General features: G+C 36.1%; 6 protein-coding genes across 7 annotated transcripts; 2 read left to right on the top strand and 4 right to left on the bottom strand.

The window, feature by feature from the left end:
• Positions 1-19,327: 19,327 nt before the first annotated feature.
• Positions 19,328-20,759, top strand: LOC149389196 (ribosome biogenesis protein). The gene is made up of 5 exons (XM_089623696.1): positions 19,328-19,449; positions 19,554-19,612; positions 19,710-19,759; positions 20,068-20,213; positions 20,306-20,759. The coding sequence occupies exons 1-5, from the start codon at positions 19,430-19,432 to the stop codon at positions 20,520-20,522; spliced, it is 492 nt and encodes a 163-aa protein (XP_089479822.1). The 5' UTR covers positions 19,328-19,429; the 3' UTR covers positions 20,523-20,759.
• A 19,905-nt stretch (positions 20,760-40,664) lies between these two features.
• On the bottom strand, positions 40,665-42,994 carry LOC149389195 (caffeoyl-CoA O-methyltransferase-like). The gene is made up of 5 exons (XM_089622943.1): positions 42,766-42,994; positions 42,595-42,674; positions 42,259-42,403; positions 42,035-42,166; positions 40,665-41,123 (listed from the first exon to the last, which is right to left on the bottom strand). The coding sequence occupies exons 1-5, from the start codon at positions 42,847-42,849 to the stop codon at positions 40,830-40,832; spliced, it is 735 nt and encodes a 244-aa protein (XP_089479069.1). The 5' UTR covers positions 42,850-42,994; the 3' UTR covers positions 40,665-40,829.
• A 13,067-nt stretch (positions 42,995-56,061) lies between these two features.
• On the bottom strand, positions 56,062-57,180 carry SEP1 (stress enhanced protein 1). Its single transcript, XM_089621821.1, has 4 exons — positions 57,008-57,180; positions 56,823-56,918; positions 56,447-56,625; positions 56,062-56,353 (listed from the first exon to the last, which is right to left on the bottom strand). The coding sequence occupies exons 1-4, from the start codon at positions 57,045-57,047 to the stop codon at positions 56,249-56,251; spliced, it is 420 nt and encodes a 139-aa protein (XP_089477947.1). The 5' UTR covers positions 57,048-57,180; the 3' UTR covers positions 56,062-56,248.
• Positions 57,181-57,377: 197 nt separating this feature from the next.
• NHD1 (sodium:hydrogen antiporter 1) lies at positions 57,378-61,089 on the top strand. 2 transcript variants are annotated; one of them, XM_089624014.1, is made up of 10 exons: positions 57,378-57,773; positions 57,936-58,109; positions 58,193-58,321; positions 58,619-58,795; positions 58,935-59,041; positions 59,343-59,463; positions 59,559-59,620; positions 59,699-59,998; positions 60,357-60,651; positions 60,755-61,089. In XM_089624014.1, exons 1-10 carry the CDS (start codon positions 57,561-57,563, stop codon positions 60,878-60,880), a joined length of 1,704 nt encoding a protein of 567 aa, XP_089480140.1. In that variant the 5' UTR covers positions 57,378-57,560; the 3' UTR covers positions 60,881-61,089. The 2 variants fall into 2 exon arrangements, with proteins under 2 accessions (XP_089480140.1, XP_089480141.1); XM_089624015.1 differs by having other exon boundaries at positions 57,379-57,773; positions 57,939-58,109.
• Positions 61,090-64,842: 3,753 nt separating this feature from the next.
• LOC149389192 (putative carbohydrate esterase At4g34215) lies at positions 64,843-66,382 on the bottom strand. The gene is made up of 2 exons (XM_089623816.1): positions 65,714-66,382; positions 64,843-65,218 (listed from the first exon to the last, which is right to left on the bottom strand). The coding sequence occupies exons 1-2, from the start codon at positions 66,260-66,262 to the stop codon at positions 64,886-64,888; spliced, it is 882 nt and encodes a 293-aa protein (XP_089479942.1). The 5' UTR covers positions 66,263-66,382; the 3' UTR covers positions 64,843-64,885.
• A 1,295-nt stretch (positions 66,383-67,677) lies between these two features.
• Positions 67,678-69,685, bottom strand: LOC149389191 (putative carbohydrate esterase At4g34215). Its single transcript, XM_089621739.1, has 2 exons — positions 69,050-69,685; positions 67,678-67,881 (listed from the first exon to the last, which is right to left on the bottom strand). Exons 1-2 carry the CDS (start codon positions 69,599-69,601, stop codon positions 67,687-67,689), a joined length of 747 nt encoding a protein of 248 aa, XP_089477865.1. The 5' UTR covers positions 69,602-69,685; the 3' UTR covers positions 67,678-67,686.
• Between the last annotated feature and the right edge of the window lie 1,696 nt (positions 69,686-71,381).

Genomic DNA, 71,381 nt, shown 5'->3' with positions numbered 1-71,381 from the left:
TCTCGTCGGCGGATTTCGATTCCTTCACGGTGCTAGCCTGGACTGCATGGAATAGACGCAATGAAGAGACTCACTCGGCGAGAATCGGCAACCTCATGGACCTGACCAATTGATCGATTAACTACCTCGACCAGTATCGTCAAGCGACCGAGAGCTCTCCGATGATGAATCTTTCCGGGCGTATCTCAAGAACCTGGAAGCCCCCGCCGACGAACGTTGTTGCAGTCACGGTGGATGCAGCTTTCTCTGCGGCGGATCTCCGGGGTGGTGTGGGCGGAGTGCTCAGATAGGATTCCGGACAAGTGGTGGCCTCTTTCATCGCCCCTCTTCCTCAGGTGGCATCGGCGCTCATGGCGGAGCTCTATGCGATCGAAAGTGGCCTTTCCCAGGCAAATGAGCTGGGCTTATCCGCAGTCTTGGTTTAGTCGGACTGTGTCGGTGCAGTGGATATGATCCGAGGCCGTTCTTCACCACCGACGGAGACAGGTCTGCTGGTGGACTCAATCCTTCTTTTGGCTAAAGAATTTATGTTTTTTCAGATTTCCTTCCTGCATAGAGAGTGCATACAAGTTGCTCATGTTTTATCCAAAAAGGCTCTGATGTTTCCTGTTTTGGTGATCTGGAAGGAGCGTGTTCCTCCAGAGTGTATGGATTTGATATTGGTTGATATGCCTTAAATGAAATATTCTGCTGTTTAAAAAAAATGTTAAAATAAAGGAAGTGGTCAGAAAAAAAAATGTGGCAAATAATAGCGCTTTCTACGTTTGAAACCAAGGTTCGAGATCCCGGGGGTTCCGGTCGGGATCCCCTGAACCGGAGGGGATCGGGACGGGAGTTGCAAAAACCGTTCCCGTGAACCAAACCCGGTCGAATCCCGGTCAAACCGGACCGGATCCCCCCAGACCGGGTCCCTTTTTTTGTATAAATAATTTGTTCTTCATTTCGTTTAACCCTACTCTCCCAAGGAACCCATTTGCGCATCCCGTCCCGACCGGATCCCGTCGCCTCTCTTCGCCGTTTGCTGATTTTCCGGCCGTATCCCGCGAATTCCTCCATCTCTGGTCTGCGTCCCGCCGGATCCCACCAATCCGAAGCCAATTTTGTCCAAATCCCGGGGAACCCGAGAGGTATCATCCGAGTTCTTCATTTTTGAGGATTTTTTTTTCAATTTTTTCTTATGAATTGATGATTATTGTGATGATATTGTTGAATTTTAATTAATTTCAAGATTAGTTGATTATTGTCATGATGAAGTTGAATTAAAATGTTGATTACAATTAATTTGATGATTATTGGAATGGTTATGTTGATTTTTGTCATATGAATTGATGATTATTGTGATGATATTGTAAAATTTTAATTATTTTCGAGATTATTTGATTATTGTCATGATGATGGTCTTGAAATGTTGAATTAATCTTCATTAGATTATGAATTGATGATTATTGTTATGATTAAGTTGAATTACTTGAAATGTTGATTAAAATGAATTTGATAATTATTGTGATGGTTATATTGAATTGAAATTAATTTGATGATTGTTATGGTGATTTGTGAATATGTGGAATTGAAATGAATATGATTATGAAGTATGGCGTCCGACACGGCATACAAGTATTGCGAGCCCGTCGAAGGACGACCGAATGCAAGAAAATGCAAATTTTGCGGGTACATCATTAGCGGTGGTGGAATCACTCATGTGAAAAATCACTTGGCGAACATAGAGAAGACAAAAAGTGTGAAGATGTGCGACCAGGTTCCTCATAAAGTACAGGAGGAAATGCAGGAGTTACTCTACGTACGCTCTCAAAAGAAGAAGGAACGTGAGAGTTTGTGTGAGTCGATGTGAGCAGACCTTCACAAAAGTCTAGGGGACTCTAACGAAGAAATAGACGAAGGTCCCGGTGGATCTTCGGGGTCCTCTGATGCAAGAAATTCTCACTCCGGGATCAAGAGGTTGGCCAAAGCCGTCGATCGATTCTTCATTCACGAGTGACGAGACACTCAAGACACTCCACGTATACATATATCCTACGATTATCACTTTCATATGTGGTTCAACACATATTCTAGTGGTACCAGTATAACATGATTGTGGATGATCAACCACGCCGCAGATCTAGGCAACGCAGATTTCAACATCCGAGACACTCCACTTATAATTAGTGTATTTTATCGTACGTGTTGTAATAAATTTTTACTCTACTTATGGTACTTTTTGTTTAAGAACTCAGTTTATGTTTGGTATGAACCTTTGTTTGAAGTTTGAACTATGAAAACTATTTTTATTATTGTAAAATATTTGTCTGTATCCCCCTCGGGTTCCTACATTTTTTGTCGGATTTCTTTCCGGTAAACGGTTTCCTACCGGTACCGGTTTCCTTTTTCTTGTCTGAATCCCCCTTGGTTTCCTCTCTGATAAGCGGTATCCCCCCAAAATTGGGGTCCCGGTACGGTAACGGTACGACGATCCTTGTTTGGAACAAAAAGAAAAAGAAAGAAAAAAGTTTTGTACTGCAAAAAACCATATGTACATTTCCTCGATCACACCAATTTAAAATTAATTTTGATTTTAATAACTTAAAACTGGGGGGCTGATCTCGTGGAGTGGACAAATGGCTTTGTCAATGAGTTTCGCGCGGTTTCAGGCAAGATCAGGGGGGCTGAGCCTCCGAACCCGACTCGAAAGTGGAGGCCTCCGCCCGAGGAACCATAGTTATATCGATTGACGCGGAGATTCACCTACACGAACGTAGATTTGGGGTTGGATGCATTGTGCGGGACTCTTCGGGGATGGTTCTCGGATCGGAAATTGTACCCGTTCCCAAGGTCTCTCGTCTCAACTATCGGAAGCTTCGGCGATTCTCCATGGTATGATTTTTGCTCTGGATGTAGGTTGGAGGAATGTGTTGATTCAATCTGACTGTCTTGAGGTGGTGGCGGTCATTCGGCATGGTACTTCACCGACCACGGAGCTCGGCACGATTTTGGATGATATTTTCTTGCTTAGGCCTAATTTTACCAATATTGATTTTGTTTTTCATCCGCGGGATTGTAATAAGGCTGCCCATAAACTTGCTAGTTTTGCTTTAAATTTTGAGTCGGGCGCCCGGTGGTTGGGCTCGGTTTCCCCATGTGTTTATTTGGAGGTAGAGCACGATCGCTGTGATATTAGCTCTTAATTGTAACCACGGTTTTCCTCCGCCATATGTGAGGGCTTTAATGAATTTCTTCTAGTGGTGTCGCCCACGATTTAAAAAAAAAAAAAAAAAAAAAATCAAAACTGGTATTAGTTATGGACCTATTTGTGAAAATCAATCATACCCTAAATTACTTTTAATGAGACACATTTTTAGGATTTGTAATACTTCACTTTACAAATATATATTCATGTATTGCATCACCTTAGATAGAATATAAAACTAAAATCATTGATGGAATTTTTTTAGAATATGAGTATTGTTGTCATATGAAAATAAATAACTATTTGATGTTTCGGGCGGTTCGACCCAAAATCGGACTAAGTGGTCGCATCCGAGCTAACTGGAGAAAACTCGAACGTCACGAGTTGTCGCTCTTATAACTCGAATGCGTTCTTCACTCGTCGCGAAGATCTGAGAATAAGAAGAAGAGAGATCAAACTTAGATGGCGTATAGGCAATGCATCTGACGCACACTCCGACGCTCAACATTAGTCTAATTGCTATGTGAGGTAGGGGACCGATATTCGTAGTGAATATTTAGAAAGATTGTATGCTTGACAGAGAAAACGAAGTGCGGAGGGTCTTCGGCGGCGTTTCAGAACTCTAGAATAAGGTAATCTTAAGAGAATATAGGTGTGTATCTTGTCATCTCTGTGGACAGGTATTTATAGTGCTTGGGAGGCTGATGAGGTGCCTCTGGTCATTTGGCATGGAGCGTGCGGCGTAATTTGATGAGTGCGGGCGCAAGGAGCAGTGCGTGCATATGTGCCTTATTCTTGCGCGTCGCGTGCATTTGCTCTTCTTTGTGGATGGGCTCGAGCTTAGATTTTGGGCCTGTTTAAGATGGACCTTAGTTTTTTTGGACTTTGATGAGCTTTTTAGTGGCCCAAATTTGACACGGGTCACGTTAAATTTAATGTTTTTGGTTTTCCGAGAATGAATGACAATAAGTATTATTCTAATAATGTTAAACAATTATTACTTTTGTTTCAGGCACTTAAAAAATTGATTATTGGATAATGATCGCTACAAATATAATTAATGTATTTTAAGACTTTAAAGATACAGCTGCCAGTTTTATGGCTTTGAACTTATGGCCTTCATGGTTGTTGCATTAAACTACAAATGATTAGTTAATAATACAAAGTTACAAATAAATAATAAATTAAATGAACATTATCGAGTATGAGATCTTTGTTCGTCCAAGAATTTATACCACCTCTTCACATAACAGCTAGCTGGCAGGGGTTTAGTTGCCTATATTTTAATCTACCATATGTAATCATGATCTTATAATATGTTTAGAATATATATTAGCACTACATGAATATAGGACATACCTACATATTTCAGCAGGATCTATACAAAAATATTTATAGGGAAAATAAAATTAAGGATAAATTACAAGAAATCCCCCTCAACTCTGGACTCGGTAACAAATTGCCCCCTCAACTCGAAAAAACCACAAAAATTACTCTGAACTCTAGTTTTTCTCGACTTTTGCCCCTTCCGTCAAATTTTTACTAACTTTGTTAACAATTTTATGACGTGGATGTCATATGTGACTTAAATTATATGAAATTATCAAAATACCCTCTATTTTTTCAATTTCTTTTTATTATTATTAATTCAAATATTAATTAAATATTTAAATATATAAACCTAAATCAAATCTATATTTTATTTAAGAAATAAAAAAAAACAAAAAAAGTTGATCTGAATAATCTCCCTCAAGCTCAAGCTCAAAATCCCAGATTTCCTATTTCCTCTACTTCTTCACTGACGTCTCCACAAAATTCTTCCTCGCCGGAGCGGGCTTGTAGTCCCACGCCTTGACCGCCGGTCGAGCCGCGGCTCGGTCACGGCCACGTCACCGTTCAGCGACTGGAACGACCTTCTGTGGAAGAAAGCCGAGGCCTTGTTCCTCGTCGAGCCCTCGAAATCCGAATCCATTTCGACGATCGGGTCGGGGACAGGCGAGGGAGTGTGGCAACCGATGCTGGTCCCGGGCAGGCTGTTCAGAGTCCTTCTGATGAGGGCTAGCCATTTCCTGGCCGGGCCGTTGTCTTCGGTCCCCAAAATGTTGCCAGCGTTCAACGTCACTATTTCTTGAAACCTGGAAATAAAAACCCAAAAAAATTTCACCATTGGAAACGAAAAAAAAAACAAATGAATAACGGGTCTCAGATTGAAGAAGAGGGAATTAATTACCCGAGAACGTAGATGTCGGCCGGGGGAGACGTGTGAAGCCAATCCTCGAGGCTCAAATAGCTCGGCGGAGATTTTCCGGCGACATTCCAAGTAGCTACAAAGATCCTTTTAACACCCCGAATCGAAAATCTGGGTTAGAAACACATGCGAGAAAAATGTTTTGATGAAAACCAGATAAAAAAAAGCCACTCACCTGTAATTATTCACATCTGTGACTTGTGAAGATTCCAGATCAATTTTGCTGCGCCGGAGCCATTCCTCGTCGTCGCTGTGCCAGCGAGTCCGAATTCCCGAGCTTTTTCGGGGTTGCCCAGGAAGCTTTTGTCTCATTTCACGCTTAAAAAACAAAAAGAGCATAACGTAGTAAAATCGAGGCATAAAACTAGTTTAATGGCTCCAAGCAGAGTAGTCGTTTCCACGCTTTCTCCAAGACCGCAAAAAAAAAAAGAGAAAAAGAACTCACATCTGTGAACAATGGAGATCGAAGACCAAGACGGTGCAAAAATCGAACTCCCTAAGAAGGCCGTGTTTGGTAGAGGCCATGGATTCATCTCCGGCGACAGGACGGTGTCTCGTCGTCACGTCGCTCTCGAAGTCGAAACTGGCGCGAAACAAACAGAGCCTTCAATTTCGTTCGAAGTTCTAGGGAAAAACCCGTTTGGGTTCGGAGAGGTGAGGAAGACGATATTAGGGTTTTCCGGAGCTCGGAGAAAGGGCGATTATCGGAAGGAGATCGGTTTTGCCTGTCGGGAAATGAGCCAAATTGGTTCGCGCTGAGAAAAATAGGTGCTGAAGATCGGGAGGCTAGGGTTCCGAACGAAGAAGATGAAAATGAAGTCGGTTCAGAGTTCGAGGGTTTCGATGTTTCTGACCTTGAACACGGGGAGAAGAGGAAGTTGAATAATTTTTTTTTCAATTTTATAAATAAATGGTTAATTTAATAATAATAATAATAATAATAATAATAATTGAGGGTAACTTGATAATTAAACATGTTTTAAATCACATTTGATATCCACGTCACCAAAATTTTAACAGAGTTAAAATAAATTTGACGGAAGGGGCAACGCCGCAGCAAAACAATAGTTCAGGGCAGTTTTTGTGGAAATCTCGAGTTCAGGGGGCAGTTCGTTACCGACCCCTGAATTCAGGGGGTATTCTTGTAATTTATCCTAAAATTAAATATGAAAGTTCAAAATTCACTTTTTTCCCTTGAGTTTTACATAACTAAATATGAACTCAGATGAATATTAATATATTCACTGAACCAAACTAAGTATTTAAAACTTTAAGAAATAAAAAACGTAAAGAAATCTCTTAAAAGTATATTATTTTTTGTAAAGGGTTTGTGATTTAATCAAAACTGTTTATGCTTAAAAATGTGAAAAATTAGAGCAAGGGATATATTTATATGATCCTGAAAAACTAAGAGTTATATATACTTTTAAAAAACATAGGGGGAAAACATAAGTTTGACAAACTTATGATATATTTTAGAGATTTATAACTAACTAGTCCACTTTAAACATGTGATTTTGGATCTAGTCTACATTTGACAATTTTTAGGGATATAGCCAAATGACTTATGTGACAATAATTAAGGTCTGATTTACCCTTATTTATTAACAAATTCGTCATTTTATCTCTCCTATTTTTTTTCAAATAATTTTTTTTGCATCAAAACTTCAAAAAATCGTATCTTTCTCATACGAACTCGAAATTGAGTGATTTCAGATCCTACAAATTCGTGACATTGAGATCTTCAAAAATAGACCCATTGTGATTGATGAAAAATTATGTTTAATGCATCACATTTACGTTTCCGTTTATTTTTTTGATAATTTCAAAAAATTTAAGTTATTTTCATATTTAAGGTAGTAACGTGATTTTTATACATCTATGGTATTAAACATGATTTTTCATCAAACACAATAGATCTATTTTTGAAGATCTCGGCGTCACGAATCCGTAGGATTTGGAATCACTCAATTTCGAGTTCATATGAGATAAATATGGTTTTTTGAAGTTTTTATGTAAAAAAAATATATGAAAAAAGTAGGAGTGAGAAAATTACGAATTTGTTAATAAATAAGGGGAAATCAGACCTTAATTATTTTCATATAAACATGTTGTCTATTTCCCTAATAGTTGTGAAACTTAGGCTAAAAACAAATTTCATAGTTTCATTTTGACTATTTTGCTACACTGCCCTATATTTTATTCTCATATTTAATTACACGTCCGGGATTGCTGATTGGATTTATGTACAACTCATGCATTGTAAGCAAATCTTTATGTCACAAGTGTAATGTTGAATAATCATGAATAACTTAAGGGAGCCCGAGCAAAATAGCAAAGTCAAACGTTGTAATTGTCAAAATAGCCAACTTTTGGTTTTTTTTTATGTGTAGCCAAATATACCACATTAACAGTTAAAAATACAAAATTTTCCCTTCATTTAAATAATATCAAATCAAAATATTTGGAAGATTCCCGCGTCCAAAAAAGAAAGAAATGAAATTGGAATCGCGTGAATAAATGCCAACTAAAACAGATCCACCGTGATAAATGCATATCTAACAAATCCACCGTGATAAATGCTTATCTTTCAAACACGCAACCAAACCTACACTGCACGAGAAAAAATTCAAAAACAAAGTCAAACAAAAAAATTTGAAGCGAGACCGGCGATTGAAATTAACAGATATTAACAGAAATTAATAGCAATTAACAGATATTAACATAAATTAACAGGATTGAAATCGTTCCATACATGAATCAATGAGTGAAAAATCGTCAATTAAAGCTCTAATTTAATATCTAATTTACGTTGCAATCAAATTAAATAGGCAAAAAAAATTATTGTCTGCGATTTACTGATACAAACAGATTAAATACAAAGGACCAACACCAGATCGTCAACAGCAATTAACAAGAATTAACAGAAATTAACATGATTGAAAACAAGATCTTTAATTCCTGTACAAATATCAAACATAAAAACAGATAACAAAAACCTATAAATCGTTCAATACCTGATTCAATGAATGAAAAGTCGTCACTCAAAGATCTTGTAAGGGACAGTTCTTCATTCGTAATTGTTGAAACAGACAAATTTTCTATCGACATTTCTTAGGGTTGATTTTTTCGGTGGAACAAATGAAAATCGAGGTCAGATTTGAAGTTGTTTATTGATGAATAAGACTCTTCAAATCTGAACGTGTATATTTTCTATGATTAAACGTGGAAATTCTGTTAAACAAGCATTAAAAGTGGATCATTGGTTGACTTTTTCATTTTGATTCTTTCAGTTTATATAAAACCAACGTTCAAAAAAAATAAGGGCAGTTTAGGTAGAAAAAACACGTCTGATTTGCCAGCTCACCCATATTGGCTATTCTGCAAAAGTTTCTCAAAGGTTGGCTATTTTGCAATCTAAACGTTTGGACATGTCTAGTTCGTCTAATTTTTCATAACTTAACGGGTTATAAGTGACATAAATATTTAATATTTTCATCTCAATAGACTTAAATATTTTTTTTTCGACGGCAAAAATATCTAACGTTATTTTTTAGGACCATGTTACTTTAAGTTCATTAAAAATGGATGTAATGTTAGATATTTTTGCCATCGAAACAAAAATAGTTATATTTAAGTGTATCAAACGAAAAAAAAATTAAATTTTATGTTGTCAATAATCCCAAATTAATTAATTTTTTTGATAAAACGTAGCTTCAATATTTTGTGGCAAATCTTAGCTCAATACCTCTATCAGATATATTAGTAATAATATTGTTGGAATAATAGACAATTCGCAAAATCTTGATGTTTGTAATTACATAATTCAACGAAAATAATAGTAGAAAAATGAATAACAGTAGACAAACAAATTTAAAATCCGAATAAGAAATAAATTAGTAATTGCAAAAGACCTTAACCAGATATAAGAAACATAGACAATGGCGACTAATAGGAAGTCGTCGGGGCTCATTAAACGATCTCTTTTAAGTAATATTACTCTCTCGCGAGATGTTTGGAAAGGATGAGCAAATGCTTCACAGGATATAAAACAAAACTCGAGTTAAATCTATGTAAAAATGAAAAACAAAATTTTCCACAATCCTCTCCAAATTTCATAACTTTATACTCATACCCTGGATATATCGGCTGATATCAGCGATATGAAATAATAATCCTTTGTCGCTCGGCGATTTTCCACGAAGAAGATGGGTTTTGGACGATGATCGGCGATATGCTATAAGATTTTCAAAGCTCTAGACCATTTTTCACGGGTAGAAGATGGACGATATGTTTGGATATTTGTCCGATATTTTGCCTTTTATAACTATGGAAAATATCATGATAAATGCTTAAATCAGCGATATATCCTGATATTTAAACAAGATTTTATAAAACGATAACGTTTATTAGTGATATTTTACCGAGAGTTAAAAAAAAGGAGATATCGGCGATATATCCCTATATATCGCCGATATTTTGAATATTGGTCTTGACGAATGGAGGACTCTCGACCTAGAGAGATGTACTTTTTATTTTAATTCTCTTCTTCATGTTTTTCTTTTTCTTTTGATTATGTTTCTATAATCCAGACGTATTAGATTTGGCTTTTGTACCGCCTAATTTTTAATTAGAGTGGTTTTGAATATTTTTTCAGATCTGAATCTCAGATCTAAGATATAGTTTTCTTTGGCCGTGGATCTCAGTCGGGTTAGACCCCTAAAATCACAATCTACAATATGCGAAGACCGATGTTTCTGCTTGTGATTTGTGTAATATTATGATAATGACTGAATACCTGAATAGACGGGTAACTCATATGTTATATGTTGTATTTATGATTGTTTGTGGTTGATTTTTCATTTTCTTCATGTAGAAGTTTTGAATTTTATTTGCGCTACTCTTGTAATCTAAGCTTTTGGTTTTTCTTTTTTTTTTTTTATTTTTTTTATTTTTATCAATATATCTTTTGAAGAACCATTTATATAAATATAAAAAAATTTCTCATCAATTAAAATGTTTTAAAATATTAATCATAATCATGTTCTTTATTGATCCGTAACACGATGCAAAGACCCAACAATTTAATTAATTTAGTACACATAATTAATTAGTAATGATTTAATACACATATCTTGTATGTACGTGATTGTTTATTTGCTACAAGATATGAAAACTTTTCCTTATATTTTGAGGAAAATGATGCAATAAGGTTGATGATATAATGGGTCATCATAACCGTCCAAATGCTCTCTTATGCTAGATGAGCCATGTCCCTTAATAAACCATTTTCCTTCTGGAAAAACCAAAAAAGTGAATCAAAACCCCTGCCTGCAACCAGGCCCGGCCCAACTATAAGGGTGGTAAAGCTTTTGCTTTAGGCCCACTCATAAAAAGAGGCCAAAAAAAAATTGAAACCCATACTAATTTGAACAAAATAAAATAAAAATTATTGCACTTTTGCAGACATATCGGCCACTGCTACAAGGCAATGCAAACGTCCAAGTGTAAACTAAATTAAAAGGCTAAAAGCTCATTTGCTAGCAAAAGACAACACAAAGCCCATTAATTTTTTAAATTTTTTAATATTTTTTTTATCTACCTTTAATCCTTTAAATTTTCCACAATGCTCTGTACCATTTATTTTTTTACAAAATGAAACACTACTTCTCCAAAAAAAATTTAAAAAAAAAAAAAAAAACACTACTTCTCCCATCTTTATAATTGCTTTTATGATATTCACTTATAATTTCTGTTGGTTTTGCCTTTCTTTTCTTTTTTTTCACTTTATTAGTTTACCCCTTACATGTTGTATTTAAATTAGTATTGTGTGTGTGTGATAAATTGTTGTTCGTTGCCAATTTTTTTATTTGATTTGAATATAAGCAAGGGCTAATTATGTAAGTAAAAAAAAATATGAAATGAGATAATAATACGATTAGAAAAAATAAAATGAAGAGAATAAAATTGAATTCCTTCTCACAAAGAGTTCTTGTTGATTGTGTAGGTTAAAAAAAAAAAAAAAAGGCCTTAGTTTTGAATTTCGCTTTAGGCCTCGGAATCCATTAAGCCGGCCCTGCCTGCAACGCCCCACTGGCATCTATTGTTTGATAGACCAGATACCATCTCTTAACATGGGTGAGGAGGACTGGGACAACACACCACTCGCGATGGCGTTCTAGACTCCTCTTCTGTGAAATCCCAAATTTTAAGCTTTATTAAAAAGTTAAAATTTTGGTGTTCGAGTGACGCTAGTATATATATGTATATATATATATATATATATATATATATATATATATTGTTTTTTTATAAAGTAGTAGTGAATGATATTAGTTATGTGGTAGTTTTGATGCTTTAATTTTTATGTGTGTTTTGGTGTGTTTTTGAATTTTAATATATTTTTTAAAATACAAATTATGGATATATATATATATTTTGTATACAAATTATATATTATAATTAAGTTATGTATATATATGTTATATGATTATATATATACCTAATTAATTTATTTGTATGTGTATACATATATATAATCAGATATAATAGAGTGTATTATATATGATAAGATTATACTTTACTACTTCACGTGGTGAATTATACATATACGTCCATATATTTATATAATAATAAAAAAGTAATAATAATTATTATTATTTTTTTAAGAAAATAAGTAGGATTAGAGTTTGGGCTTTTAGGGTTTGAGCTTTTAGGGTTTAATTAAGCCATATTTAAACATCCCCTCCTCTTCTTCTAACGCTTCTTCTCTGTTCTCCCTCCCTCATCCCTCTCTTGGTTTGAAAATTCGTAGCTCCTATTAGGTATGCTTTCTTTTCTCTCTGGTTCGGATTATTTAAAAACGGTTTCTTAAAACGCTTACACTGGTTTCAAAAAAGATGTTTTTGCGTTGTTTCTTTTTGGAAAAGTTAGGTTTATGTTTCTTCTATCTAAATCTTTAATCGAAAAATATTTTTATGAAATACAGAATATTTTCCGATTATTTTCAAATCAGTGCACATACCTGAGACCTATTCCAGATTTTCAGACTTTAAACGCTTACTGTGTATTCAACAAATTTGGTTTTGCATTGATTCTTTTTGGAAAAGTTAGGTTTTAATGTTTTCTATCTAAACCTTTAATCGAAAAATAGTTTTATCAAATACATAATATTTTCTGATTATTTTCAAAACAGTGTGCAGACAGTTTTTGACAAAAATTTTAAAATTAGATTTAAGCACTTCTTTTATTTTTAATAATTAGTTAAAAAATTATTTTGGCCGTGTTGCCTTTACAAAAAGTGATCAAAATTATGTTTTATACGTACTGGAATTTTTACAGAAGTTTTCTCAGAGTTTTAGTTTTTCACCGAAACCCTAATAGCCAAGGGTATTTTGGTAATTTCACTTTGAAAGTCGTTTTTGAAAATTTCCAGAACCTGAGTTGTCTTTAGAACTTCTTTATCAGTAGCTTAATAATATTTTCCCATCGATTAGGTTCCGGACCGCGTAGCTTTTCCGACCCGTTTGGTTTTCCCGAGCCATCCTCGACCAACAGTCGTGAGTTCTGAAGCGAAGGTGAGAATAATCTCACTACAACACAGATTAGTTCAAAATTAAATATGATGTTTTGTGATTCATGTTATGGTTTGTTTAAAGCTTTATATGTTGGAGTAGGTTTTTCTTTATTTGATTGTGTGATTTATTGTAGGTAGTTGGATTTATGTTTGGTCAACTATGAAGCGTTAAATTAAAGTAGATTTTTGAGAATGTACATGGTTAATATTTTTTTTAGTAATGTATTGTATGAGCATTTGTTTGAAAGTTTTTATGTACATGTCATATCAGTATGTAATGTTATCTTAAAAGTGAAAAGATAGAGATAAGCAAGGAAGTCGTATCGCCTCGAGAGGTATTAAAGAGAAGTTTCCCGGGCCGAGGCTCTAATGGGGAAATTTCTGGGGCCGAGGCCCTAATAAGTTTAAAAGATAGAGCGAAGTGTGGGACTTTATAACCCCCATCACTTTGTGTCTAAAGTGTACACTGAAATTGATACGACTACCCTAGGGGCACCCCGAACTAAAAGTTGATAGAATCAAGAAAAGAAAGATCAAGTCACCGTTTAGTTTTAAAATACTAATAATCGGTTCATGCGTTGCATCTCTTTTTATTTTGTGAGCTTTATATTATTCTCGCTGAGCGTAAGCTCATCTCTTCGAAAAAATATACGTCTGTGTTGTAGGTAAACAACTTGCAAGGAACTGAGCAGGGTGGACTAGCGGCATCGATAGCGAGTGGGTTGGGTCATGGTTTCCATTCACGAATTAAGTCTTCCGCTACAAGTTATTAAGAAATAAAGTTTAAAGTTTCGTTTTCGTTCTTAAGAAATAAGTCTTCCGCTACGAGTTTTTAAGAAATAATTATTAAAGGTTTTTTATTTTCATTTAATTCGAAGTTTCAAAGAGTTTTATATTTTGGTTGAGATTTAGATTATGGATTATGTTAGTATTTTTGCTGCTATGTTTGGTTTTAATTTCGTATTTTCAATTTTGGTTAAGTACTTCTCATGAAATGTTCGATATGCAATCTTCATATTTTTCTTAAATGCTTTTGTTTCTTTTCAAGATCTTTAAAATTTTAGTTCGCCTTGATTCGATGTGTTTTAAAAAAAAAATTCCTCCAAGTTTTCTAAAGTATCAAAAGTAAGATAAGTAAGACAGTCCGAAAAGTCGGGTCGTCACATCTTCTCACTCTCGATCTTCATATGCAGTAGGAAAAATCCTTGCTCCAAAGATCAAATCCCTTAAACTACTGAACTCCATCTTAGCTCGCTTGTGGTGGAGCGAAAAAAAATTGGCGATCGAAGCTGCTCAAAAAAGGCCAAAGTCTTCGAGAAGGGGCCGTGGTGCTTCAACGGCGGCGTCCTTCTCCTAGAGCCCTGGCCTAAATTTGAAAATTAGAATGAGTGTGCTTTCTCCTCCGTTAGCCTCAGGACCCAATCTTCGGATAGATGCGGATTTTCAGGGTTGTTGCGATCATTGGGGCGCGAGAAACTCGGTGGAGAAAATTTCGCCTAAATTCCGTCAGATGCATCTCGATATTTCTGTTACTGTTTATCTCTTAGGAGTTTAGTTGTCTTTATTGATTAATTTGTGCTCTTTTTTTTAACAGTTTCAGAAATTATATAAGAGTTTATCTCCGTTGGCAATTTTATTTTCACTGTTCATCAATATTTTTTTATACAATTTTCGTTCTAAAAAAACAGGTTGATGATATAATGCATGATATAATATTGAAGCTGTTATACCAAAAAAAAAAAAAAATTTGAGGAATTATAATATACGCTGTAAGCTTGCATGCTAGTAATTTGTTTATTTTATGGACAATAATATAAATAAATATGAAAATTCCATCAAACAACAAGACGCGTGCTTAATTTTCATTAATAAACCATTTAGCCCTTTACAAATAATATATTTAGCTCACATTTATTTAGTTCCCTTCACAAATAATATATTTAGTTCACATTTATTTAGTTATAATATAAGATTTCATCGTTCTATATATGCACTTACTCTTACGATTTAGTTGGATAGATTAACATTTAAAATTCGAATGCTGAAATGCAAAAGTACGACTGTTTATTACTGCGAAGCTTAAGTGCGTGTATAATCATGCCTTTATTCTTTTAGGAAAAAAACGTATGATATGTAGTATATCCATTACCAAACAATAACTACCGATATCTTCTTACATGCAACATTGACTTTTTAAATTTCACAAACGTGCATTTAAGGGTTTTTTTGTTGTTGTTGTTGTTGTTCAAGTAGTTACTTCAACTAATTAATTATGTTTCATCCAGTTCATTTTCCTTCGATCCGCCAACAAAATTTTATTTTAGTCTACGCTTTCAATTTTTTCTTTCAAACATAGTTGTTTTTTTTTTTTTTTTTTTTTTTTAAAGAGATGTTCTGTTTGAGAAGCGCCAAATTTAGGTAAGAGTACCAGAAATAGTTGTTGATTTGGGGGTTTGATTGCTCGCATAATTTGAGACAGTATATATCCTCTTGGTTTGTCAAGCACATGGGTCTTATTGCCGGCTGTCATAAATAATAGTCAATGAAATTTTAAATATCATAATTTAGCTACAATATACGTGTGTAACATACGTGTGGCAAAGAGGCCTCTCAAAACAAAAATATACATATATAGGCTCAAAATATTTTCATATCTACAGTAGAACTAGTTCAAGTTTAAAGTTTAAACCACCAAAAATTTAGATAGCTATATATGTTCATTTAAAAAAAAAAAAAATACTAGGGGTCCATTTCATCAGATAAAATGGGACACAACAACGACTAATATACTCTGAAAAATCTTCAAATTATCTCAAAAGTTATTTTATTGCTCTCAAAACACTCTTAGCTCATTAAAAAACCTATAATAACAAAGAAAAACATAAAACATATAAGAACACTTTTAGCGAATTCGGGTGTTTACGTATCAAATCTCTATAATTGATAAGCAAAACTGATCAACAAAGATTTAAGAACTCAAAAAAGAATATCACGTATGAACTTATATCTATCAGGATTTTCGCAAATGAATTTTACAAAATAACTAATCCATCATAGATGATTTAAAGAAAAAATTAAATTAAATACCCATATAAACTATTAGGATTTTCGCAAATGAATTTCAAAAAAATGACTAATATAACGTCATACACAATTTAAAAAAAAAACAAAAAACTAGATACCCGTATTAATAATGTGGGTTTTGCTTCATGTGAATAGTGAGCCAACGTGAAACTGAAAAAAATCATGAAAATGACGATGCCCACGCTCTCACAAGAATGAAAAAAAAAAAATTATAGCTTATTTAATGTTTTTAACCCTGTTTTATTTTTTTTTATATAACTCATTTAAAACTATGGTAAATATTTTATTTCAAAAAAATAATGAAATACTATAAATTAACAAAATTATTATTTTATTATTGTACAATATCTCAAAAAGATTATATTAGTCAACCTCAAATAGATTTATGACTTCTTCCAATTTGCCCTCGTCGGAGCTGCTGGAGCCGACCCACCAATGCCAAGCACTTAGCCATGGGCACACTGACACCGAGACCCTCACATGCCCACCGCCCAAAAAAGAATTCACTCCCAAAAGGCCACTTAAAACTCGTCCATCGATTGTCTACGTCACAACCTCCCTCATAACCCATTCGGCCTCCTCGTTATCTCCTCTCACTCCAAACCGTATCTTCTCCCCTTGTACCAATGTGCACTAATGGAAATAGCTAGCCGCCATTGGAGATTCATCTTGGTTATCGGACGGTAGCAGAAATACCATTTCCGGCGATGAACCTTTCCGGCTCGGACGGAAATGGAAATTTTCAAACGTTAACGACATAATTTCCGGCCTTACGGTAGTGGTATTTCCGGTAACGCTCAAAAGCTTAAAGGAAATTTTTAAAAAAAATGAGAAAGAAAGCTTGGTCGCGTGGTTACAGTCTTTTAATGACAGATACAATATGGGTCATTGGATTTTACATCCAACGACCCAGATTTAATAAATAAATAAAAAAAGAGAAATTGCCCCATTTGTCACAAATTTTATAATTTTTTTCCACTTTCCACCAAAAGACTAATTTGACCCAAAATGCCACCGAGATGTCAACATTGTTGACATTTGTGTCAACAATGTTGACATCTCATAGTGAAGGGCAAAAATAGATGTCAACATTGTTGACATAGATTAGGGTTTGAGAAAAATTAGTCTTTTGGTGGAAAGTGAGAAAAAATTATAAAATTGGTGGAAATGAGGCAATTTCTCTAAAAAAATCAAAACCAAACCTACAATGCGCTAACGGAAGCCAGGTCTTCCGTCTTCTTCCGATCAGTGCCTCTACCACTTTCGCTTGTCTTCCGAAATCGTTTCGTCATTTCCATGCCACTTGGAATTTGGGAATTCCGTCACGCAAAAATACGACTTGAAAGTCCTTCCTTCTGTCACTTCCGTTGCCGAATGCCAGGTTTATTGGAGATACGTCCACAGAGGAGAAAAACCCAACAAGAAATATTTCATAAATAAAAGATAAATAAAGTATGAATAGATGTAAATATTTTTTGGCTCTAAAAGATCTGGTGGCTAGGGCTTTTCTTATAAGTATTGGGAAAATATATACTATGGTTGATCTGTAACTAAAAGTGGTATATCTTCTAATCACTTTAGTAGACATTATCATTAATCCAATGGATTCTACGACAAATATGATTTTTTCAATAATTTTGGACCAAAATTCAATAAGTCTATCTTAATAAAAAAAGTATGACTATCCATTTACCTGTTTAATCATTTCTTCTTCTTCTTCTTCTTCTTCTTCTTCTTCTTCTCTCTCTCTCTCTCTCTCTCTCTCTCTCTCTCTCTCTCTCTCTCTCTCTCTCTCTCTCTCTCTCTCTCTCTCCTCTCGTGTGTGACTGTTTTTTTTGTTTTTGAGTTGCTGAGTTCTCACGGGCTTCGCTTTCGTTCTCATAGAACCGTTTGAAGATTTTTTATTTATATTTTTTCATTTGAAAATTTGAGAATTCGTCTGAAGATTTATTGACATTTTCTCAGTTTATTGACATGGATCTTTGAAGATTTATTGACATATTTGTCAATAAATTTTCTAGATGTTAATAAATCTTCAACAGACCAAGAATCTTCAAACAAATTCCTAGAATATTTGAAGAGTTATTGACATCTATATCAATAAATAAACATAATGTGAATAAATTTTTAAACAAATTATCAGATGAAAAATACAAAAAAAAAAATCAAACGGTTCTATAAGAACAAAAGTGAACGCCGTGAGAATTCATTAACTAAAAAAAACAAAAACAAAATAGCCATGCATGAGAGAAAGAGAAGGAGAGAGAGAGAGAGAGGTAAAAAGTAAATACACAAAATAGGTAGTCATAATTTTAAATTAAAATAAAATTTATTAAATTTTGGTAAAAAAAGTTTTATAGAGAAGGTGAAACTTGTGGTATCCTTAAATCCTAGGATAGCATAGGAGAAAAATCCAACAAGAAATATCATAGATGTAAATATCACATTTTTAAGGGTTCGTCAACCGATGTAATATATTATTCTAAAAAATCTATACTAAAACAGATATACCATGCTATATATTGTGAATTTGTGATTCTTCGTCATCGATATATACGTTTTTTTTAGAAAAAGTGATAGAAATATTGGTTCCGTTTGGCATTGATGTGCTTTTTAAAAAAATATTTTTAGATTTTGCTGTAGAAAAATCTGATGTTTTTAATAGCAGATAAGTGTTTGGTAAACTGTTGTAAAATTGATGTAGTTGTTAGCAAAAACAGATTTAACGTTTGGTGAATATGTATTAATATTTTTAATTAATAATAAATTATATAAAATATAATTTATAATAATGATAAGATATTCTTAAGTATATAAAAAATATATTAAAATTGGTGTCTATAGATTATAAAGAATAAATTATAAATTTTGGTGACATTAGCAAAATTATTTGATAAAAAAATATAAAGATAACTAAAATTAAAAATTAAAGTATAAGTAAAAATAAAAAACTACTGACAAAAAACTTCATCAAAATATAATTTTTAAATTTTTAGTTAAAACATTAAAAAAAAACATTTTTCCACTTTTTAAAAAACTAATTTTAACAAACATTTAAATACAATTTAATTTTTAGAAAAAACTAAAAACATGCTTAATAAACAATGTCAAACAGTGCCTAAAGTTGTCTTTCTGGGCCTAAATTGACTGTACATTCATTTGACGGGCCTAAGCTTTTTTTGGTGGGCTCATCCTTAGTAGCCAACGGCCTCGTAAAAAGACGGGTCATTTTGTCCATATCACTGTGCGTCGTCGTCTGATTCCGAGCTTTGCTCCTCCGAGGTCCTTCTTCCCTCTCCATCTAACCCTAATTCCCTGGTTCGTACAGACCTCTGCGATGGCGAAGTCAAAATCACAGTAAGACCGCCATGGAAAAGAATGGTTTCTTGTTTTCACGATCTTTAGTTTCTTCTTCTCAACTTGTTTTCATGCTCTTTTTCCAATTGTCTGTTATGATTCAGGTCAAATGCATCGACTAATGCCGATGCCAAGTTTGAGAAGAAGCTCGCGTTTTATTCAAGTGAGTTCGATATCGTTCGTACATTCTTATGAGTAACCAAATTATGAATATATTGTTTATTCGTTTTCGCCGAGCTTAATCTAAATTCACCACGCAGTGGTTAGAGACCGAGTCGCTTCTTTGAATGCACAGAAGAGCATTACCAAGGTCAGAAATTACTTTGATGAACTTAATGGTTTGTTTACTTTGATCTTAATCACTTTGTATGTTAATGAGCTAGCTAATTTATCTCATAAATATAATTCTATGGCGATTAAGATTTTAGGGTACTGGTAGATAATGCCAATTCAATCAGATTTCTCGCATTTTATGATGTTTTAAGAGTGGTTATTGGGTCAATGATTCGGCGTAATTTATAACCTGCAAACTTTCTGGTACTATGTATGTACTGTTGTTACAACCAATCTCGAACATTGTCGAAAAAAAACGTGATTTTGTATTATATTTTTCAACAGAAGAAGAGAGTCCGAAGCCGAAAGAAGAACACAAAAGCTTACAATCTCACTTCCCTTTTGGAGGTCCTTCCGGAACTCAAGGATCTCAAGAAGAAGCCGGCTCTACTTGACGTTAAGGTGAACTGCAAATCGAGGCCAAAGATCATGTAAGTTGTCGAATCATAATGTGGTTTTCTTTATTGGTGTAGCAGCGTTTGAACTTTGTGCTTAGTGGTGGGTTTTTCAATGACCTTGGCAGGTTGAAAGAAGCAAAGCAACTGAAAACAGTTCTCAGCAATCCAACGTTCCAGTCAGACCCACTGGCTGCTATTCATCTGCACTTGCAGACAACACAGCCGGTTATAGAGAAGAAACCGGAGAAAAGGGACAAAAGCGGAGATAAAGATAAGAAGAAGAAAAAGAAGAGCAAAGGCAAGAAGAAATCAGATTCGTCAGCTCAAGCTATGGAGATGTAGTCCAGCGACCGGGTTGTGTCTAGCCACCATTTTTGGTGAGCCAATTTTGTTTATATATGAAGCTTGGAGATCTACAGTAAAAAAGATCAGTTTTGTTTTGTTCTGCTAACAAAATCTTCTAAACTAGCATCTTTAGAGCCTATATTCTAATGAGCTTTACTGTTATTTCTGAACCAAGGAATCTGAATGTAGAATTTGCATATCCAGAAGCATATAACTGCTTCCAAATTACGTTCATATACTCGCATACTTTCTTTTCTGGATTTCCCGAATGATGAGTTAAAATGAATATATGAATAGAGCTTACGTTGATAAAAAGCTCATTTAAACAAATTGATTTATTGGATAGCTAATTTCAGTCTAAGATTTTGTAAGGGTCTACTTCACTAGTTAGAAAGTTGTCCAAGATACAAACTCTTGCTTCTTTCAGCAGAAATAGTGTGTTACGACTCTGAGGGTGAATCAGTAATTTATAATTTTATTACGTTTATTTATTTATTGAAATTTGAGTTATATTTTAGTAGAAATTAATCGTTAGGGTTGGTCATTAGTCATTATCATTACTTTAATCGTAGATTAGTGTTATTGGAGTAACTGGCAAATAAGTCAGTGATTTGTGTTCTTTCCTATTATTACATAGCCAGTCAAGACATTTATGGAGTCCCTGGTTGTAGAAGAGTGTTTTACAGAAACAGCCATTTTGTCTTCTTCTCTGGATGCCATTATTAAAAAAATAATAATAAGTTTTACTTGGATAATCATGCTCAGCCTGTCACTCAGATCACCTATTCTGGGCGTTGTACCATTCCTTCCAAGCCTCTGATGCAAAAATATAAAATAAAATAAAATAATAAAATAAAATAAAATCATTTGAAGCCTTCTAAAGAGGAGAGAATTATAGGATTGACAGTTTTCGAAAGTGATAAAAAAAAATTAAAAGTAACGTTTTCTATTGTTTTTGGACCGTATTACACTTACATATCTTCGACGTAGCATATACTAAGCATGAAAATGATCTCTGGCTCCGTGAGCATCTCCATCTTCAACGGCAAGCTGTGAAAACGACATACTCATCGAAGGGAAGCGAGACGTACCGCGACGAATGACATTGTAATTTGCATCGGAATCTCCTAGTATACCAACTAAGCTCCGACATTCACCACGATGGAGCATGGTCATTAAAAATGGAGATCCTCAGTGGACACGAAGGTTCGAATCAATTTTTAAAATCTCGCGCGAGATGGGGTATCTCGCGTGAGTTCTCGTTTCTCGCAAAGCTGCGAGAGCGAGTTGTGAATATCTCGCAAATTGGTCTATGTATCGCGATATTTCGCTTGTAACACTTAATATCGCAAAATACAATTAAAAATTTAAAATTGTCTTTATTTGGACCCTTAATAAGCAAGGCCCAATTGCTTAAAGCAATAAGAGAAATGACCGAATGTAGTAGTCTTTTTAATGATTTGGACCAAAATATAGAGTTTCTTGTTTTGGACACTTTTAGTAGTTGCTTAAGTGAGCAAATACATATTTGCCCTTCTTCTTCATTCTTCACGTTATCTTCTTCTTCATCTCTCCTCACCCGCGCGACATTGGAGAGCAAACAGAGCAAGGAAAAAAATTTTTTAGACCACATCATCCAAGCTTTCTTCCCGGCCGGCCACCCAAAATCATCACTGCCACATTTCCTCGCCTTCCTTCTTCCTTTCCTATTCCCGCGCGCCACCACCGAGTCTCCTCCATCGCGCGACTCACAGCCACCGATCCTCCACCGCTTGTGCGCCGGCAGAGAGAAGGGAGAACGCCCCTGCCGCCGAGGCCCAGCTTGGACGCGCACCTCGACCACTCCGATCATCTTCTCCTTGCTTAGCTCTTTCGCGTGGATCGCTGCCAAGGAACGAGCCCAGGCGCGCGACCACCGAGTCTCCTCGAGCGCTCGACCGCCGTGAAGTGTGCGCCGCCGCGAGCTAGGAGAAACGTCGGGAGGGAGAGAGAGCTTGTGGAGGAGGCCGGATTTCAAGAACATAGAGAGGTGAGGAGATTTCATCATATTGGAATCCATGTTGATTAGGGTTAGATTTTGATTTGGGGGTTTTGGTTGTGAACGTGTTTTGATGATTTTAGTTGAAGATTTGAATTGCTTTCGGTGATGATTCTTCTGGTTATGGGTTTGTTCTTGGTTTTGGACAAGTGTTGTTTTGGATTGGGTCTTGGCCGTGAGCTTGGTTTGCTTGTTTTTTGCCGTGTTTTACGTTTTGTCCGTGTGGTTCTTTTGGGTGGGAATTCTGAAATGTGTTGTTGTTGTTGTTATTGTTGTTTAGTGTCTTGTGATAGAAAATCTGAGCCTCGGGAATTCTGAAATTTGAGATTTGATATTTCGTTCGGGTTTCTGTTAGTTAATTCTGAGATTGAAATGTGGTTTTTATGACGAGTTAAGTAATTTAGAAATTGACTCAATGTTCATTTATGAATTTCACAGCTCAGTCGCAGATCATGTCAAAGCGAGCGAAAATCGGCGAAAACTGAGCGCGTCGAAGCCGAATAGTAGTGAATTCAGAAAAAGATTTTAAAGCTCGATCTCACTCGTGAGTCGTTTATCGCTTTATAGCGTTAGACTCGAGTTTTAATTTTTGGATTTGAGATTGTATTCAGGGATTATTAATTATTTATTTAAGAATGTTCGAGAATTTAAATTCTGGTTAATTAATTCAGAATTCTCGGTTTGTATGATTTTTCGGATTATTCATTTAATTTATTTAAGACTCGTGAAATTCTCGAACCCATTAACCGACTCACAGTGAATCCCGATAATGAACCTTAAGTTCGTCAGCTTCTCCCGAATCATTGACTAATGAGATTTCAACAATTTGAACAACTATTGTCATTTATGTTTAGGAATTAAAGACGTAAAAAAGACATAAATTACTGAAATTGTAACATATAATTAGTCATTCATCCATTATTGAAATACACTCCAAGTTTCAAAAAGACATATAATTAGTCATTAAACTATAATAACTGAAATTAGTTCCAAAAACACATACAACTATAATAATTCATCCATTCCTCTCGGACAAAGGAACTGGACTGTTGCATGTAGTCTGGTTGTGACCAACTTCTCCACATCGCGAACACTTTCTAAGAATACGCTCTTCCCCTTGAGAATGTATCCGTCTCTTCTTCGGTCTATCGACGGCACGTGATCTGTATGTCGGAGGCTTGTCTCTCATTTATACAACAAATATGTTCACTCTCATACCTGAATAAGAAAATTCAAAAATCAGAATAACTTTAGATTGGTATGTATAATTGTAATAAAAACTGTCATAAATTGTAGACTTATAAGTCTACAGTTAACAACAATTGTAGATATCGACGTCTAGAGTTGTAGTAACTGTAGACTTATAATATCTACAATGAGACTATTTGTATATATGTATATCTACAATTACAATAACGACATATGACGGGGACAGTCTACAATTTCAGAGATTGTAGACATGTATATCTACAATTCAAGAACGCGAAAAAAACTCAAATGTCCAAAAACACGAAGAACAACACACAAACAAACCCAGCAACAAACAACACAGAGACGGCGGGTAATGGCACCAACAAACCCAGAACGACACATACCTGAACTAGATCTCCGGCCATGATTTTTTTGCCTCACCACCGGATCGCAGCCATGAACAGCGTCGTGATTTAGAAACAAAGCCATGTGCTGAATCTCAACAAGGTTCATCCTCATGTGCTCACGCGCTCACGCGCTCGAGCTCGTCGGTGGTGAGCGAGGACGACCAACATAAAAAGGTAAGCTTTTTTTGTATGTCAAAATGAACGAGAGAGAAAAACAGAGGAGAGAGAGAGAGAGAGAGAGAGAGAGAGAGAGAGAGAGAGAGAGAGAGAGAGAGAGCTCTAAGAGGTGAGAGTTTTTTTTGGCTTCATGAGCAAGTTTTGGATTAAAATGAACAAAATTAAAAATTAAAGGGCAGAGAGGGTAACAAAGATTTATCTCTTCTCATATTGGTAGTATAATTATCCAAAAACATAGACCACAACATTTTGGTCAAAACTTTCCAAATCGCTACTAGTTGGGACCATTTCCCAAGCAATAATTTTTTTAAAAAAATTATGTATATCAGGCCATCTCTCTCGCAGCTGGTTAAAGCTAGATCGAGTCTTATATATTTCAATGCATGAAACTCATCCAATTTATAATACATTGATATTTGTTTTGTTATGGTAATAACTAACACTTTTTTTAAGGGACAAATCAAATTTACGTTTGTATCATATAATAACAATAATAACAAATTTGTTTCCATAAGTAAGTGTTACACTGTTCCCTATATATATATATAAAAATAAATAAATAACAAAGTTATGGATATATAAATAAGCATATTATCGCAATTTGTTTCTTATTGGGACATTTTATATAAATGAGCAATTTGTTACGTATAGATAAATAAGCATGGATTTTTTTTTTTAGGGAAAAATAAGCATATAATATATTATATATCTTATAAAGTTATATAGGCACACGGATATAGTGGATTGAGATATAACCCACCTTTGGTTAATTTCTTGTAAATAGCCAAGTAAACTTATTAACAGATTAATAAAAGCCTTATTTAACACAAACAAACATATATTTTAGGTAGTTAGTAGGCTGCCACGTATGCAAGTTGGCTATTTACAAATTATTTACCAAAGGTTGGCTAATTTACAATTCCTATAGTTTAAGTGGCTTACGTAGCCAAATTTTTGTATCTTAAATAAGTGTTACGTGTGTGTGTATATATATATATATATATATATATATATATATATATATATATATATATATATATATATATATATACAAGCAATAGGTCCCGGCGTTGCCCGGGAGGTTTGATAAATTTTAATTTAGATAATAATGTGAACGGTTTGCAATTGTTGGTTGTCACTTGTCATACGTAAAAGTTAGCATTTTTTTTACCACTTTTTAATATATATATTTAAACCATTTTAATTAAATAATAACTCATGTTAAAAAAATTAGAAATTGTAAGTTGTAATAATAATTGTTATCGTTTTAAAATTAGTTTAGAGAATTTTCATTTTTAGAGTTATTTATGGAATTTTCGTTTTTTGGAGTTGTTTATGGAATTTTCGTTTTTTGGAGTTGTTTCTGGAATTTTCGTTTTTTAAAGTTGTTTTTGGAATTTTGTTATACGGTTACTTATGTAATTTTAAAACTTAAATAGGTATTTCTGGGTTTTGCTTTTATATATATATATATATATATATATATATATAATATTATATATCTTAAATAAGTGTTACGTGTGTATATATATATATATATATATATATATATATATATATATATATATTATATGTATGAAAAATATTTTTTAAAAATTTATTTTTTGTTTAAATATCCCGCGTAATATCATTTTTTTTGCAATATACCTTGTGGGATGCGGTTTACCACGTGATACAGAATACCTCGAATTAACGTTCATCAAATACTGCGGAATATCCTGGTACGGTACGAGATACCTTCAAAATAAGAGGTGCGGTAAAAATACTTAATGTTTGCCCAAAATCATACTTATATACATAATCTTCTTTTTTTCTATGGTAAAAATATATAATGTTAAGTTTTAATTTCGGCGTATGTACTTAGACCGTTGTATGAAAAATCACGTGTCACCTTCGAATTAAAACCAATTTCATGATTTTTCCTAATAATTAGTTGACATTAATTATATCAACTTTATTTAATAAAAAATTGTTCACGTTTTTTGTCATGTCCTTCTAGTTCACATTTTTTTTGTCTTTTAGACGAAGAACACGACAAACACGAAGAACGCGAAGAACCCGAAGATCACGAAGAACGTGAAGAACCTGAAGATCACGACGAACTCGACGAACACGAAGAATGCGAAGAACACGACGAACTCGATGAACACGAAGGCGAACTACTGACGAAGTGATGAGAAATCGGGAACCTCTTTTCGGTGAGGCAAAGATGACGAGAAAAGAAGATTTCACCACACCCAAACTACGTGCGGCCATAGGGGTCCGGCTCTAAACCGAACCACAGACGGTTCTAAGCGTTGACCCAAAAACGGCGTTAACACATAACAATATCCATGAATCCATGTTATATGCATATACATGATAGTAAAAAAAAGTATATGAGCAAAACGCTACAGATTGATTGAGTAATGGATGATAACCAAAAGAAATCAATCACACTTTCATATATCAATAATACTATCAATGTTATCCGTCGATTCCGAGCCTCCGGAATCGATCGACGACCCGATGCCCAAAATATCGCACTCGAAATTTCTAATGTCGCACCCAAAAGTCCGTCGCTAAAGGTTTCGGGTGCGACATGTCGCACCTAAAAGTGTCACATATTAGGTGCGACACTTTTCGGTGCGACATGTCGCACCTATTTAGCTTTAGAAAATCTAAAAAAACGAGTATTAGGTGCGACATGTCGCACCTAATACGTTATTTTAATTAAAAAAAATAAATGGCCATCGAAGGCGAGGGAGGAGGGGGAGAAAGGGCGGCGAGGGAGGAGGCGTTGTGACGAGGCAAACACGGTCGTCGCGGTCTTGGGCGGCGGAGTTGCTCGGCGGAGGTACTCAACGGAGGTGCTCGGTGGCCGGGGCTGAGGTCGTCGGCCAAAATATCGGAGAAAGAGTGAGTTAGCTAGAGAGAAAGAGAGTGAGAGAACTTACTTAGGCTCGGCGGCGAGGAGGACGAACGGCGATGAGGATGGGCGGCGGGGAGGAGGATGGGCGGCGAGGAAGACGGGCGGCGGCGAGGAGGAAGGGAGAGCAAAGGCGAGGAGGAGGGGATCCGGCGCGGAGGAGAGGCGATGAGCAGAGGGACGAGAGATAGAGAGAGAGAAAAATATAGAGAGAGAGAGAGGGAGAGAATGAGATAGGCATGAAGAAGAAGAAGAATGAACGGTATTTTATAATTTTAACTAATACTTTTATGTGCGACATGTCGCACCGGATACTAAAAAAAAAATTCAATTCAGGAGGGATTTTAAGTCCGCCTAAAATTTTTAAACTTTTAGGTGCGACATATCGCACCAGATAGTATTGGGTGCGACATGTCGCACCCGATACCACTTAAAATGAGCGAAATTTTTGGTTTTTTTGGAAAGGTATCCGGTGCGACATGTCGCACCCGATGCCCATTTAGGTGCGACATGTCGCACCGGATACCTTTCGCACCAGAAAATGAAATTTGTAGTAGTGATTGGACATCGGAGCCGCCGTGTACGGCGTTTTTACTCCGAGGTGCTTGCAGTCCGGTATTCCAGTATTTCTGAAAATTTTTGAATTCCGGATTTCGGATCCCATTCCGAGAGTTCTAGAACTCGAATGGAAAAATTTCCTTGAGCAAAATTGTTTTTTTTTTAAGTATAATAAACATAATGTGTAAGATTGAAAAGTTTTGATATTTTGAATATTTACTTGAAATTGAGATTTTATAAAAACTAGTTTGAATTTTGAAAAGTTGTTTTCACTTTCAAACTTGAAAATGTTTTGTCACCCAAATCAAATATGTTTTTCAAAATATTTTCAAAACTATATCTATATCACTTATGTTCAAAATTTATTGCTCTTGAAAATTTAAGTGGGAGGTGTCCTCGAAGACTAGTTGGCAAGAAGATGTGTAATCTCAAACTTCAAGTGTTCAAGTGAGTTAAAAGTTCACATTTTCCTTAGTATAAAATAGGAAATGTCTGAGTATGTACCTTGTGTCTTTATGCATTAAGACTGCTCTTCCTTGAAACATGTCGAACTAAGGATCAATTTATAGAATTCCACTCTATCTCTCTATACACTAGAAAATGTGTTTCCAAACATATAAGAGACGATGTGCCAACTCTAAAAACTAAATGGGAGGGTTATACTTGTTGTTTGCAACCCACGATGCCCAACCCTAATGAAAAGTGCAATTGTCGCTAGACTAAGAGTCACCCTCGTGGCCCTCTCTTAAATGAGAGTACTCAACGATACTTTGCTCTGATCATTGCTATAAGAGCAACGTCCGAGAGTGAAACAATGAGACAAGGCCTCCCCTCGGTGAATTGTTTTTCAAAGTAGATCTCATGGACTAAGTGGTTGGTTACACACTTAGACTCAATTCTTAGTAATCCTCCCTCGAGGCCCTGCGAAAGGATATGAGTGATCAAACTTTTTACAAGGTGGCTAGTCAAAATTAATGTATTGACATCTTGACTATGCATTAATGATGAGTCAGTTACTTATGAAAGAAGACTCTTTTCGGCCTTTCCTCGAAGGAGTAAATTATCATTTCGTTCATAACACCTTTGGATTTATTCTGTCTTTTTCATCCTAAAAACTTAAACAAACTTAAATCCTAAACCAAAAGACTAATCATAAACTTGTTTCAACTTAATTTCAGCAAAATGTCTCTCAACCCTCTCTCAACCATCCTTTCCTCAAACAAACTCGAAGGCGAAAACTTACCGTTGACAAGCACCCGTGACCTCCTCAGACGAATGATGATTCGACTCAAGAGGACAAGGATGCCTTGGCGGCCTGGTTCCGCTACGATGAGATTGCGAGGTGCTATATCTTAGCATCTATGAACAATGTGCTCTCGTAGCAGCATCGTGACATTGAGACAGCCGCTGACATGCTCTATAATCTCCACGAGATGTTTGGAGGGCAATGGCGTCAGGCCAGACAGCAAGCAGTCCGACTGTTTATGAACTGTCGCATGAAGGCTGGGACTCCTGTCACAGACCATATGATGCTGATCATCAGTTATATGAATGAAATGGAAATCCTAGGATCGGAGATTGATGGAGAGACTAAAATGGATATGATCTTGGAAACTCTCCCCGAATCTATCGATACCTTCAAGCTGAACTACTGTTACTGAGCTAAAGAAGGAGCTTCACACTGCTGAAGGTCTCACGAAGAGAAAGAGGAACAAGGAGAGGCACATGCTACTTAGCACAAAGCCTCCACCTCTGGATCTAAGAAGAGACCTCATAAGGCCGAGAAGAAGAACCAAGGCAAGGTTTAGAAGAAGAAGAAGCCCCGAACAATCAAGGTGGACAAGTCTAACGACAAATACCACCACTGCAATGAACCCGGACACTGGCGCAGGAACTGTCCTGCCTACCTCAAAGCTAAGGACAAAGGTATTGTACTTTTACCGAAGCATGCTTAGTAGCTGATAATGTATCAACATGGATTCTTGACTCCACTGCTACTAACCATATTTGCTGTTTCTTGACTGGTTTCAGGAAAAACAAAAGCTTAGATGAAGGTGACTTCTCCTTCAGATGGGGTGATGGGAGCTCGGTGTCAGCAAAGGCCGTGGGATCAGTGACGCTATCTTTTGAAGATCGAACTTTAAATTGGAATAATATTTATTTTGTTCCTTACTTCGGGAAAAACTTGATATATGTTGCTCGTCTTTGTGAGCAAGATTATTGTTTAAAGTTTATTAAGAATGAAATTCGAATTTCTCTTTCCAATAATTCTTTCGTCACTGATGCATGTATGAAGAATGCTCGCTTTCACATTTATCCCGCGCAACTTTCCTTTTTAAATGAAGGGTATTATTGTCTATTTATGTTAGTTAATGTGGTTAATTGGCTAATCCACAAAATAAACCAAACATTGGCTATTTTGCCAATTTCATGTTTCAAATTGGCTAGTATACTCTAACTCCCTTATTTTATTCCTATTTCAGTTATTATAGAGAAAAGTTAGAGGTAAAAATTGCGTATAGCTAATTCCTTCTCGGAAAAATGACGACAAAAATACTTAATGTTTGCCCAAAATCATACTTATACACATAATCTTCTATTTTTTCCATGGTAAAAATACATAATGTTAAGTTTTAATTTCGTCGCATGTACTTAGACCGTTCGATGAAAAATTATGTGTCAGCCTCGAATTAAAATCAATTTAATGATTTTTCCCTAATAATTAGATAACATTAATTATATCAACTTTATTTAATAAAAAAATTAAAAGAGTAATTTAAAACATTACAATTACATTCATCTTTTCACCCCCAGAAATTCCTAGAGCTACGCCATCGGACCCAACCAAGAGAGACAAAGCGACACACATGTCATCCACATCGATTCCACCATCGGCGCGCTTCGCCACGATCCCACACGAGGTTTTGAATCTGAGAGCATAGCAGTGGAAGTGGTCACGCGGGGATCGCGGTGGGACGTCGACGAAGGTGCGGGCCATTTTGTGTTACACGGCGTGGGGCTGCTTCTGGTTGTGCCGACCATCCCGTGTCTCCCCGGCGGAAGGAAGGTATTGATCGTCGCCGAGAGCCAGTGGGTCAAGATGTCGCTGTAGAGCGGCGAGGCGGTGGGAAGGAAAAGAAAGAACGTCGTGGAGTTACCGGAGATGAAGATCGACGCCTCGCCAGTGTCCAATGTAACAACCACGATTGACGACTCCACATGCCTTGGCGGGCTTCTTGGCGCAGTACTTCGCGACGGAGGTCGTCGAGAGGATTGCAGATGTTACGGCGGAATGAGAGGGAATCGTGGAGGCGGATTCGATCGGCGGTGGAATGAATAACCTTGATGATCTAGGATGCGGCGGTGTGGGGGCGGTGGATCTTGAAGACTGAAGGGATTGATAAGGTGAAATGGCAAAAAGATGAATCGGGAATGAATTTTGGTCTCTCTGGATGTGGTGGTCAATGACCCCGTTCTAAACCCAATATGCTTAATTTTTTTTTTTTTTTTAATTTAACCAAATTATTAATTTATTTTGTATAGTTTACCAAATTATTAATTTAGTTTAATTAAAATAATTATAACTTATTTTTTCTATGAAATCTTAGCCGTCCACATGTAATTCCGTTAGTTTTAACGGCGGAGTTACCTGCGGCGCAACTAAAACTTAACATTATGTATTTTTGTCGCAGAAAAAAAAAATATAAATATGATTTTGGGTAAACATTAGGTATATTTGCTGATATTTCTCATTCCTTCTATTAGTTAAGAAAGTTGTTAGTTTGTATCTCTACTGATACCAATTTATTAATGAAGAATAATTATGACGCTTAATTATACTTGCTCTCATGGTATCATAGCGATAAAACACTTATATAGGATCTTGCCAACTATAGATAGTCGATCCAAGTATCAATCCGGTTCTACCGGTTAGTTTACTCAGTCTAGTGGATCGATTTCAATCTCCACTACCGAATGACTTCAAAGCTATTCTATTACCTCACACAAACTGAAAGGAGGTAATTATATAGAATGATCTCAATTTGTTAAACCTTTTAACCAGCGAAAAGGAAAGTTAAATTACCTTTCAGGAGTAACGGTGAACTTAGACATAACTAAGGAAAGAATCGGGTATGAAAAATGGGAGGCGGATAATTCAATGATCGTGTCTTGGTGAATTCCATGGAGGCGAGTCTGGGAAGGACTTACTTGTTTCTTCCATCAGCAAGTGCAATCTGATCAGCAATGAATGAGACGTACTCGGACCTTGGAAACGCGGGCCAGCTCTTCGATATCAAAACTCTCCTGAGAAAGGAAAAGCAAGGCGAAAAGTCAGTCACGCAATAGTACACCGACCTGAAAATGGTTGTGGCAAGGGCTAGATCTCTACTGCAACTATGAATGGAATTCCCCCAACGATATCGCATTTTAATGGAAGAACATCAAGAAGGGCGCATTTGATTTCCTAGCAGGGCTAAACAAGAAACTTGATGAAGTCATAATGAGAGTCCTCGGCCAAGAACAACTTCTGAGCACTTGAGAAGTCTTCACAGACGTCCAGCGAGAAGAGAGTCGTTGCCAAGTCATGCATGGATCCAACAAACCCGCTGCAACTCAAATGGAGACCACTGCCATGATGACCTCCAAATCTCACCCTAGTTAGCGCTTCACCAACAACAACTCCTCGAAAAAATCTGATCGCCTCTACGACTACTGCAACAAACATGGTCATGTCAAACAAAAGTGTTGGAAGCTTCACAGAAACCCACCAGATTTCCAGCCATCTTCGTACCTATTCAAATCTTACTTTCCATGTTCTGGTTCCGAAAAAATAAAGATTGCAGATGGGTCTCTCTAAACTATTTCCGAGAAAGGTTCCATTATCATCTCACCATTTACTACTCTATACAATGTTTTACACGTCCCTAACCTAGCATGCAGTGTGTCATTTGTGAACAAATTAGTCACTGATTCGCAATGTAAACTCATATTTACACGTACTGATTGCGTCTTTCAGGACCCATGCTTAGAGAAGATGATTGGCAATGCTAAGGAACAAGGCGGACTATACTGTTTAAACTCTGAAACTGCCTTGAGTAAACAAATTTAGCAACCTCAATATTCTAGTTTATTGTCATTATTTAAACAATGAAATAATGCACTATCGATTAGGCCATCCTAGTTTCAGCTATTTAAAATACACTCCATCAAAACCTTTTTCTCTAATACGATGTGGGAGATTGTTAGAATAATGTGGAGATTTTTGATAATAAATAGTATTTATTATCTTATGGACTAGTGATTTTTGGTAAAGATTTGACTGGGGTCCACTTAACACAATTGGGTAAATCCAGCGTTTATTATTCCTTTCTGAAATGGGTATAATATCGGTTATAAGTTTGCCAAAATCGAAGCTATAATGAATGAGAAATTGATGCTCAAACTGTTCTTAAAGTAATACATTAATTGTGTAAACATGTTAGTTATTTGTATGAAGTGAAATGCAAGAGTCCCACATGGAGTGAGAATGGACAAATGAGTAAGCTTATATATTCAATTTGTGCCAAATGGTTTGGGTTCCCAAGGGTGACCCAATTTTGTAGAGGGGTAAGGACGTAGGGAAGCCCAAGTCCACCACACACGCGTACGCCGCCATCGTTGTCCATCCGGTCGTGTCGTGCCGGGCCGGGCTTGGGCTTGTTTGTAGAAATCCTTACTTTTTATTGCAAATTTCACCTTCATAAAATTTTAATTCTATAAATAACACTTTCGTCATTATGAGAATTAAATCAATTGGCGTTCTCAACGTGGGAGTTAATGTCTTAACAGCTGGACGGTTTTGATATCTGAAAGATTTCAAACGGAAGCTGAGCATCATGAGAATAAAAATGTTTGTCATTAGTTTGCTTTAATGTGTTTAAAAGGCCATAATGGTTGGATCTTTTTGTGGCTTAAGGTTGTAACTATTTTGAGACCTTACACTATAAATAGAGACCTCTAGCTCTCATTCAGGACACACCTTAAATCGAATTCTCTCTACTTTTTTCTCCTCCCGAAATTGTTTTGATTTCTTTTGTAGTCGGTGATTGGTACTGTTACAGATTTTGTTCGCTGGAGAAGTTTTGTTGTTGCATAGCTCTTCTCTTTCCGCCATTGTATCTTGGGAGGTAAATTGCTCATCGATTTCCAGCACCTGTGGGAGAGCGATATTACTTTAAGGAAACCGTCGAACGGTCCTCGGCGTTACTTTGTTTTTTTTTTCTTTCTTTATATACTTATTATTTAGTTTTTGTTGTTGTTCATATTTTATTTTAATTTATAGCCTTCGTGGTATTTTATTTATTTATTTCTTATACTAAGCTTATCTTATTTTCCCGTAAAATGGATATTATTTCCGTAATATTTCTAACAATCTTAATGTAATATTTTGTTTAGAAAGCCTGCTCGTGGAAGGTGGGAACTAGTTGAACTTCCAACTGGAAGTAAAACTTTTGGTTCAAAGTGGATCTTCACAAGTAAGATGAAAGTGAATGACTCAATCGATAAATATAAGGGTAGACTCGTAATCAAAGGTTATAGACAAAAAGAAGGTCTTGACTATTTTGATACTTATTCTCCCGTGACGAGAATGACATCTATAAGATTGTCACGCCCCGGGAAAGTGGGGTGTGATTATTGAATATAATTAAACACTAATACTGCGATTATAAAACTAAAACTGAACTTTCAAACTTTAACTTCACAAAACTAACCCACGGTGAATACTCAGTTAATTACTTTACAAGTCCAAAGAAAGAAAATGAAAATAAAACAAACTTTCAATTCTTGATAGTCTATCTAGCGAAACCTTCAAACTCTCGACCACACTTAACCCCGAGGTCTTTCTAACCTTTCTCCTTCTCACTTCCTGATTATAAGAAAAATTTGAGGAAATAGGGATGAGCCTGAGGCCCAGTAGGTGCTATAATAATAGTTTGAGTAAAAAGATTTTTGAAAATAGTACTTAGCTTTATAATAATACTACTCTTGTCACGTGTAAATCACCATACACGTACAAGTATACCTTGCAGAAATGTAAATGACATAAATTTAAATTTGTGTTTCTAGATACATCTAAACGTGTACTATCTCCTGAGCCGCTTGCCAACTTAACCCGTGACAGTTCTCTGATCAGAGCAAGGTGCACTATCCGCACCGTAAACATGTGTGTGTGTGTGTGTGTGTGTGTGTGTGTGTGTGTGTGTGTGTGTGTGTGTGTGTGTGTGTGTGTGTGTGTGTGTGTGTGTGTGTGTGTGTGTGTGTGAAACCGAATTATCCAGGATATATGAAACATTTATTTCGTAAATACGGGATATATGTATAATATCGAAAATATTCTCAACTTCATAATCGGATATTCCGAGTTGAAGTTCCGCCACATTTTCTAAAAACGGTTCTAGGTTTCGTGGCAAGTTCACAAACATTTTCATTTCGAAAATAATATATACTTGAGGGTAAACCATAAAATTAGGGGAGAAGGGTTATAATAACCTACCTCGAGATTAAGCGTCTATGTCGCTCGTCCACGAGACGTTCGCTCGCTCTGTGAACCTGAACGTTCACTTACACTGCGAATCTTTTAAACGACTTTCGGTCTCGAGTCCTATCACGATAAATCAAACCGATACTGAATCAGAATCCTATGAGTAATCCACAGTACTCAAACTCAAACGTACGATTTAAAAAAATCGTAGGACCCAAAGACATATCCAACTATAAGGAATCCAAGTTCTCGGAATAAAATCCAAACGATACGAGAACAGGTAAACTCGAACGGAAAAGTACTATCAATCTCAAAACCCGAGAAGTAATCCTAATCAGCAAGCCTCGTTCTTCTATTTTCCTTTTTATGATTTACATCGAAATCGACTTAAAATTAAAACATAATAACATACTAATCTGAAATAACTTGTACAAAATAATTTAAACCTCGTGGCAACAGGATAATAACAAAATAATTCGTTAAATTTTAAACGGACGCTTCATCAAGAAAGCGATTATGGAAGACACGCATAAGTCTCGTTATGCCATTCACCCTGGAGCCAATAGGATGTATCAGAATCTGAAGAAACAGTTCTGGTGGCGCAATATGAAAAGAGACGTCATCGACTATGTCAGGAGTTGTCATAATTGTCTTAAAGTAAAAGTTGAGCGACAGAAGCCAGGAGGAATGTTGCAACCGTTGCCCATACCTGAATGGAAATGGGAAGAGATAACTATGGACTTCCTTACAAATCTACCAAAGTCATAGGAAGGCTTTGACACGATCTGGGTAATCGTGGATTGACTTACCAAGTCTGTGCATTTTGTTTTGTTTATCTTTGGATCTGTAAAGTAAATAACTGAGTATGCACTGTGGAATGTTTAGTTACTCATTTAGTTTTTAATAAAGTATGTTTAGTATCGCTTATCTTCGTTTAGTTCACGTCTCGGTTTTCGGGGCGTGACAGGTTTGGCCGAGCCAAAACCGAAACGCCGTTATCCACCCGACGTTCTCTCGCTCCTACCCGGCCTCACTTCGTTGACGCTCGTGCGGCAACTTCGTCATTTTTTGGGCCGCGTCTTCGTCGTCCCGATCAGCCGCTGTGGGCTCTGCGTAGCCCGCTTATACCGTACCTAGACCCTTGACAATAAAATCGCTACCGAAGATCAAACAATTCATCAAACTAACACAAAAAATCTGAAACTCAAACTCAGCCAAACAAAATCCATAACGACTCAATTACACACGACCAAAAATAACATACACGGCCAAGTCTCACGGTTAAAACAAAATCACGTCCAAACTTGTTCAAAATCCAATAACCACAAATCCAAACATAATTCAACCTAAGAACATCCGATCACGTCTAGAAAATCAAAACCCCCAATTCAAGCTCATGAACCCTAATTCTTTGTGAAATTCGGCCAAAAATCCAAAGAAAATCCAAACAACAATTTCAATCTATGAATCCGAGTGATAATCATCACAAAACAAGCTCAATCAACTATAATAGCAATCCAAACTCATGAAAATTCCTTTTTTAAAATCGAAAACCCCAAATTTCACTTCAAACCCTAGATCTAAAAAAAAAAAAAAAAATCCGGGAAGAAGAGTCACTCAAATCCTTACCTTGATGAAGGAGATGAAGAACACGAGACCTTAGCTTCTATTTCGGGCGTCTTTTCTCGATTGGCGGCCGGTGTGAGCTCGCGGCGGTGATTTTCTCGACGAGAGCGCGCGGTGTGGAGCTTTATGGCGCGCGAGGTGTTGAACGAAGAAGAAGAAGAAGAAGAAGACTGAAGGAGAAGACGGTGAAGAGGATGAAAATGATGATTGTGTGGCTGATGTTGTTGTTCGTTGCTTATTGTTTTTTGTTCTTTCTCTTATCTTTGGACTTGTAAAGTAAATAACTGAGTATGCACCGTGGGTTAGTTATGTAAAGTTTAACTGTTCGATTTTATTCAATAATCACACCCCACTTCTCCGGGGTGTGACAAAGATTGATTATAGCCATTGACACTTTGCACAATCTTGAAATCTACCAAATGGATGTGAAAACTGCTTTCCTAAATGGTGATCTCAAAGACGAGATTTACATGGATCAACCCGAGGGTTGTGTTGCACCTGGACAAGAAAGGAAAGTATGCAAACTGGTCAAGTCTTTGTATGGCCCTAAACAAGCCCCAAAGCTATGGCATGAGAAATTTGACAATGTGATGATGTCAAATGGCTTCAAAATCAACGAGTGTGACAAGTGTGTTTACATTAAAACCACTGAACACGGTGATGTGATTATGTGTTTATATGTAGATGATATGCTTATTGTTGGAATTAATGAGAGCATGATTAACTCCACAAAAGATATATTAAACTTTAGGTTCGATATGAAGGATTTGAGACTAGCCGATGTTATCTCGGGGATTAAGATTAAGCGAACATCTAATGAACTTGTCTTAAGTCAATCATATTATGTTGATAAAATTTTAGATAAATTTGCAAAGAATGATGGTTGAGTCACTAAAACTCCAATCGATGCAAGTCAACATTTGTCTAAGAATAATGGAGATAGCGTGTCTCAAATTGAGTATGCTAGAGTGATATGAAGTCTAATGTACTTGATGAATTGTATAAGACCTAACCTAGCTTACTCTATAAGTAGACTTGCGAGATATACGAGTAATCCAAGTTCTGGACACTGGAAAACAATCGTGAAAGTACTTAGGCATTTACGATTTACTCATGACTATGGTCTACACTATACTAGATATCCCGAAGTCATTGAAAGATTCACTAATGCTAGTTGGATATCTGATATACAAGACTCTAAAGCCACTAGTGGATATGTATTCACTTTGGGTGGTGCAGCTGTGTCTTGAAAATCCTCAAAGCAAACAGTGATAACTAGATCCACGATGGAATCTGAGTTTGTTGCTTTGGATAAATGTGGCGAAGAGGCTGAATGGCTAAGAAATTTGGTAGAGGATATTCCAAGCTGGATAACACATGTGCCTGCAATTTGTATATATTACGATAACCAATCTGCGATTGGTAGAGCACAAAGTGTTATATACAATAGTAAGTCTAGACATATACGTCGACGACATAATACCATTAGAAAATTTCTCTCTTCTGGGGTCATAAGTATTGACTACGTAAGCTTCAAAGAAAATACTGCGGATACGCTAACCGAATGGTTAAATAAGGACCAAGTAGAGAAGACGTCAATAGGAATCAGACTGAAGCCCATGAAATAAAATTTTGGCAAAGGAAACTCTATCATGATGACTGGAGATCCCAAGAACTTGGTTCAAAGGGAGAACCTAACTGCTGAGGCAAAGTGAGGTCACTGTGGGGGAAAACTCCGTTCCTATTCCTATGATAAAACGGTGACACCCGTACAAGGATAAGAATTATGCTTTAAATGATTATTTGAAATCGAATATTTGAGATTCCGAACGAGTAATGTGGGATTACTCTTTGGTGTAAGAATCACCTATGTGAGAGAGAAGTAGAGTCACTTTGAAAGAGAATTAATTGGGCTTAATTCTTTAGAAACTCTTACATAACCTGGCGCATGTTCAGATTCGAAATGAATATAACCATGAGAAGTAAGCCTGTGGCAAGAAGATATCAGCGGGATCTATGTTTATCGTTTATATACAAACGACTAACAGTTCAAGGACATCGCGTCTAGTGAGAAGTCAGTAAACATGACATATTTCCGTGATGGAAGGTTCAAGGACTTTGTCTATCTATCTTATACTGGTATTGACAATAGAACCGATCACCATATTGAGTCGTGTCTTGTCTTTTGTTGTCGTCATACAGTTTCATTCATGTGGGGGATTGTTGGAATAATGTGGAGAATTTTGATAATAAAGAGTATTTATTATCTCATGGGCAGGTAATTTTTGGAAAACATTTGAGTGGGGCCCAGGCAACGGAATTGAGTAATTCCAGCGTATTTTTATTCCTTGCGGAAAATGGTATAATATCGATTATAAGTTTGCCAAAATCAGAGCTATAATGAATGAGAAATTGATGCTCAAAGTCTGCTTAAAGTAACGCATTAATTGTGTAAAGACATTAGTTGTTTGTATGAAGTGAAATGCAAGAGTGTCATATGGAGTGAGAATGGACAAATGAGTAAACTTATATATGCAGTTTGTGCCAAAGGGTTTGGGTTCCCAAAAATGACCCAGTTTTGTAGAGAGGTAAGGACTCAGAGAAACCCAAGTCCACCACACACGCGCGCGGTACGCCGCCGCCGTCCGTCTGGTTGTGTTGTGTTGTGCCGGGCCGGGCTTGGACTTGGGCTTGTTTGTGGAAATCTTTATCTTTTTACTGCAAATTTCACCTTCATAAAATTTTAATTCCATAAATTACATTTTTGTTATTATGAGAATTAAATCAATTGGCGTTCTCAACGTGAGAGTTAATGTCTTAATAGCTGGACGGTTTAGATATGTGAAAGATTTCAAACGGATGCTGAGCATCATGAGAATAAAAACGTTTGTCATTAGTTTGCTTTAATGTGTTAAAAGGCCATAATGGTTTGATCTTTTTGTGGCTCAAGGTTATAACTATTTTGTGACCTTGCACTATAAATAGAGACCTCTAGCTCTCGTTCAGGACACACCTTAAATCGAATTCTCTCTACTTTTTTCTCCTCTCGAAATTGTTTTGTTTTCTTTTGTAGTTGGTGATTGGTTCTGTTACAAATTTTGTTCGCCGGAGAAGTTTTGTTGGTGCATAGCTCTTCTCTTTCCGCCGTTGTATCTTGGGAGGTAAATTGCTTGTCGATTTCCAGCACCCGTGGGAGAGGAATATTATTTTAAGGAAATCGTCGAACAATATTTATTTATTAAAAGAAAAATCTGAGGCTGCTAATACTGTAAAAAAAATCATATACCATGATAGAAACTCAATTTCAAACTCATATTCAAATTTTACAAATTGATAATGGTGGGGAATATTTTAATAGTATTTAGGTCATTTTTTAACAAAAAATTAGGTAACTTGCCAATTAAAACGTTTGAGATTGCTATATGGCCAACGTTTCGTAAATCATAGGTAAATAACCATATAAATGACGTGGTATTCCTAGTTTGCCCTTTCATTGAAATAAAATGATGAGGTATTTACTTCAATTTACGCGTGTAAATACATGGATGTGACTATTTACCTAAGATTTACGTAACGTTGGCTATATAAGAATGTGAAACTGTAAATATGACTATATACCTAATGTATCTTTTTTTTAACTAACAAAATCATTATCCACCAGTTCTTGTGTTGTAAAGCTTCATAACTAAAAGAGAGCTTTTGAATAGAAGAGAGAAAGCGAGGGAGGTTGTATTAAGGATCTCACGTTACATAATTCAAAACAAAGTATTTTAACTCGGAAAGTTATTCGTAGACAATGCACATAAGCATAAAGCAGTAGTAAAGAGAGGAAAGGAGAGTCACATCATGGTATGACTCATAACAATATATATTAAATTTAGGTGATCCGACGGCAGATGGTCACTCCGTCGTTGATGGGAAGCATGCAAATCTCGATGTGGGGGTCGGTAGCGAGGGCCTTGTTGAGCTCAAGCACAACGTCACGGTACTGACTAATGTGCTTGTACAAGGGCGCGTCCGCGGGAAAGGCCACCGACCCTCTCCATAGGGTGTTGTCATAGGCGATCACGCCCCCGATCTTGACCAGGTCGATCACCCTCCTGTGGTAGTTTATGTAGTTTTCCTTGTCCGCGTCCACGAATATGAAGTCAAACGTGCCGTGGTACTTTCCCTGAAATTTTATAGGGGAGCTAGTTTATAAATAAAAAAAAAAACTAATTTATAAAAGATTAGGTAAAAAATTTAAAAAAAAAACTATTAAAAGAATAACTTTTTGTGGTGATTAATTAATGGGTCCAGTGACTATCTAGCTATATAAAACGTTAAAATTTTTGAAATAACCAACGTTTCGTTAATTTTTTGTAAATAGTCACATAAATCCATTTACGCTATCAAAATAATAAGAAACACAGAGTAAATTTCTAGTAAATACGACTATGTACGAAACATTTACAAAAGTTTTTGGCTATTTACGAAAAATTTACAAAACGTTGGCTAAAACACAAACGCATATATTTATGTGGCTTATATCGCTAAATCTTTGTTAATAAAATATAGTTGCAAATGATTGCTCGATGATTTTATCTTACAAGTACACCTGTGTTGATGAGAATGTCGGCAAATTTTGGACCAGATTTTTCCGATTTTTTTTGCAAACGGAAGGAGTTAAATGGCTTCAGACCACCTTTAACCACCCAATATTAAAGGTTATTTATTATTAATAGTTTTATTTTATTATTTATTATAGTCTTTACATTGATATGTATATATATATATATATATATATATATATATATATATATATATATTTATTTTTTTTTTATTTTTTTTTTTGTAGATATCACCCAAAAGTAAGGAAAAATATAGTCGATTTTTCAGATATTACTTATTAGTAATATTTTTTTATTATTTTTTAAAGACAGCTTTGTTGCCAATGAGGATTTAACCCGCAACTTTTACTTTGGAGATGGTGTGAATTCCAGGTATCACCGTATTTTTTTATTATTATTATTATTGTTTATTATAGTCTTTGTACTGATATCTAAAAATATTTATTGAAAGAAAATTTCTAATAGTTCTTACGTCTTCGATCATCTGGTCAAGGACGGGGAGGGCGGGGCCCTCTCTGAAGTCGATCTTGTGGGCCAGGCCGGCCTTCTCGATCACGGGAAGGCCGAGCTCGTAGTTCTCTCTGTCGGTGTCCATTGCCAAAATCTGCCGCAAAATATTTGTAACAAAATGTTAATTAAAATCAATTACATTTGTCGCAACCATATATAACGCAGAATGGAAGGGTAAAAAATTACCTTTCCGTCCTCGGGGAGAGCGAGGGCAGTGGCGAGGAGGGAGTAGCCGGTGTAGACGCCGATCTCCATCGTGTTCTTCGCGTTTATGAGCTTCACGAGCATCGTCAGGAATTGCCCCTCGTCCGCCGATATGGTCATAAAATTCCTATTTAAGAAAAACCAAACCGAACCGAATTAGTTATGTCACGAGCATCGTCAGGAACTGTCCCTCGTCCGCCGAGGTGGCGAACCAGTTCCTATTTATTCAAACCTAACCGAACCATACGGAACTGAATTATGTCAGAGATGTACGAAATATAAAATGATACCAAAAGTAGGAATCACATGATAACCCACCATGGGTGCTTTGCAGTGATTTCTCTTAGCTCCTTCATTGGTTCTGGCTCTCTGGGGTACACACTAGTCTCCAAAATATACTATAATCACCAAAAAAAAGAAAATCAGCTGAGACATATTTTTCTGTGAGTTTTTATCTTTTATTTAGTCTAATTTTAATTATTACTGCACCTGGTAAAGGGCATCGCTTTGGAGAAGGTGGTTGTGGCGCTGTTTGACCTCGGTTGATTTGTTTCCCTCGCTGTTGGTTGCCATCTTTCAGTGATGATTCGTTTTTTTAAATTGTGCGTGTGTTTGATATTCAGAGGTAAAGTTGGTGTTTGAAGTCTCTGAATTGAGGAAAAGGGTGAGAGAAGGAATGAGATTATAAATACTAGTGTTGAGCTTCCGGGTAGAAACGTTATTGGTGGGTGACACCAGGGCCGGCCCAAACTCACCGGAGACTCTAGGCGATTCAATATTTTGGGGCCCTATAATACTAATAAAAATTTAAATTTTCAGGGTAAAAATGTAAATTTTTTAGAAAATGGGCAAAAAATGTAAATTTTTAGAGTAAAAAAATGTAAATTTTCTTAAAAATAAGTAAAAAGTGTAAAATAAATTTTTTTTGGGGCCCAAGGCACAAGCCTTGCCCGCCTTAGGTCAAGGCCGGCCCTGGGTGACACCAACCTCGCAGCTCGTATGAGAGAGAACTAATGGACCCATGCACGCACATCGCATGGCAGTTGTCACACACAGACTTACCTGAATTTATTTATTTCTATACATATTATGGACTTGAGTTGATATAAAGAGGGACATGCGTGTCTGATATACGATATATATGCATGTGTATCGTCGGCAATAATAAATAGCTAGTATACTGTATATGGATACAATTTGTTAAAGTCTTTATTCAATGTTATTAATCGAAATTAATTTAAATAAATTTGAATTAATAGTAACATCGACTTTTTTTATAGACGTTGTTGCTCAAAAGAGTCGTTGTTTTCTCAATTTTCATTTATTTCGATTAATTGCGATAATATTCAATATTATTTGTTTTTTTTTTCAATGATAAAGTTTAAAATGATTTTTTAAAAATTAATTTTACACATGTTTGTCGGAGATCATCGTCGATCGTCGTTGTTCGTTGAAATTCTTCGTAGTTCGTTGGAATTCCTTGTAGTCTTCCGAATCTGTCAATGCCAAGTGAGTGAGAGAGAGAGAGAGAGAGAGAGAGAGAGAGAGAGAGAGAGAGAGAGGGGAAATGAAAAAAAAAACAATTAATAATTTAAATTCAAATGGTGTGCGAGAATTTTTATCTGTTTTTCGATTAAAAGTTCATTGCTGAATATTTTTCATATAGAAGGCCTGTTCTTTACATTTCATAATTTAGGAGGTCTACATTATGAAATTTCTCTTTGTTAAACTTTTTTGATATTTCATAATTTAGGAGGTCTTATATAATGATCGGAAGTCTTCCTTCCGTTAAGGATCGGAAATCCGGCTCATTGGAAGTGGAACTTCCGATAACCACCGATGCCCAAGATTAGAGGGAAGGAATAAGCCAAGTACTTTGTGTTATATTTATATTCAAGATCCAAATGGAAATAAATCTATACCAAACAATATCCCAGATCAAACATTCGTTAATTATCAAAGTTTCAAGACATACCTGGATCCATCGTGTCGAGCATGACTGAAAGTGTAATTTGATGAACACCGACTGGTGGTATTGTTGTCTTCCTCAAATGTATCTCCCTAAACCGGATGTGCTCTCTTAGATGGGAAAGAGAATGACTATATACTGATACGATGTATTGGAGACCATAACCGCTTTATATAGAGTTCCAAATAGAGTTCCCATAAACTATAAAAGGCTCATCTATCAAGTGTCTACCTATTTGGCATGTATTCCACATAGTAGTCTAATTGGGCTTCCAAATTAGATCACTTAATATAACCCACAAATATAAGCAACTAATATAAGTATAATTAATAATATAAAGCCCATAATTAGATCATTGAAATTACACATGTTTTCAACAATCTCCTACTCGGGTTATATATTATTCTTGATCAATTATATCACAAAATTCCTAAGGCGCGCAACTGTATGCTGTTTATCTTTAGACTACTCCAAATAACCTAGTCCAACTCATGTATTACTACAAAACTACCGCAGCTTTCATCACTACAAGATTGTGACTAAACCCCGCCAATCACCATAACAACACAATATAGATCAAATATGGATCATTAAGTAACATGAAAATTACATGACAAGTGATCTGATACATGTCTATTTCCAACTGGTCCAACTTTATGCTGAAGTGAGATCAATCGTTATTGCAAATAACAAAAGTTGCAAGTTCTTGAATTTAGGAACAACAATAATAATTGTAATGATAATCATTAATTTTATTCTGCAGAAAACTGAATTACATCAAAAAATCATAATTGAACATATATAAGTGTCAAAAACTAAATTGACTCCCACTAAACCAAGGCAACATATGGAACAAGACCCATATGAGTTGTGTCCTCATGAAAAACTTAAGGGTTAGACCATTGGCCAGTGAATCTGCTAGCATGTAATTTGTCCATATATATACGATAGAAATCTCCTTTTCCTAAACTCATTCCTTCTCAATCAAGTACTTGATGTCAACAAACTTGGACTTCGTCGAACTCCTGCTATTGTTCGAGTAAAGCACCGCAGAATTATTGTCACAATAGATCTGAAATGACATGTCAATGCCATCTATCACACGTAATCTCGTGACAAAATTTTGCAGCCATATCCTATGATTGGACACTTCGAAACAAAGCTATGAACTCTGCAACCATGGTTGAAGAAGCTATCGACGTTTGTTTACCAGACTTCCAAGAAACAACTTCTCCAGCCAACATGAAAATGTAACCTGATGTGGAGCGCCTTGAATCTTAACATACTGCAAAATCGGAGCCAAAGTATCCGATGATCTCCAAAGTGTCTGGTCTTTGATACGTCAGCATGTAATCTTTTGTTTTTCTTAAGTAGCGTGTCACACGCTTTGTCGCCTTCCAATACAACATGCATGGATTTCTCATATATCTGCATAAAACACCCATAATAAATGCTATATCTGGACAGATACATGTAAAGCTGAGCAAACATGAGACTCTTAACAATCGAGGAATATAGAATGTTCTGCATCTCATTTCTTTCAAGGTCATTAATTGGGCATTGCTTGAGACTGAACTTGTCTCCTTTTGCTACGAGTGTATCTCCTGGCTTACAATCTATCATTTCGAATATATTCGAGATTTTATCTATATAACCTTTATGTGATAATCCAAGCATACATTGAGAACGATTAATAATTATTTTTATTCCTAATAATAAAAAGATGTTTCACCTTATCTTTCATTTCGAAATAACTCATCATAAATTTCTAGGTCTCCTATAGCAAACCAATGTCACTACTAGGGAGTAAATGTCTACTCCCACTGAACTTATGGTACACACAATAATCAACAATATTTGCGACGAATCCGTATGAAGTAATTACGTGATGAAACTTGAGATACCATTGACGGGAAGCTTGTTTTAGACTATAAATGGATTTCTTTAACTTGCAAACCATAGACTTTAGATCTCCTGAAACAAAGTTTATTGGTTGAGTCATGTATAGTCTCTCTTCAATGTCTCCATTCAGAAATGCAGTCTTTACATCCATCTGATGCAGCTCTAAATCAAAATAAGATATTAGCTAGTACAAAAACAAGATTTAGAAGCAGGAAAAGTCGATTTTAAAGACCTAAAAGTCGCTTTTAAATGACCTTTAGAAGCGGCAAAATCGCTTCTAAAGGCTCAATGCTAAAGGTTTAGAATCGACAAGTCGCTTCTAAACCGCCTCTAATTCAACAAATATAGCGCCATTACAGTTCCAAAAGATTCTTTCGACGAAAATAAAGAGAAATTCTATTTGTAGTCTACGTCTTCCTCTTGAGTGAAACCTTTGGCGACTAGACGAGTCTTATATCGTTCTACATTATCCTTCAAATCCATCATCGTTTTAAATATCCATTTGAAACCAATCGGTTTTGAACCTTCAGGTAAAGTGACAAGATCCCAAATGCCATTGTCTACCATTGACTTCATCTCATATTTCATGGCATAGATACACATTTGAGAGTTAGAACTTTAGATGGGTGGTAGAAAATTGATTGGATCATTTTCTCTTATGCCATCTTCACGTTCATGAAGAAATACAATGTAATCATCCGGAATTGCACTTCTTCTCTCTCTATTATATCTTCTTTGTGGCACTTCTTGAGGTTGTTGATATGTAGGTGGTGCTTGAGGAAGAATCTCATTTCTTTCTAATTCGTGAATAAAGTCAAGAGTTTGATCATTGCTACCTAAACTTGAATCCACGTCCTGGACAATAATTGGTAAAGAAACATAATCACCGCCAGTAACAGATTCTTCTTCAACGATAACACTCCTTATGAATTCTACCACCCAAAAATCAGCCTCCTCAAGAAATCTCGTATTTTCCCGTCTCAAAAAATGATCTTGTTGTGGGATTGTAAAACTTAAAGCTTCGAGAACGTGCAACGTAACAAATAAAAATAACAACTCATTGTTTTTGCATCTAACTTTCCCTTATGTAGCCTGTAAGGCCGAGCTTCAGCTGGATAACCCCAAATGTGCAAGCGCCTAATACGAAGTTTCTTGTCAATCCAAAGCTCATATGGGGTTTTAGAGACTGCTCTGCTTGGTACCCGGTTTAGAATGTAAACTGCATCTTTAATGCTTATCCCCAAAGTGACTATGTTAATGAGGAATGGCTAACCAAGCTCTTTACCATATCCTTAAGAGTTCGATTTCGTCGTTCAAAAACATCATTTATGCAGAGTTTGTCCGGCATTGTGTATTGGGGAACAATTCCACTCTTTGAGAAAATTCGCAAAAGGTCAAGGACGTTGTTCTCCTAATTCGGTGTACCTGTCGTAGTATTCACCACCTCGGCCGAATTTGATAGCCTTAGTTTCTTAATTTTCTTTTCAAGTTAAAGCTCGACTTCAGCCTTGAAATTTTTGAAAACGTCCAAGGACTGGGACTTCTCATGTACCAGGTATAGGTAGCCATATCTCGAGAAATCATCTACATATATAATAAAATATTGTCGTCTATTCCAAGAAGTCGTAGGGTATAGGCCATATATATCAGTATGAATTAGTTCTAAGACATCCTTAGCTCGATCGGCACCCAGTCGTCTCTCGTTAGTTCTATTAGATCTAAGGTTTCAAGAATTTTTTCTGACACAAGTCTTTGAATTCTCTTCTTAGAGATGTGAACTAAACACTTATACCATAAGGTGTCGAAATTCTCATCTAATTGTTGCTTTATACATCGTGAAAATGTTTGCAAGATCTCATTATAGGGGTCAACAATATCTAGTATGTACATGCAAGGAACCAGAACCAACCAGCTTTAAGTATTGAAATCGACTGACATTATTGTTTCTAAATGAACAAGAAATACAAAGTCCAAAGAGGAAATCGAAATTAAATTCTGCCTTATAGATGGAACAACATAAGTCTCAAATAAGTCTAAATAAAACATAGTCTTTAGTTGGATCCTATAGGTTCATACGGCCATGGCTTGAACCGCAGAGCCATTTTCATCGCCCACATAGATAAATCTTTCATTATCATTTAGCGACTGGCTCCATAAGAAGCCTTCCATTAACATACTTATGTGTGTAGTAGCACCAGAATATACACACTAGCTATTATTAGGTACATAAGCTAAATTAACATCAGGACAAACAAATTATAGAGACTCGTGAGAAATTTTTGAAGTGGCAGCGAATTGTTCGTCCCTAAGGGCGATATCCAAGTTCATGTAGTTGAGAGTGATCTTGTTCTTGTAGTTCGTCTCGTTTAGCATTTGAATGTTGTTGATTTGAACATAGATGTTTGTGACGGTGATAGATGAAGCTGGATTGAGAACATGAAGGACAAGGAACATGATAATATTAACAAAACATGTCATATAAAACCAAGGAAGACGCAACAAATCGAAAAAAAAAAATTGGAAATTATATTCAAAATATATAGCACAAGTTTAATAATAAAAAAGTACAAAAGACATCTTGTATTTAACTAATTCAATTTATGCAATAGAGGTTACTTTGTCATCATATTGTTTCAAGTAAATTAATTAATATAGAATACCAATTTAAATAAATTACTTAATTTTTTCCCATAGATCACGGTTAAAAGACACAAATTTTAACTTATAAAGTAAACAATAGTCGACCAAGTCAACCCGCTAAATGACTAAGAATTTCAACCAAAAGTAAGAAAGTTGACTTAAATCAACCAAATAACAAAAAAATCAAATGGTCAACAAACTCAACCATCAATGGTCAACGATACTTGATCAATGTCAAACTCGGGTCAACCCATGGTCGACAAGGTCGGGTCAAATAGGTCATGGGTAACCCACCCCTATAAAACTTAAATTCTCATATTATATATTAAAAAAAATGTGCCTTATCCCTAAGCAAGAGGGTTAAAACTGGTCCTGAAAATAAAATAGGTAATCTAACAACGTAGCCAATTTCAAACATGGTTTTAAGGATGTAGCCAACGTTTGGTAAATTTTGTAATCTAGCTATTTACAGAAATAAACGGTTAGAAAATATCGAAAATACCCTTATGTAACATAAATAATAGAAACCAAATACTAACCAACGTTTCAGCAAGCCGAAGTTTATCGTGCGTAAAATAAACGGAAATTAACTGAAATTAACAAAGCAGGGGAGATTAACAAAAAAAATTAGAAAGAAATAAACGCTCAATAACCAATTTTGCCAAATATAGAATTTTTTTTTAAAATTCTAAATATATACACGTGTATTAACTTCGAAAATTCGTATTGAAAATTTGATCGGCTTGTGAATAACACCGTATTAAATGCGTATTAAATGAAATGAAAGAAATATCAATTCATAACACCATCGACCTCTACCTGCACATATGTAAATTTACCATAATTAACAGAAATTAACAAAGCAGCGGAGATTAACAAAAAATTAGAAAGAAATAAGAAAACGCTCAATAACAAACTTTGCCAAATATATAATTTTTTTAAAAAAACTCTAAATATATACACGTGTATTAACTTCAAAAAATTTTGTTGATCAAATGTGGGCTACAAGTTTTGTAAACAAATTCTAGTAGATGATATTATAGTAATTAACATATTACATAATTAAGACACGTTATCATTTTTTACTAGAGTGAAAATTTGGACGAAACGTTGGCTAGATTACAATTTCAACGTTTCAGGTGACTTAGTTCGACTAATTTTTCTTTATTGGGTATAGGCCTAAATACAATTATGATATAAACTCTAGTTTTCTCAAAGATGACCAGAGAATTAAACTAAAATAGCAGCTGTCCGACCACTCTACATTGTTGGAAAAACATATATATGTGCGAACAAGAAAGGGAACATGTCATATGTCTTCCATGTGTTTAATCGAAATGATGTGTTTATTTCCACTGTTTTTAGAAATATAATAAGTATCCCTTAACATCCTTTTAATATCAATTATATACCTTAAAATGCATTTATGCAAAACCCTTCCTTTTTTTATAAGATTTTGTTGACTTTTTAAAATTAAAAGTTGAATTGCCCATTTTACCTGTATTAAATTCCATCCTTTTGTTCTTTTTTACTTATTATAAAAACAATTCAAAAAAAAAAAAAAAAAAAAAAAAAAGAAGAAGAGAATTCATTAAGCATAAAATGTGCAGTTAACTTTTAACATTAAATGATTTAGAAAAATAAATTAATATCATTAATGAATTCCCTTTTTAAAACCAGGAATTATTTTCATAATAAAAAATGAATAAAGGATGGAATTTATTAAGGGTAATTCAACTTTTAAATTAAAAAAAAAAAAAAAAAAAAAGTCTACAAAATCTTATAAAATGAAGGATCACTACAAGAATTCTCATATTTAGCAAGTGACGCGCGCAAATTAATAGCAACAATATAAATAATTGCCGGTTATAAATACCATTTACTAGTACTTTCCCATCTTTTGTAACTACATATGTAGTCTGCACTGAATTTCGGCCCACACAATTAAAAAAAAATAAAAAAAAATAAAACCCACTACTCTGATAAATAACTATACCCCCGCTAAATAATAGAACCATACCCGCGTTTTTTTTTTTCACTCAAGAAAACTGATTTGGCTCTTGTCACGATTTCTTCTCCACTCCAAGGAAACTTATTTCGGCTCTTCTCTTTCGTTGCCGTCACGCTCAGACTCCCATACCATCGACCACCTCCCACCGCCTATTCCGCCATCTCCGACCGCCTCGGTTACCAGAATCGCGATGCCACGTTCTTGGAGAAGCTTTGTTCCCATCTCCGTGGGGGTAGAGTGAACTCGTTCTCCTCTGTTGTCTTCGATCTCTCCCTCTTTCCACAATTCTCAAGTTAGTTTTTTCTGAATATGATTAAGCACGCTTTGGGGATTAATATTTTAGAACAAATTTAGGAGATTTTATTATATAATTATTATCTGTTTAGGTGAATTATTAGGTTAATCTGGTTTGGCGACCTAATTCCGGCTCTCACTCCGTCAACAAACCTGTCTCCGTCACCGGCCATTCTCAGGTTTTTTTTTTTAATGTAGTGTCTAATTTAGGGGATTGATTTAGTTCAGAACATATTTTATTTATTTATTGGTTTTATTGTTTGGGGATTATCTGATTTTTAAGCAATTTTTGATGTGAGGATTATTAATTCAATAATTAATTCATCTGCGTATAGCTAGCTACTAAAATATACTGCCCACATATTGGTAATTATGATACATTTTTATATGGTTTCGGACCATATCCTGTTATTTGGTTGTTGGTCACAGATTATTAATTTATTGTGGATGTAAGTGTTGAGTATTTAAGTGCTACGAATATATGTAAAAAAATGTTGGATATTGAAATATGAAACTTGATGTTGTCTAGGATGTATTTACGATGCCGGACAACAAAGAACTTATTGCACAACTTCATGGACAAGTTGGAAGGGTAGTGTGTGACTGGAAGAATGACTTGAAGAATAAGTGGTTTGAACTAGTTCAAGAATATGGCGAGGAGAAAGCCAGAGAACTAAAACCCGACCAATGTCGCAGTAAGGAGCAGTGGCATGCATTCTTGAAGTGGATGGAGAGTCCTAGAACTCAGGTTATTATATACTTTTTTTTTATTAGAATCACAAATAATATATGTCTAACACATGGTTTATTTTTATATATGAAGGAAATGTCGAAAATTTATTCACGGAATCGTTCATGTGTGGCCGTTGAAAGTCGGCACGGGTCCCAGTCGATTGCACAATATCGACATCGCATGTTAATTTCTATAGCTCTGTCTAAAAATTTGAAAATCAGTTCTGTGTCCTTGTAAGCTTAATATATGCATGTAGTTATGCTCTATATATGCAAATATGTGATTGCACATGTCTTGCGGTATTGACTTATGTTTATTCTATTTTTTATGACTTCAAACATGTGTAATAGCGTAATAAGGATACGGGAGAATGGCTAAGTCCAATCGATGCGTGGAAGAATTTGCATTTTAAAGAATCGATGTGGACATCAACCGCTGCTTGCACAAATTATGTAAGTTATACTATATAAAATTGTTATTATGTACTTATGAAGTAAATCAGTCATCATATATATCATTTATTGGAATAATGTTTTGAATAGATTTTGAATTTTTTTTAGGAACAAATGGACAAGGCTCGACAACAACGAGATGCTGATCCGGATGATCACACCACATATGAAGAAATCATGCGTAAACTATTACACTCTGGCCGTAGGTACACCAAGGGAATCGGACCAAAAATACCGACGAAAATTCTTCTCCATACGCGTCGTGATGGAGCCTCCACTTCATGTGCTACACCGACAAAAGAGGATCCAGCTCACATGGTCGAGTGTCTCAAAAAGGTAATATCAATGGTGGACAAGATGGCAAAGTATTTGAATTCGATTGATTCAAATTTTCAATACGAAGCCATTGATATTGAGCCGTCTACTGACCCGCCTCAACACCATCTAGAGGACGATGAGGAGGAAAATGATCATTATGCCTAGGGATTATATTCTGATTAGTTTGCTACAGTTTTTAGTTGATTTTTTTTTTGTTTCGATGTTGACGATTGCTGACTTACATTCTTATCTTTGCATTTAAAAGATGTTCTTTTGTTATCATCTTTTTTACTTACTCTTAAACTTGGTTTGATCATATTTTATATCATATGCATATTTGAGATTTTTGGTAGTAATTGATTGATTAGTGTATTCTGTATAATATCACAGTACTATCACTATCACAGTACAGCGTAGTTAAAAAAAAAAAAAAAAAAAAAAAAAAAAACCCAGCAACGGTAACTACATTCGTACTTGCTTAAGGAAAGCGCGACAAAGATTATGCGACTACAAATGTAGTTGCCGGTGTACTCGCCGTTGGTCTATGGCGACTATATATGAGTGTTATCGCGACTACATTTGTAGTTGCTAATACGGATGATTCTTGTAGTGGATTTTGATGCATAAACGTGTTTTAAGGTATATATTTGATATTAATAAGTATGTTAAGGCTCAACATTTCAATTAAATATAGGGGAGACATATCATATTATTTCAACACAAAATTTACAATATTTTTTTACTGCATAAAATAATAATTTATGCATACTGATAAAATAAAAATAGCAGAAATAAAGACTCATAGAACCATAGTCGAGTACACACAGTGCGTATACATATGGTACTGCTAGCATAAAAAAGCAATATCCACAAAAAATGAATTTATCTTTACATATTGAACAATATGCATATAGCAATATCCATGAATCCATGTTATAGGCATATACACGATAGTAAAAAGAGATTTGTAACTAATCAGGTCACTTTAAACATGTGATTTTGGATCTAGCATATATGTTTGACAATTTTTAGTGATATAGTCAAATGACTTATGTGGCAATAATTAAGGTCTGATTTGCCCTTATTTATTAACAAATTCGTCACTTTCTCTCTCCTATTTTTTTTCAAATAATTTTTTTTGCATCAAAACTTCAAAAATTTGTATCTTTCTCATACGAACTCGAAATTGAGTGATTTCAGATCCTACAAATTTGTCACGTCGAGATCTTCAAAAATAGACCCATTGTGTTTGATGAAAAATTATATATATGTCGATAATTTCAAAAAATTCCAATTATTTCCATATTTAAGTTAGTAACGTGATTTTTCTACATCTATGGTATTAAACATGATTTTTCATCAAACACAATGGATCTATTTTTGAAGATCTCGGCGTCACGAATCCGTAGGATTTGGAATCACTCAATTTCGAGTTCATATGAGATAGATATGGTTTTTTGAAGTTTTTTTGTAAAAAAAAGTGTGGAAAAAAATAGGAGAGAGAAAATGACGAATTTGTTAATAAATAAGGGCAAATCAGACCTTAATTATTACCACATAAGCGATTTAGCTATATCCCTAAAAATTGTCAAACATAGACTAAAAACAAATTTCATAGTTTCATTTTGACTATTTTGTTACACTACCCTAGTAAAAAAGTATATGAGCTCTACAGATTTATTGAGCCCTGATGACCAAAAAATCAATCACACTTTCATATATCAATAATCCCCCCCTCCCCCCCCCCCCCACAAAACCAAAAGTAAACGAATACCATATGTGAATAATAATTTCCCAAAAAATCTGACCATATAGCAAAAGCAAAAGTAATTTTAAACGAACACCACATGCGAATAATAATTTCCAAAAAAAATCTGTTATATCAAAACAAAATAGCGATCAATGATTATCAAAAATCAACGCCCAAAAAAATTCCAACATCAAAAAAATTAATTCCGATCTTAAACAAAATAAACCCAATAATCTAACAAAGATTATTTAAGCTCGCATACCACATGTTAAATATATTATTCAAAATCCAAATAATAATGAATCTATATCAAACAAGATCCCAGATCAAACATTAGTTAAATAATCAAAGTTTCAATACAAACTTGAATCTATCGCGTCGTCGAGCTTGAGTCGGATGTTTAGGGTACTATGAATGATCAAGGTAGAAACGTAATTAAAATCTACTAGTGATATTGTATTCTTCCTCAACCGTGTCTCATTAAATTGGATGGGCTCACTAATTAAACTCTTTTGGTTAGATTGATATTCTGCCATCTATTTATGACGTAATTTTTAGCAGTTACAACGTGGTTTTCAACTTTGACCAATGTACATTCTTACTTAATCTTGAAGTTATGGATTAATTGTATGTCCTCTAGGGTCCTGCTAAAAGCGGTTTATTTTAAGTTTTTTCTTTTCTTTAGAGGATGACTCTTTGATTGGTTGGTGTGGACCTCGCTCTTTTGGTTTTTTACCGTCAATCAATAAGAGCTATTCAAAAAGAGACGAGCTTATGCTAAAAAATAAAGTGTGCACTGTTCAGTCTAGATAAAAGTCAAGGATTGTACAGCACCTTGGATTTCAAACATAAAGCTGTCCAAGATACCAACCAAGTCGTGCTACTTTTATTAAAAATGTTGGGTTGGTATAATGTTTAATGTATTTATTGAATTATATTTTTAGTAAAAGTTAGTCTTTAGGGTGGTATGGTTCCAGGACAAGAGTCATTTATTTGGTTACTATAATCGTAGATTAGTGATAGTAATTTGTCCACCTCTCGAATAGTGTGAGCCGAATAACAAAGTGATTTGTGTTCTTTCCAATTGTTACATAGCCAGTCGAGACGCTTATTGAGTCCCATCCCAGAAGTTGCAGGAGCGTATTGTTACAAAACGCCATTTCAGTGTAGCTTTTCCTTTTGGAACAAAACCATATATTTTGTGTGTAGTTTCTGCAAATCATTTACCTGTGTATGGGAAAGGGGAAAAAAAGGGATTAGTTGTATATATTTAGGCATGTAGATGGACTGGAATGGCGTTTGGATGGTCCGTTTTGTTGGCAAAGACAAGCAGTGTTGTGTTTTGCTTGAATCAGGGTTTAAATGTCGTTTTTAGCTCTTCCAAACGATAAAACAGATCGAATTACAAACAAATCATAGAGTTCTTTATTCCAATCAAGCTTACATCCGATAAAATTCTCATTACAAGGTTCCACATTTATGCCTCCGTGGCTGTCAAACTAGAGTTACCCATTCTTGTGCTCTCAAATTATGATATTTAGATTGTGAAGAAAAATGGCAGTTTTTGTTTTTCAGAAGAGTAACAAGGACAATATTCCTTTGTAACGAAAACAACTCGTCACAGAGATGTTTTTAAAAGAAAAATATGGAAAACGGTGGTAATTAGATGTAAGCTTATGTTTAAGACGTTTCTTGAGGTCTAAGCAAACACCACTGTTGTCCTCCTTTAGTGAAGAGAATGAATAAGAAACTCTAATTGCCCTGTGAAATGAGAGTCAAATGGAATTTGTGATTGCCAATTACAAGAGACTAGATCAAGTACACACTCACTTGGGTATAACTGAAATTCAACTGGCGCTTGGAACCATATAAAGAGCTATACAAAAATCAGAGATGGCGTGAATCAATCCTTGGAAGCGGACTGGAAGATGAAAAGCGCTGTCAGAGACCCCGCTAGTCCCGCCACAACCAAAGCCGCGAGAGGGATCGGCGAAGTGAGCCCGAAATTCTGCAACAAACGAAAACCAAAAATCCAGTCAAGTTCCGTGGCTTTTTTTTTTCCGATCCAATTATAATATTTAAGAAAAGGAAAAACTCCAACCTCCAAAAGTCCCTTCCCAGTGGCTATCTCGACAGTGACAGCGGAAGCGAAGCCAACCATGGCGAGCCGGCCCAGCCAAACATCCAAACCAGCGGTCCCACCGCTGCTTTGCTCACACCTTATGGAAAACGGCTTTGCCTTTCTCAAGGCTTTTGTTTGGCACCAAGTCCTTCTTAGCACTGGAAAACATTCTCTCTCATATCATATCATTTCACTCTTATTACCATAGTGCTATGAACAGCATTGAAAGAAAAGAAAAGAAAACAGCCAGTTTCATATTTGTAAGCAATTCAATCTAGGACTATTGGTATTCGAGAGCCTAATACACCAATATTGACGCAAACTAACTCTTCAAGAGCAAAGAAAAAGGATATACCGAGCGGTGAACCAGTGGCGAAACAAGTGGTGGTCTGAGCGAATTTGGGAACTGGAAGCCGAGAAGTTGTTGCAGAGGAGCTAATACCACACACATCTGTTCATTCCATTCATTTAAATATGCATATACATATTATTATATATATTTATATATATACAGTGCTTATCGTGTTCAAGAGAGAGTACCTCTGATGGAGAGAGTGGCGGAGATTTGAGCGACGGCCATTTCTTTTTCTTCTTCACTCTTTCAGCTTTCGGAGACCAAACCAAATGAAGGAAATAAAACCGTGGGTTTGACTCTTGGAAACATGACCATTCGTTTTGTGATTCGGATAGCTGCCACGTGTTCCTGTGAAACATTCATAAAATAAGGGATAGACTTACTTTGTTTGGTTGATGTTTGAACAAGATTAACTGGATTGGAGCAAAAAAAAAAAAAAAAATTTACTGGAAATTCGTTAACAACAAACCATTTTTCCGAGACAAATCGACACGTCGTTTTTAACTGCAGCCAAAAAAAAATAAAATAAACAAATCTTCTCATTTATCTGTATGACAAAACATTGAAACACGACACGAGAAAATTAAATTGATTCAAAGTTCGGCGCATTAGTTTAGCAAGACAATCATAGATAAAGAAAGACGATCTTCATTTCCATCACTCTCTGTGCAGTACTACTCCGTGAATGACATCGCAGAATCCTCGAAAAGCTTCGTAGTTTCTTCGAGCTCGCCTCCAATGGCTACCCTCTCGATTGGGTCCCATCTGTCGACGACTCACCAGTTCAACACACGCTCTCTCTCTCCTCCACCACAATCTCTACTCCAATCTCGATCCTCGTTCTCTCCAAAGCCATTGACTCTCCGAGGAACCAGAACTCCAGGCTTACTTGGCACAGCCCTCTTGGTCCGCGCTGAGGATAAGGCTAAGAGCCTGTCTTCTCAGTTTGAGGTCGTTCCTTCTATGTATAGCAATTTTCAAATGCCTAGACTCTTATCTTCGCTTTTGGAGTTACTTCTTTGCTTTGAGATTAGTAAAAAGTTCAAAGAGTGAATTCTTCCAGGAAAGAATTGTGATTGAAAATTGCCAAAAATTGTCAAATGAACAAATCAGCAGGACTCAAGCTCTGGACCGTGCGACCCTCTGTGCTCGGTGGATGAAACTAGCTCGAGCGACTTCGAAGCGAATTACCAGCCAAAGACCGATCTGTTTAAAGCTGTGGCTGTGTTCGGAGCAGCTATAATCGGAACTGTGGCAATTAACCACTCATGGGTCGCAGAGAATCAGGTATCGCGTCTAACATCTTTGTTTAGCTTGCCTTGCCTTGCATTCATTATGAGAAGAAATATTAAACTAGTTGTGACACACAGGATCTTGCAATGAGTTTATTATTCGGCATAGGTTATGCGGGGATTATTTTCGAAGAATCTCTGGCCTTCAATAAGAGCGGAGTCGGATTGCTTATGGCTGTTAGCTTGTGGGTAGTACGGAGCATCGGGGTGAGATTTTTTTATTTTTTGCTCGCGAAATCACATTAACATTGACAATAGTTCAGGCCATTCCATTGTCTTATTGATTAGATTCAAGGGATTCTCTAAGATGCTTTTTAATTTAAATTCTTAAAGCACTTTTTTTTCCCTTGTTTTAGCAGTGCATTAAAGTCGTGAGATTTCGATAAGTTCGTATATGATATCTTGGTTCAAGCTACTATGTTTGTATTCTCAATTAGTATTGTCTCTTTTTGTATTAACTTGCATTGTCAGCACAAATATGTATATTTTTTTTCTTCGTTATAGGCTCCATCAACTGACATAGCGGTGTCAGAACTAAGAAACGCGTCCGCTGAAGTCAGCGAAATAGTGTTTTTCATACTCGGTGCAATGACGATCGTAGAGATTGTCGATGCTCATCAAGGGTTTAAGCTTGTTACAGATAATATAACCACCAGAAAACCAAGAACTCTCCTCTGGGTGGTCAGTTGCAAACTCTTTTTTATCTTCTTATGTTTCTTTAGCTTATATCGCCATATATTATGTACATATTCTCGCTGATAATAGCTTATATTTACTCTTCAAATATCGTCATTAAACTGCGTTTTTTATTTTGTTGTAGATTGGTTTTGTAACCTTTTTTCTCAGTTCAATCCTAGACAATCTGACATCTACCATTGTCATGGTTTCTCTACTGCGAAAACTTGTGCCTCAATCAGAATATCGGAAGTAAGTACACAGTGTTTTTTTTTTTGGTATTATTGGGTCACGTTGGCTAAGGAAACTAGTGCCCAATATTTGAAAGTTACTATTACTTTATTTCACTGTTCTGTAGAATTTGTGAGGCGGGAAAATCAGTGTCACTGCTACTTCGAAAAACAATGTTACTGTTAATTTTTTTGTTCTTCGGATAATTTAGCTTGTGCCTAAATTATGATACTGACAAATCACTGCCTGTCATGTTACTCTTCACTGTTGCTTTTTGGTAAAAACATATTTATAATTTTATTTTCATGTTTTTGTATTTTAGACTTTTAGGCGCTGTTGTCGTTATAGCTGCAAACGCTGGTGGTGCATGGACTCCGATAGGTGACGTTACCACTACTATGCTTTGGATTCACGGTCAGATTTCCACTGTCGAAACAATGAAGGTTTAGTTTTTTTTATTTTCTTTGGACATATAAAACTGGCTTGTGACTCAAGAAATAAAAAAGCAGATAATGTATTGATCATCTATTTTCAACAGAACCTGGTTTTTCCTTCGGTCGTTTCTCTGGCAGTCCCACTGGCTCTTATGTCGCTTACCAGGTACCTCTCTGCAATAGTTAAGCAATAGGGACTATAATTTTCTCGGGCACTGTTTATGAGCTTTGTTCGCTGGTTCAGCGAAGTGAGCGGGAAAGGGAACGAATCTCCGGTATTGGCAACGGAGCAAATGGCACCTCGTGGACAGCTCGTATTCGCTGTGGGTATCGGAGCCCTGATTTTTGTTCCGGTGTTCAAGGCCCTAACGGGACTCCCTCCGTACTTGGGCATGTTGTTCGGCCTCGGAGTTCTCTGGGTTCTAACCGATGCTATCCACTACGGTGAAAACGAAAGGCAAAGGCTAAAAGTGCCTCAGGCTTTGTCGCGGATCGACACCCAAGGAGCGCTTTTCTTCCTCGGAATCCTCTTGTCTGTTAGCAGGTAAGGAAAAGGACAAACAAACCTTTTTAATGAGTAATCTAGCCTGACAAAACTCAAGATTTGTTTCTTTTAGTCTATGTTAGTATGAATAAGTAATTAGAGTGGTTATAGAGTTATGAGAAGAGTTGATAATTTTATTTTCTTTAGTCGTAGAGAAGTGTAATTTGTCAAGCTTGAGTCTCGAGTTGGGAACCGTGTTTATTAGTAATTTGTGTTAGACCTACCTATGGATCGTATCAATGTCCTATTTTTACAGTGCATTAGTCATTTGAGTATATTCAATTGGAGGATTTTAGATGACAATTGTGAAACCTGCAAAAGTATTAAGCTTCAAACGGCTGCGTTTTCTTTTTTCTAGCCTGGAAGCAGCTGGGATTCTTCGAGAATTAGCGAATTACCTGGACGCAAATATTCCAAACACGGAGCTGATAGCGAGCGCGATCGGTGTCGTATCGGCGATCATCGATAATGTTCCTCTCGTGGCTGCAACGATGGGGATGTATGATCTGACCTCGTTTCCCCAAGATTCCGAGTTTTGGCAGCTGATCGCATTTTGTGCCGGCACCGGCGGCTCAATGCTTGTGATTGGTTCTGCTGCAGGAGTCGCGTTTATGGGAATGGAAAAGGTGGATTTCTTTTGGTACTTCCGAAAGGTAAATTAAATAGTCACACAGGGTGTCAAATTTAAGCATTTAAATTCCCCTCTTTCTCTCCTTTTTTTTGTGTTACCGAAACGTTGTTGCTCTTTTGTTGCAGGTGAGCGGTTTTGCATTTGCAGGTTACGCCGCTGGAATCGCTGCATATTTAGCCGTTCATAATCTCCATTTCTCGTTACCGACTACTGTGGCCGAAGTACCTTTTCTCTCCGGGTTCACACACTGAATCAAGCTACCGGCCAAATGCATACTACAGTTTTCAATAATTCACTAGCTTGTATTACAATGTCATAGTGAGCATAGTCGAAAAAATTTCAAGGGGGAAATAAGAACGATGCCATTTTAGCGGCTGAAAGAATAGTTGCTATGAGTTCTTAAATATAATTGTTTGTATTATGGTGAAATACGCCCGTATTCTCTTAAAAAATAAAATAAAAAAAAAGAGATGATTCTGCTGCATCTTTATTTATCAATATGAATATGATGAAGAAAAGGTAGATAGAAATAGAATAGTGACCCCAAAAAGAAAACGGAAGAATGTTTTGCGGAGAAAAGGGTCCATATAGACCATACAATATCACAAACAAACTAAGCACAGTCTCTAACTACCAAATGCTTAATTATTCAATCCGCAGATCTAAACCTTTGTGATCATGGCTCGGAGCAGCCTTGTGTCGAGGTCGCCCGGAGCTCTGGTTGAAGCATAGCTCACTTTCATGTTTTTTTCTTTGTCATTTGATCTCAAATGTTTTCATGGGAGAAGAATCAAGACAGAGAAATGAGAGATAATTTTGATCTAAAAAATCGTGTAGAGAGTGAAGAAAAAGATAAAGAGAAAAAAACACCACAAGAAAAAAAAAAGAAACAATTTTCTCTCATCTCATATCTCTCACACAATATCACACAAAAAAGAGAAAAACTTAAACATCTCTAACCTAAAATCACAAAAAGAGAAATAATCTACTTCCGTTATCTCTAGAATGAGAGAATAAATATTCACTCTCTCAATCACATTCTCTCACAAATAAAGACCTACTAAGCCAAATTATATTCTCTCTATAAAAGTGTCCAAGAGCTTGAGAAATCGATTCACACGTTCTTCACTTAATAAGAGGAATATATCACCACACGCTTCATGTTTTTTTTTAGAAAATCACGACGACGAACTCACTCCCGGAGCGGAGTCGAGAGAAGAACGAACTTACTCCCGGCATGGAGTCGAGAGAAGAGCGAACTCACTTCCGACGTGAAGTTGAGTAAGGGATCACCATCACCCCACTAAAATCATTCTTGAGAACCTTAGATTGAAGAACCATTCGAGCCAAGGCCTCCGAAGTGTTCTCTCATTCAAAAGGCTTCGAAAGATTGGGTTCTTCACCCACTACACGATTCAAGGAACCTCTGAATCTCTTGGATGCTTTGGGTCTCGTCCTAAACTTTCTTGAGCCCTTTGGAATCTTGAAGAGTGATTTTGAGTTAATCCAAGACTAGGCACATGACTATTCCAAGCACACCACGTGTCCACAAATGTTAAATCCAAAAAATGGCTTTAACATATTTACAATCCTTATTTTTTACACTTTTTTTTATATATTCTTATAATGTTTTTCTTTAAATTCTTATATAAATCATATTTTCAATTTTTTTATGTTAAATATAAATCAAATGTATGTGTATGTGTTTGAACTTGTATAAAGTTTTTATGAACGAATTTAAACTCTCATACATTTTTAAACAAATTTAACGTTTGGCCTTTATATACACACCATCAAGTAGAGTTTAGTGGTAAAATATACTACATTAATTGTTAGTTACATATCTATTAAACTTTAGTTTTTACTAATACTAATACTAAACTTAAGCTCAATGCGCATGTTACCCTATTTTTTTTTTAGTAATTTGATTTTATATATAGGGGAATTGACACAAATAATACCATCTCAATGTCACTTACCATATTTAGCCCAAAATCAAAAAATTGACAAAACTAGTACTTTTGGTAGGTGAGAGAAATTAAATTTTCCCCAATTACCCTTAACATTTTTTAACCTCTCAAAACACATCTAACTTTCACTTCTCTCATCTGAAACTTCTTTCACGTTTTTTTTCAACTTTTTCTTCCTGTTGAGCTCAGCTCGAGAATGAAGGAGTGAAGCTTCTTGGGTCGCCAAAATCTTCATCTCTTGGGTCGCCGGAATGTTCTTGCTCGCCGAGGGTAAGTTTCTTAAACCCATTTTAAACCCATTTTGCAATCCAAGGTTGCTCATCAAAACTTCAAGATTCAAGTTTGTTTTCTGCAAATTGTTCATAAAAACTTCAAGATCCAAGCTTCTTCTTCGTGCAAATCCTAGATCCAAAATTTCTTCAAACATATTTTGGTAAGTTCTTCTTATCTTTAACATACAAGAACATGTTTAATTATTTTGATTCATGTTGAAATAGGTTCCATTGTGTTTGAGTGTGATTTGTGTGTCAAAAAGGTGTTTTCTGTTGAATTCCCGATTTTTCCAGGGTGTCACGAAGTGAATCCAGTTCGTGACACTAGTGTCACGAACTGGAAATAACACTTTTACCATGTTGTTGATGTTTTTTTTTATTCTATTCTTTCAGAATTAAATAACAATTAATGTTGATACAATCACGATGGAGTCAAGTGATTGCAGTTCGTCAACACGTCGGAAGCCGCGCGTTTCAGGAAATATAAGAGGTGGTACCGAGCGTCGACGACCTCCTCCTTCATGTTCGTGTGGTCTAAATGGAGTTGAACGAACTTCCTGGACTGCTGATAACCCTGGAAGACGATTATATGGATGCCCCGAGTATAAGGTTTGAATATGTTTCTCGTTATCCTATAAACCGTCTAGAAATCTTATAAATAATGAAATGTTTCTATTCTTTTTAAGATTTTGTAAATAAATATTCTTTGGTTTATGGTTGTGACAGCTAAATAAATTCAATGGATGCGGGTTTTTAGAATGGATTGACCCACCTATGTACCCAAGATCGATTCAAATCATTCCAGGGCTACTAAGGAAGATAAATTCATTGGAAAACCAGATACCATCTTTTGTCGATGAAGACTTTAAACACGAAGAACCAACTGAAGCCAATGAATTGGAACAACTGATTGTATCTGAATTATTCAAGATTAAAATGTTGGTTGTTGTTGTTTTATTCATAGGTATTGTGTTATTGTTCAAATGAGTCGAAGATGTATTTAATGGTTTAAAAAATGAAATTACATTTGATTTGGTTTAACTCTTGTTGGACTCGCCTGATATTTCACCTCATGTGTTACGAAGTGATCTCGGTACGTGATATTGAGTTTATTGTTAAGAATGGTTTATAAAACACAGCTGTCACGAAATGAGGTCACTTTGTGACACATAAATTAATTTCGAAACAATACATAAAATTCTAAACTAAAAAATTGATGTCAAGACAATACATAAATATCTAAACACACATATATACAGTTATAAACACATACGTGCAATCATAAACACATAATTTTAAGTAGTCTCAACATTGAAATTTCCACGCGTGTGTAGTTTTAGCGCTCTGTATTGGTATTATTCGGTGGTCATCTTTTGTCGATACATGAGCATGTCCTCCTGTTTCAAATCAGACAACGGAATGTCGTGCGCCAAAAACTCGGCACTCTTGATCATAAACATGCCACAATCATTTCTGAAGGAACAAAAAATGCATGCTTTAATTAAAATGTGTCATTAAGAATTAAAATATTTACCCATGAGAAAAATAACAAAGTAAGCCGGCTGACGAATGAATACACTCCGTGACAAATGTGTCACGAAGTGATTCACTCCGTGACACATCTGTCACGGAGTGAATCACGTGAATCACTTCGTGACACATTTTTCACGGAGTGGATTCACTCAGTGACACATCTGAGGGTATAATAGTCTTTACATAATGGCATAGGTACTACATGTGTCAATTTTTTGGTTTTGGGCTAAATTTAGTAACTAGCATTGAGATATTATTAGTGTCAATTCCCCTATATATTTTGTTTAATCATGAAATTTAATGGGAATCAATTAATTTTTTATAATTTTCATCTCATTTTTATAGGTAATGTCCACGTTTAAAACAAATATTTTCTTATAAATACAGTTATTTATGGCCAATATTGTCAATAAATGATCATACTTTTGAAATAAATAAAAAAAAACATTTATTGAATTTAAGTAAAAAATTTTCTAAATAATCATAATTTTGGAATAATCCCTATCGTTGAAAACAAAATGAACAATCCCATCAAGACGACACCCATAACGAACAAGCAAATCCCAAGACATTTCAAGCGGAAAGAAGAAGAGAGGGAGTCAGATGGGCTCGGCCGATTTACAAAGTTGGAGAGATAGGCCTCAGCGAGCATTTGGCCCAACTTAACTTGGGCCTTGGTTGTGAGGTGAAGCCTGTCATCTTTCAACTGCAGTCCCATGGCGTCAACACACACCACATTTGGCATTTCACTGCTCAGTTGTGCCCTTCTCACTATCTCTATGTACTTCTTCTTGAACCCAGAGGCAATTGCAACCTAGAAATTCATAATAAGAGAAGAGTCTAATCTATGATTTATGAAGAATATACAAAGTAACAACTTTACCAGAAGTATAAAAGCCGGTAGCGCTAGTGCCACCAAATTAAGTCTTTTGGAAGTAAGACCAAGTTCAAAAAATAAAAAATAAAAAATAAAAAAAGGTTCAAGTTAAGGTTACCTTTGTTGGAATTTCTCCAAAGAAAAATTTAAAATTCATGAATCAGTTTTTAACATAAAAAATTGCCTAATTCAACATGACATAACCTAATTGGTAGTTTCACAGTTTCAATTGCAAAGCTACCTTCAACAACCACCAAAAAAAAAAAAAAAATCAGTTTAAAAGTAGATTTAGCTCCTAAATTTGGTTTTTAAAAATGAAATCCAATCCTTCAGCTCTACACTTTACTATTCGCCTCACTAAATACTAATGATTTGGTTTCGATATAAAACCAGGCACAAAAAATGCTAAAATGTTCCGAAGCTTTAACAAACCTGAATGATCGGAAGAGAAGGCAGGCAAAGATCCTCGCGAACATTACAGATGAGATCCTCCATCTTACGGCGGTACACGTCAGCATCGAGCTGGCTTGACGTGTCGCTCTCGCCCTGATACCAGAGCACCGCCGCGATCTCGCCGTCGCCGTCCGCCACGCTCGCCCTCGCACGCGCCACCATCCTCTCGTACAGCTTCTCCCCCCGGGCCCACTGCCTGATCGCCGAGCCGCCCGCCGCGCACGCCACCAGTCCCACGCGCCGCCGCGTCGCGTGGGCGAACGGCATCGCGGGACCCACGCCGCACACTTTCCCGACGTCGACGCCGGCGTGAAGAGGCTCCCGAGCCTCCTCCCACCGGAGATCGGCGCTCAGGCGGAGGATCGATGCGCTCGGCGAACACTCCGGCGGGACAATGCCGTCCCAGTGGTAGCGGTGGTGGCGGCGATCGTAGTTTACACCGCCGCGGCCGGACATGTTGCTTTGACCGGCGAGGATAAAGATCTGCGTTTTGAGAATCTCCGGCGATGGTGGCTGTGGTTCTTTCATTTCTTTTGGGTTGTGATGAGAAGAGATTCGCTTTGCTTTTGTGTCGGACTCCGAAGTAACGTGCTTTTTTTGTTTGGTAGTACTTTTTTTTTTTTGGGAAACTGTTGCTTGGCTTAGTTGGATTGTTTGGTAGAAGGTGAGCCGCGAAGGGAATATATTATTATCAACTAAAAAATTTATATTTACTTGGTACAGTCTAGTCACTAGTGGTAATTCAATCGACATTTTGCCTTCATAAAAAAAAAAATTATCTAAAACGAATTAAAATTTTGTATTCAATTTTGGTTTTATATTAAATTGAAATTCTTTTATACCAAAATAAAAAGTTGAATAATTTTTAATTTTTCGTTTTCTTTTATACCATAAAATATAAATTAATAGTTATAGACTTATAGTTGTATAGTTGTAGTTGTAGACACATTTTATGAGAAGATGTCAAACAAATATAAAAAATTCTTAATCTATTGCTTCTATTAAATAACGAGTAACAGCACAGCAAGTCTCATAGCTCTACGACTCGGACCGCATGGATAAAAGTTCGTTCTAGCTGGAGCTTGTGAAGAATGTGAGAGATAGTGCACACATAAAATGACAACAGAGAGAAGAGGCAAATTGGAGAGCATCTTTAATGGTTTCTTGCTTAACAATTGTAGGGATTTGCTTGTAAATATCAAAAATATTTAGCTAGTTGTTTAACCATTGTTTTGCATATTGGCTATTGATTTAGCTAAGCAAATCTAAGCAAATTAGCTAATTTAAGCTAGTTGCTTAACTATTTAGCTCTAGAAAAATCTATGTGACAAAAATACTATTTAGCTAAGCAATACATTTAGCTAAACCATTAAAGATGCTTTAATATTCTTAGTTACAACCACAAGACAAGAAGATAAATATACAATTAACTAGAAATGATATAAATATACAATAAAAATAACTCCTTACTTACGTTTGATTGGACCGATTAGATAAAAATAAAAAACTAAAAATAAAAAAACCTGATACCTAACAGTGCATGAGCGCAATAGCGTAGGCAAAATTTATATGTCCCACCGCACGGAATCGCATGTTCTATTGCATCTTCAAATTCTAATTTTTATCAAAAACCTTATCCTCCCTACGCTGTTCTTAAAAATCATTTCCCTAAAAAAACACTACAATCTGAAATGATTAATTCTAATAGTTTGGTTCTTATTCATAGTCTTTTGGTAATATGAACTTATAAATTTATAAAAGTCTTATAGTAATCCGTAATCACAATTTTAGTCAAGGTCACACACAAAGAACAAATGTTTTAATCGTACTATTTAAACAATTTATGCGAAATTAGTTCAAGTGTTTAGACAAACGACTTGAACAAAACAAAAACAAAATTAAAAAAAAAAAGTTATTTCAAGAAGAACAAAAATTGCAGGGATGAGATAGGTTTAAGCCCATTTAGAAAGATAGGCCTCAGCAAGCATGAGGCCCAACTTAGCTTGGGCCTCGGCCATGAGGTGGATGTTGTCCTCTTGGAAAGCCAATCCCTTGGCATCCACACACACCACATTCGGATCTTTGATGTTCAGTTGCGACTCCCTCACTCTCTCCAAGTACTTCTCATCCCCGGACGCAATCACAACCTGTTCATTCCATTCCACCCACATCACTCTTCTAATATATTCAATTCACTTTTTCAAATCAAAATCACTTTATTTTATAATTAAAAATTGATCAGTTGACTTATTTTGATTGGAAAAACACCATGACATCCGAAAATCCACTTCGACATAAATTAAAAAAAAAATTGATTGATGTTTTGTGTACTAAAAATTACTAAATTATTACTATTTTTGCATAATAATTATAGTATTAAGCGGTATGTATATAATTTATTTTAATTTTTAGTTTTCATCGTAGTCAATCCCTCCGAATTGGAAATAAAAAAATTTGGTGGGTCCACGAAAAGTTAATCCATATAAATCCTTTCATTTTGCTTTCCATCTATCTACCACAACACAAAAGATTTATTTCTATAGTAAAATCTCTCCATTTTAATCAAACTTTCCACTTTTCATCTTACCAAACAAGGTCTTAGGCTTAGTTGTTAAGAGGGTTTAAGAGTAACTCCAATGGTGCAATTAAAGGAGTAACTCTACGGAGCCAATAGCTCTAGCAAATGTGAAATGTAGCAAGTGTGTCTCACACTCCACTTTCTTCATGTGAGTGTATGCCACTCTTTAGCTTTGGAAGTGAGTTTGTTCAACAACCATGATGTGATATTTTTAGCATTTATTTTATTTGTTATATAAAAAATAAATAAAAAAACCTACCTATCCGGATGTCTAAAGCTAGGAGAGTAATTGGCTTAGCAATGGAGAAGAATATTTTGTAGTTTAAATTGTTTATGTGTCAATTGAAGCTAATATGGTAGTAGCTTACCATTAAAGATGTTCTAAGCCTCCCACAAATCATAATTTTTTAATTCTTTTTTTTTTCATTTTAAATTGTAAAATATCATATTAGCCCCTCTAAATAAGAAAATTTGGCCTCACATCCCAAATTGTAAAATATCATATTAGCCCCTCTAAACAATAATATTTCATCTAGCCCCATCAAATGTAAGTCTAGTTCCGTCCGCCCCTGTATGTACCTGACATTGGATCTTCATTAATTTTTTTAAAATTTTTTTTTCCTCTTGTTTTAATTTTAGAAAAATATGTATAGAGAAATTTGCACGATATATGTCAAACCAAAATCTGTAACTAGCTCTTTGTTTTGTATTTTGATGGTTCCTTTAATAAAATCAACCTGGATGATGGGAAGAAGAGGCAAGCACAGATCGTCACGGAGATTCCGAATGAGATCCTCCATTTTAGAGCGGTACACGTCAGCACGGCGCTCGTCGTACGTGTCGCTCTCGCCCTGGTACCACAGCAACGCTGCGATCTCACCGCCGTCCGCGACGCTCGCCCTGGCACGCGCCACCATGTTCTCGTACAGCCGCTCTCCACGCGCCCACTCGCAAATGGCCGTGCCGCCCACGGCGCACGGGACCAGTCCCACGCGCCCTCCCACGCTCCTTCTGACTGCGTTGGCGAACGCCATCCCGGGACCCACACCGCACACCTTCCCGGAGTCGATGTCGGCGTGAAGCGGCTCCCGGGCTTCCTCCCACCGGAGCTCGGCGTTCAGACGGAGGATCGAATCATGGGGCTCGCATTCCGGCGGGACCACGCCGTCCCAGCGGCGGGGACGGTCGTGGCTCACGCCGCCCCGACCTGCCATGTTGCTCTGGCCGGAGAGGATGAAGATCTGGTTTTTGAGATTGAGACTCGCCGGAGATGATGACGATTGTTCCATTTGTGAAGCGACTTAGCGTTGAGATTAAACGGAATTGGTAGGCTGAAGAAGTTAACAGGAGTATTAATGGCGCTTTTTTTTGGTGGGGAATACTAATAGTGGAGGATCGAGTCATACAAAAAGACACGTCACCTAGAAAATGAGTTGACTTTTCTGTTAAGATTAAAAAAAAAAACAAAAAAAGACTTCAAAATGAGACATATGTAACTTTGTTGTTTGGTTTGGTTTGGTTTAGTTTAGTTTGGATTGGAGTTAATCCACTATTCTAATTTAAGTTTTCTATTAAGTTTTTATTTATGCAGATTAAATAATCATGCTTACTGGATGACGTTAAATTGAATCTTTTCATCAACTATTAGAGTAGTTTAAAAAAAAATTGCACGAATTAGTTAATCTCAAACGTTGACACGGTATAATGGCCAACGTTTCAAAGTTTTTTTTGATAAATAGTCAAAATTGACGAGGTGATTTTTTTTTTTCTGAATTTGTGATTACCATTTTAGCTTTATATGTTTTCACATAAAAAAAAAATCAGAACAAAACTAATGTACGTAATAACAAAGTCAAAACATTCATATTTCAGAAATTAAACTGATTTATAACTGGTGATCTTATCTCTCTCTCTCTCTCTCTCTATGCGCTCTCTCCCTCTCTCTCTTTGTCGTTTCTTTTTTGCCCTAGGCTTACCGGAAACATCGCTCAAGGACCTAAAGTCGGAGCTGGAAGTAGAGGCGGTGGCGACGCCATTTGCGTAGTTGAGAATGAAAAAAACCCAAGGCAGAGATTGATAGGTTAGACCAGGAGGTTGACTGCGGCAATTTGCGGCGATGTTGGTCGGTGATCGACGAGTTTTACGGATCGGGAATCGGAGAGCATGAGAGTAGGCTCCAACGATTACGGCCACGTTGTTGACTTTCTTACAGGTGTTCTCTCTCTCTCACTCTCTCTCTCTCTCTCTCTCTCTCTCTCTCTCTCTCTCTCTCTCTCTCCACCTTGGGTTCACGAAATACCAGGCTAGCAGCAAGCCTGCGTATTCTTTCGCGTGCGACAGTGGCTTGCTTGCCCCGGATCCGTCGACTCCTTCCCTTCCCGATGCTTCTCAAGGTAATGGCTCGTGCTTCCCGGAGCCGTGCGACGGAGGAGGGTCCGACCTAGATCTAGCAGCGTGCCTTTACTCCTCCAATCCGCATCGAAGAGAGACAGACGCCCCATATTCTTCTCCGATCGATAAGGGTTCACCCCCACCGAGATCGACACCGTCTCTATTCTCCGATGGACAACCAGCGCTGGTTATAATCAGCCCTCGTCGTCATTCATCACAGACTGAATCAGTATATTTGTGTTTACTTGTGTATGTATATGCATATTTTTGTTTATTTCTGTTTATTCGTATTAATTTCGGTTTAATTCTTGTTACTTCAGTGTTAACACTTGTTAATTCAGTGTTAATTCTTGTTAATTCAGTGTTAATTCTTGTTACTTCAGTGTTATATTTTAGTGTTAATTCTTGTTAATTTGGAGGCAGCGAAAGCGAGAGAAGCTCTACGTTTCCGGTTGGAAAATCAGTGGCTCGAGTCGAAAACGGCGAGCCTACGCGTTCTATGGAGTCACAGCTTCGGGTAGAGTGGGCCGAGGTGGAGGCGGTGAAAGTGAAGGAGGCTCTGTGTCTCCGGTCGGAGAATCGACTGCTCAAGACGGATGATAAGTTGACTTGGCAGTGAAGATCGACGGTAAAGATGTCATAATATTTTTATAGAACTTTTTAATCTTATGGAAGAGT

The sequence above is a fragment of the Urtica dioica genome, chromosome 8 (genome assembly GCF_054948205.1).
Source record: "Urtica dioica subsp. dioica isolate 48M chromosome 8, U.dioica_male_clone48M_v1_H2, whole genome shotgun sequence".
NCBI classification, from domain to species: domain Eukaryota; kingdom Viridiplantae; phylum Streptophyta; class Magnoliopsida; order Rosales; family Urticaceae; genus Urtica; species Urtica dioica.
The sequence above is the reverse complement of the archived record's forward strand: the minus strand, read 5'-3'. Positions and strand labels throughout refer to the sequence as shown.

What these genes read in the sequence shown, in the direction of transcription:
- LOC149389192 (XM_089623816.1), bottom strand. Translation starts at nt 66,262, where the DNA reads ATGAAAGAACCACAGCCACCATCGCCGGAGATTCTCAAAACGCAGATC. An exon ending in CTTCTCTTCCGATCATTCAG is followed by an intron (nt 65,219 to 65,713) that starts GTTTGTTAAAGC and finishes ATGAATTTCTAG; the next exon opens with GTTGCAATTGCCTCTGGGTT.
- NHD1 (XM_089624014.1), top strand. Translation starts at nt 57,561, where the DNA reads ATGGCTACCCTCTCGATTGGGTCCCATCTGTCGACGACTCACCAGTTC. An exon ending in CCACTGTCGAAACAATGAAG is followed by an intron (nt 59,464 to 59,558) that starts GTTTAGTTTTTT and finishes TATTTTCAACAG; the next exon opens with AACCTGGTTTTTCCTTCGGT. An exon ending in TCTTTTGGTACTTCCGAAAG is followed by an intron (nt 60,652 to 60,754) that starts GTAAATTAAATA and finishes CTTTTGTTGCAG; the next exon opens with GTGAGCGGTTTTGCATTTGC.
- SEP1 (XM_089621821.1), bottom strand. Translation starts at nt 57,047, where the DNA reads ATGGCCGTCGCTCAAATCTCCGCCACTCTCTCCATCAGAG. An exon ending in CGCCACTCTCTCCATCAGAG is followed by an intron (nt 56,919 to 57,007) that starts GTACTCTCTCTT and finishes TGGAATGAACAG; the next exon opens with ATGTGTGTGGTATTAGCTCC. An exon ending in CTGGGAAGGGACTTTTGGAG is followed by an intron (nt 56,354 to 56,446) that starts GTTGGAGTTTTT and finishes CGTTTGTTGCAG; the next exon opens with AATTTCGGGCTCACTTCGCC.
- LOC149389196 (XM_089623696.1), top strand. Translation starts at nt 19,430, where the DNA reads ATGGCGAAGTCAAAATCACA. An exon ending in CACAGAAGAGCATTACCAAG is followed by an intron (nt 19,760 to 20,067) that starts GTCAGAAATTAC and finishes ATTTTTCAACAG; the next exon opens with AAGAAGAGAGTCCGAAGCCG. An exon ending in AAATCGAGGCCAAAGATCAT is followed by an intron (nt 20,214 to 20,305) that starts GTAAGTTGTCGA and finishes TGACCTTGGCAG; the next exon opens with GTTGAAAGAAGCAAAGCAAC.
- LOC149389195 (XM_089622943.1), bottom strand. Translation starts at nt 42,849, where the DNA reads ATGGCAACCAACAGCGAGGGAAACAAATCAACCGAGGTCAAACAGCGC. An exon ending in AAAGCGATGCCCTTTACCAG is followed by an intron (nt 42,675 to 42,765) that starts GTGCAGTAATAA and finishes TGGTGATTATAG; the next exon opens with TATATTTTGGAGACTAGTGT. An exon ending in CTCTCCCCGAGGACGGAAAG is followed by an intron (nt 42,167 to 42,258) that starts GTAATTTTTTAC and finishes ATTTTGCGGCAG; the next exon opens with ATTTTGGCAATGGACACCGA.
- LOC149389191 (XM_089621739.1), bottom strand. Translation starts at nt 69,601, where the DNA reads ATGGAACAATCGTCATCATCTCCGGCGAGTCTCAATCTCAAAAACCAG. An exon ending in CTCTTCTTCCCATCATCCAG is followed by an intron (nt 67,882 to 69,049) that starts GTTGATTTTATT and finishes TGGAATGAACAG; the next exon opens with GTTGTGATTGCGTCCGGGGA.